The sequence below is a fragment of the Phalacrocorax carbo genome, chromosome 22, assembly GCF_963921805.1.
Source record: "Phalacrocorax carbo chromosome 22, bPhaCar2.1, whole genome shotgun sequence".
Classification (NCBI taxonomy): domain Eukaryota; kingdom Metazoa; phylum Chordata; class Aves; order Suliformes; family Phalacrocoracidae; genus Phalacrocorax; species Phalacrocorax carbo.
The window spans coordinates 1,407,947-1,459,627 of NC_087534.1; the positions used below are offsets into that span (position 1 = coordinate 1,407,947).

Below are 51,681 nucleotides of genomic sequence, written 5' to 3' on the forward strand. Positions count from 1 at the left end.
GGAGCGGGTGGTGGGTTTGGGGGAGCATGGGAGCAAGCTGCTTCAGCCTCGGGCTGCCAAATGGGCCAAGAAGGGGAAGGAGGGTTGAACCCCAACCTGCCCCATCCCAGGGCAGCGTTGGAGGCGGACAGCACCCAGCTCTGGATGCTTTGCAGACCGAGGGGGCTCTTTTCCCACCGCTGTGGCTGGTATTGCTGGCACCAGCATCCCCAGGGCACTGGGTATCCCTGCACTGGGCGAGGGCAGAGCGGGTAGGGGGTGTGTGCCCTCCCCACGGCCCCCATGCCCACCCCCTGGGCTGGTGAGCAAGGGGCCGAGTGCCCTCCGCTCCCACCCCGCCGGGGGCCGGGGGGCGGGCGGGGGGGCGCGCTTTTAACGACTTATTTTGCGCGCAGCCTCCCTCTTGCGACGGAGGAACGGAGAAGCGCTGCCGGGCTGCGACCTCCGCGGGGGTGGGGGGGGGTGGTGGTGGTGGAGAAAAACAGAAGAAAAAAAAAGAGGGAAAAGGAAGAAATCCAGCAGCCAGCCCAGCCCAGCCCAGCCCGGCCCAGCCCCGCGCTGCCCGCTCCGCTCCGCATCCCCCGGCTCCGCTCCGCCCCGCACCGGCCCGCCCGCCCGCTCCGCCCCGCGGCGGGGGTGCCCGTCCCGGCCCGTCCCGTCCTGTCCCGGCCCGTCCCGTCCTGTCCCGGCCTGTCCCGGCCCGGCCCGGCCCGTCCCGGCCCGTCTCGCCGCGCTCCGCCGAGGTAAGGGCTCCGCCGCCCCCCGCGTCCCCGCTCGCCGCCCTCACCTGCGCGTCCCCACGGGTCGCGCCGGGCTCGGAGGGGAGAAAACGTGAATTTCTCAGTCACGAGTCCCTGCCACTCTGATTGCTTTTCCCCATGCGGAGAGGAATATTGCAGGGACGCTTCCAAACTCCTCTTTCCAGGCGAGGTCCTAGCCTGCGTGCTTTTCTTTATTTCTTTTTCCCTTTTCTCATCCCTTCTTTTTCACCCGCTTTGATCGCGTGCCTCTTCCAACGCATCGTACCCAGAGGCTTTGCCGTGTTCGGGACCGAGCCGTATCCCGACGTTCAGACCATTCTTTCTATTGTTACGAAATATGTTTGTGGGAACAAAAGTGTTTTGGGGAGAGCGCTGTGACCTTTGGGATGGCCGCTGCTGGCACAGCGGCGCGGCTCGATGCCCTGGCCCCACTGGGAGGTCGTCTCCTCCTGCGGCTGCAAACATCTGCACCCGACAGTTCCCGGGTACCGGCAGGAGCAGGGCAGGTCGCCGCAGCTCCTTCCACAAACACCTTGGGAAATACAAGGTGCTTATTTTATTTGTTCTTTTTAAGAGCGTTGCCGTTAATTGGCTCCTGATCTCCCAGGTTCTCCAGCTTTGAACATTCCCAATAAGCCAGGAAAGATCCCCCCTGTACGGTAGCCCCAGGCAAGGCAATAACCTACCGGAGATATTTTCTCATCCATGGGCAGCTTTGCTATAAGGAACATGTTTAATAAATCATAAGGCCGGTGAATTCCTGGGATTTTTATTGCTTCTGTAGAAATGCAGTTTTGATCCGTCTGTGAGGGACACTGGGGAACAAAGCTGCTCCTTTCAGAGCCGGATCCTATGAATTCAGGACAGCGAGCTGGTGGCGGGGCCAGCGGCTGCGAGCCCCCCCCGGGCAGAGGCAGTGCCATGGCGGGAGGTGGGAGACGGGGGCTGGCGGGGCAGGCCCCAGCCACGCTTGGGTTTTCTGCCTCTGTTCTTTGCGGGACCGAATGTAACCCGGGTGCCTGGAGCCCCGTCTTGGCTTCCCTCGCGCTGCCGGGGCTGCGGACGCGACCGCGTGTGCGGAGCTGAGGCGGCGATGCCAGGGGAAACAGCACAGCTGGAAACGCAGCGAGGCCGTGCCAGGCTTCGAATTACATTTTTCCTCCTCGCCCTGTTGCCCCGGGGAGGGGGGAAAAGAAGCAGCAAAAACCAAACTGCTAAAAACCAGGAAAGGTTCTCGCAGGAAGAATCACCCGGTTTCCAGCAGCCGGGCTGCCCTGATCCCCCCCAGCAGCTGGGCAGCGGATCGCTCCGGCGTGTTTGGGCAGAGGAATGCAAATAAAGCGATTTTCTTTATTTACTTGTTCCAATCTGAAAACTGGGGTTTAGGGGTGGGTCCTGAGCCGAAACGTGAAAGGCACAGGGAGACGTGAACCCTGGAGCTGTCAGGAGCTCATTGGGATTTCAGAAAACACCAGTGCTGTAGCCACAGGAGGGGGTTAGGGGTTGGAGTGGTGGAGGGCGCCTGGCTCTGCCCCAGCTGCCTGGCTCGAACCCCAAGCCCAGTCCGTCCCTGGCCGCCGAGCTGCCCTGCAGAAGCAGCGGTTTGGTGATGGGGATTTGTCCCCGTCTCCTGCCATGCCTTTGTTTTAGGCTGTGCGGAGCCCGGCCGCAATAGCAGAGGCGGGGAGAGAGAGCTTTTCTTTGTACAGGGAAGCATTTAAATTCTTTACAGTGATTCATATATTCCATTCATATGAAACACAGTCCTGTGGAGCGTGAATGGGGACTGCTGGGGGATTTTTTTTTAAGGCAATAAGCCCTAGAAGTGTCAAAAGTTATTCACACCTTGGTGAAATCAAGGATATTTCTGTCCGTGGCTCTTGGCAGGGGCTCAGCACAGCTCGCCTTGTGTCGGGTTTTTGGTTTCCCACTCGGATACGGCGCAGGGGGAGCGCGGGGGCAGCCCTCTCGCTCCCACTGCCCAGCGCTGTAAGCATTTCTCAGTGTTTTCTCAGTGGCCGGAGGGGCCCAGTGCGGGCTGTGCCCGGGGGTCGCTGGTTGCACCCCAGCACTTGGCCCCACAGGGGTTTGGAGCCCTGTGGGTCATGCACCCAGAAAGCCCCTGGGGCTGGAAAGCAGCCGTGTCTCAGTGAGCCTGTGGCTGGGTGAGATGCTGCCCCTCACGTTTCACCCTTCGCGGGGTGGTCACCAAGGCTGTGGCCAAAACTGCAGGCTGTGCCTGTCGAGGCAGAGCCCTGCCCTGCCTGTCCCCCAACACGGGGTCCACACGCCAGCCCGGCGAAGAGATGCGCTGTGTGAGCATCCCTGCCTCGCAGGAACTGCAGGAAGACTTCACGCGCCCGGCGCGAGTGGGTGCCCCTCCATCGGCTGCTCCACTTGCCCATTTCTGCACCAAGAAATCCTTTGCCCTCCTGGGTCTTTTGGTGGGTGCTGCCCAGGGCAGCCAGGCTGGGACCCCGGTGAGAGGCTCCGGGGGTCAGGTACAGCCCGGGGGGTACTGACCTGCCCTGGGGGGACTGCCAAGTCCCTGCTGGGGAGCATTAGTCTGGGGGGAAATAAAGCGGAGCGGCTGGGAGCCCAGAGGCACGGGGGCATCGCCCCGCTGCCAGGATGTGCCCCAGCTGTGGGGCCAGCACCCATGGGGGGGCTCTTGCCTCCGCCAGCCACTCCGGGATGCTTTGAGCTGCTGTAAATCCTCTCCGAAGGAACCGGGAAGACAGTTTTATGGCTTCTGGGGAGGAAGATTAGCAGGGTGTTGTTTTCAGAGCTGATCCATCACGGGACGCAGGCGCTGCATGGTGCATCCGAGTGCTCGGCTGCTGGCAGGCGGCACAGCCTTTCCTGTGAAGTTTGAGATAAAACCGCCTGGTTTTAATGTTCTGTCTCCTCTTGGGATCTGAGATGTGAGTGACAAAACTGCCTCTGTTGGCCCTGGGCCCCATGCATCTCCCCTCTGTCCGTGCAGCAGCCGGGCTCCTCATGAGCCGGGGGAATGGTGGATCGAGGGGATTTGGGCAACAGCACCTGCAAAAGGCATTAACCCCGGTGGAGAGGATGTGCGGTGCCGGTCCCTTCTCATCCTCACACACTCCCTCTGTCATCCTCTCCTGTTTCAGCTTGTCTACAGCCCGGGAAGCAACAGTTTCCATTCCCCGGCACTAAAGAAAATGTCTGTGACAATAAAACCTAATAGTTCAGGAGGGGGAGGGATAAAAAGACACCAAATTGCATTTGTCTTCCCCCAGTTTCTCCTTCCCAGCCCCCTTCCCTAATCGAGGGCGTGCAGGCTGTTGGCTCTGTTGGGCATGCGCTGGGCTCCGAGCCTCCCCGCTCCCCCATGTGCTCAGCCACTGGCTAATTAAAGAAGCTAATTAACTGCCTTAACAAAGGTAGAGAGGGGGCATTGACTCATGCCCGCTCCCTCCTTTGCACCCAGGGTTTCCCTGTGCTGGATATTTTGGGGAGAGGGGCAGGGTGCTGCTGGAAACCTGGCTGTGTCCTGCAGCAATCCCACGGAAGCAGAGCCCTCGGGGGTGGCCGGTGAAGCCAGGGGTGACACCCCACACCGCTGGCTCCCCCAGGCTCTCCCCTCTCGGTCAGGGCTCAGCTTCCCCTGCGTGGTGACTTGGATGCCGGCACAGACATAATAAACCGCTTTTCCTTTTCCCCTTGTCACCGGAGCCGTTCCTGAGTCACAACCCTGGCCGCCTGGCCTCTTCCCCAGGGCTGTCTGGTCTGGCTGCGTAACCCTGCGCCTCGGCCGTGAACTTCAAAGCGATGAGATCCAATCCGGCCGAGAAGGGCCCTCCTGGCTGGCTGGATGGCAGCGCACCGGGGAAACATCTGCGCGGCGTTGGAGGGGCGCGGGGGCCGGTGCGGCGGGCGGGATGCTCTGCTCTGCTCTGCAAAGCCCAGCTTACCCGTGAGCATTGCTCAGCTGCTCCCAAGGAGCTGCAGGAGCTGGACCCTTTGCCAGGGCCACCTTCTGCCCTGTACCCCCATGTCCTTGCAGAAGCATCCCACGGGGGACTCCGCAGCTCCCGCTGGCTGCTGCCTCCCCGCGGAGCTCCCGAGCTTGGCTGGTGTGCTGCAGGTGGGGAGATGGGTGCCGTTAAAAACGAGGTGGGAGAAAAAACGAGCCGAAGACAGCTATGTGAGTGTTTCTGCTGAACCCTCAGCCCATTAACGCAGAGCGCTCCTATGGCCCCTGGCCCTGGTGTCAGCTGAGTTCATGGAGCAAAGCTGCAGATCACAGGCAGAAACTGCAGCCAAAATCTGCAGAGCAGCCGGGTCCCATCTCTGTGACCTTCCCTGGGGCCGAGCCCGTCCCTCTGGCCCATCTGGAGATGTTTGTCCTCAGAGGCTCTTCCAGGCGCCTCTGTCCAGGACAGGGCTTGGCAAGAAGCAGCCAGGGAGGAAGACAATGATCTAGATGTCCACCTGCTGTGGACGCAGAGAGGAGGCGGCGAGGGTTTTTCCAGCTTGGATATTTTGCACCAAAAAAACCAAGTCCCTGTTGCTTGGACTGAAGTGCAACGCTCCCAGCACAAGCTCTGCCTTCCCTGGGCAGGGTGCAGCGGCAGGAATCCCCCAAACCAGCAGAATTCTGCAAACCTGCTGCAAACCTGAGTGGCCCAGCAATGCTGGACCCCTGGGATCTTGCAGCACTGCCTGTGCCTGCCCTGCAGATCTCTCTGGCTGTGGCCAAGAGCCTCTTTATTGTTCTTGCGGAGGGTTTTGTTTCACTGCTGCCTTCCAAGTTCCCAGGGATCTAAATTCTAAAGCAGGGTCTTGTAAAGAGCCCCGTCCAGATGGATGAGATGATATTGCTGGTATCAGATGAGATCCATCCCCTGTCTTCATCCGCAGACAATGCAGCAGTGGGAGCAAACAAGGATACAGCCTTTCTTTGGAGGCACATTAGCCAAATAAGAGCCTTCTCTTTGTTTTGTATCGAAACCCAAGACCCTGGGCCAGACCAGCTCGCGTAGCTGCTCCAATCCCTGCAGCCACGCAAGGATTTACCCCTTTTGCTGCAAACTCCCCTGTGCCCAAGCTGCAGGCAGGGCAGGGCATGGATCCTGCCCGCTGCACTGCGAGGGTGTTTCCTTTCCTGCTCCTGCTGTCGGGGGCATTGGCTGTGCCCCCGGGGCCGGGCAGGTCTCCGTGCTGCTGCAGGGTTGGAGCAGTGCTCCAGGCTCTGCTGCTCTCTGGCAAAGACACATGAACCTCACACCTGCAGAAGGTGGAATTTGATTTGGTTGTGCCCCATCTTTAAGGGAGAGCTGAGCCCATTCAGCGAAGGATTGGGGCCGCCCAGAGCAGCTGAGTCCGCTCCTGTGCACAACGCTTGCAGGGATACTTAAAGCCTGCAGCCAATTCACCTGCTTTCAGATTTCATTACAAGTCCTAAAATTCAGCCCAGGTTTGTTTTAAGAAGTTACCGGAGGCTGAGAGAGCCTGGGACTGATTTATGGCTTCCCATCAAAATCATGTGGTTTTACCACGAAACTTGGAGGCTCTGGCTGCATTTTTTCTTTGGAGATTTTGGCTTTGCTCCAGGCTTGTCTCCCAGGGGCAAGAGTGCGAATCCAGGGTGTGCATCAGGGCTGGAGTATTCGGGTGCTGCAAGTGAAATGGAGGAGATATGGATCACTGCAAAGAGAATATTTAATGTCAGGACAACACAGCCATCTTTTTCAGGGAAGCACTGATAAGGTTATGGGAGGCTTGGCATGGAGGGGAGCTGCAGCAGTTCCTTTGCTTTCGGTGTAGCTTTAATTTCAACACGCCGCTTATCGCCCTTGCATCCTGCTCACTGTTCAGCAGCTCAGTATCAGCAGCCGAGAGCAACGGCTCCCACCGTGCCTGAGTGCCCAGGGAGGCTGTGAAGTCCCATTGCTCTCACCGGTGCCCTGCTCCTGGACCTGCAGGGTGACCTGCTGGTGCCCACCGGGGTTAAATATGTGGGGTTTTGCCAGGGAAGCATATTTTCAGCCTCAAACATGCATTGTCAATGACCACAGAAAGGTATTTCTCAGCTGCTCCAGTGTCCTGTAAGCCAGCCAGCCAGCGGAGAGAAACAAGCCTACTTTTATTGCTATTTCTTCATATTTCCTGATATTGCCAGTCTGGCGCTCACAACCCACAGGCAGATCCCCGAAGGTCCTGGGTTTGGATTACATCGGCGATACTTTTGTCTTTTCTTTGCCTTTAATTTCAGATCCCTTGGGCCCTGAAGTGGTCAGGCTGATAAAGCCACCCGCTTCAGCCGGGTGGGCAGAGAGCGCGGTCCCCTGGGGTGAGCAGCCTGGGCACCTCAGGCACAGCCGGGGCTGGGCTCTTCCCCTGGCCACAGCGGCACGAGGGTCGCGGAGCCCGGTGATCGCTGTGTGCCTGCAGACCGCTGAGGGTCACACTGGGAGCCTTGGCTGCTGGCTCGTGGATGATGCACGAACAGATGAAAACAGTGCTTTACGTTACATAAATAAGAAGGTCAGGGCGGCTGTGAGCTGCTCCAGCCACGAGCGAGCGCGATGTCCTGCTGAGCATCCCCGGCATGGGGGCTGGCGGGACAGCCGAGAGTCACTTCGGGGCTTGGGTGGCTCTGTGGTTTTAATTCAGTGGCTTTTTAAAGTAAATAGGAAAGGGAGAGCCGGGCAGCGTCGCATCAGTTCCCCTGCCTGCCTCCGAAGGAAGCTCATGGGGCTGCACCGAGCACCGGCAGCTCCGTGCCCACTTCCCAAGCCTCTGCTCGCTCCTTCCCACGGCTGGCACAGAAACCTGTACCACAGCCCGCGCCAAACGCGGCGCCGTGCCGTACCGCACCGGCTAGGGGGTGCTGGCTCGGATGGCACAGCCCCGATGTGAGATGCTCAGGTGCCTGGCACTGCTCCTCCTGCCGGGGCACGTTTGCTGCTTTTCAGCACGTCTGCTGATGCTTTTTTCCATTACAAGTTCTCCCATAGCTGTTTCTTAAAGACCATGTGTGATGTTATTCCTGACCATAAACTATGAGCTAGGATGAGACCCCGGAGCTCCTCCAAGCAGTTATAAGCAGAGCTATACAATGAGTTTGTAATTATTTTATACCAAGTCCGGTATTTTCCTCCCCCCAGGGGAAGGCCAATACAGTGAACAAGAGCAGGCCCGTGCCAAACCGTGCCCAGGCAGGGTTTTTATGAAATCTTGGGTTTGTAAGAATTAATTTCATTTAAAACATTCTTCTCGTTTTTCATAAAGCACAGCAAATCCACAGTACTTAGGGCAGGAATGCAGTGACAGCGCTGCCGGGCAGGCGGCGAATTACCCGCGGCAGATGAGCCGTGACGGCGGGGTCGCCCGTGGTCCAGAGCTCTGCTGCCCTCGGCTTTCTCCGGGCATCTGTCGGGGAAGAAGGGAGATGCTGGAGCAACCGTCTTGGATACAGCCGAGTATGGGACTCCAGCAGCCCCCTCCTGTCCTGTGCTCCCAGGAGATGTGGGAGTTCAGGTGTGTGTATCGCTAAAGGTCAGGCAAATGCCTGCGTGGCCATTTCCCAGCCCAGCGCCCTTGTGCTGCAGGGCTGTGGCATCCTGCACGTGTAGGACAGGGTGTCACGAATCATCTGAGTCCCCTGGCTGGTGGCAGCTGGTCCAGGGATGAAACCTGGCCTGAAACCCAAGCAGACTTGCTTAGATGACAGGTTGCAAATAATTCAAGTGAGTTTTTGGGCTGCCGGTACGTGCCCAGCGCTGGGGGCTGGGGCCAGAGCGGAGCTCCTGGATGGGGGCTGGCAGCCGGCGCTCCTGCCCTGCATGTGAAGATGTGAAGACCAGGGCTGTGGGAGAAGCAAACCTCTGTCCACCTCATTGTGGGGCTGCTGGGGGCATGGCAGTGGGCACCTTCCCAACAGCGAGACCCCTCTGGGGCTGGCTGCTATGGGGGCTCTTGGCATGGGATGGGGTTAGTGCTCCCTGTGGTCCAATCCCAATTGGAGGAACAGCCCAAAATCCCATCTGGAGGGCAGCCCCATGGGGAAGGGGTTTAACTCTCCTCCCTTCAGCTGTTTTCCCCTTTTGCAGCCTCCCAGGACAGGACCCACATGGGCACATCCTGTAATGTGTCCTATTAGGATGAAAACGGGTGCTTGTGACCTTGGGCGCGCTTCCCCGGCAACCTAAGGAGGCTGGCGGCCAGCACGGGCGTGGGACGTGGCCCGCGGGAGTCAGAAGCTGGAGGCAGCCGATGGGTCCGGCTGGATGGTCCCACCGCTGGGCTGGGACTGCTCCCTGCCGCACTCCCCGGCGCTTCCAGAGAGGCTCGCTTGCTCTAAATCTCTGCCTCCCACCTGGCTGGCGGGCTCCAAGCCTGCTGGAGAGCTGATAGTGATGAACAAGAGGAGGATTAGGGGCTTTAGCAGGTGTCAAGCCTCATTTTTCATCCTGCTGCAGGGAAGTCCATTGCTCATTCTTCCCTGCTCCTGCGCAAGCCCTGCCGGAGCCAGGGCTGCCCTTCTTCGTGCTTGCTGCTGACCCGGAGGGAGCAGGAGCTGGGGTTTGCAGCAGTGCAGCGCAGGCCGGCGGCTCCCCGGGCTGCAGCAGGGGGTCTGCACCGTGCCCCAGGCCCGCCGGGAGTCGTCCTGCTCTGAGCAGTACATTTTTGCTGGATAGATGGAGCACCTGAGAAGGAGAGGTCAGCAGCGCTCCGGCACTGCGTGGCACGGCACAGCCGAACAGCCGGGGCCGGTGGGGATGTCCCGGGTACACAGAGACCCGGGCAATCGAGTTTGCCAGCCACGGTATCAGGCTGAGCCCGTGTCGCTCCGTGGTTTGCTGGGGAGAAGTGTGAGAGCGCAGGGCTGGGCACGCTGTTTATATTGGTTAAATTGAGTTTTCTCTGGGAGATTGGGGGGCGCGGGGGGCCTCCAGACAAGGGGCTTTTGTGAGCCAGGCTGCAAGCCGATCCTCTTTTGTGGTTTTGCTTTTTTGGATGATACAATTTGTTATTCCAAGAATTACCCAGCAAATGGACCCCATTAGCCGAGTCCCCAAAGCGGCTGGAGCTGGTGCTTGTGGCGCCTTTGCCTGCGCCCACCTTGGCCCCACTGGGAGCCGCTGGGGCCGTGTTACCACAGTGCCTTTGCCCCTGGATGGTGCCTGGGGGGAACTGGGGGGCTGGGAGCCGCTGTCCCTCCTTGCAGTCTGCGGGGCTTGTGGCTGTGCTGACGGGGCATCTTACGGGATTAGCCTGGGCTGGGAAAGCCAGTGGGACAGGCGGAAAGCGCTGGGTTTGTTGAATTCCCGGCACACTCGTGTCCCCGGTGGCATGCTGACAATAAGCTGATTGTTGCTGCACTGCCGGGGGCTGGAGCCAGTGCCGGGAGGGAGCCCATCTGAGGGGCAGCCCCTTTGCCCCCTTGGACAGGGCTGGACCCTCTCCCTCACCTCTGGCCACCTGAGCTTGGCAGCTTGGTGGGAGGTGTGGGAGTTTGCTTCCCTCTGCCCTTGGGCACGAGGGCTCTGGCCCCAGCCCCAGCTGGTATTTAAGGTACTTCCCCCCAACATCCCTGGGGAGAGCACAGACTGTGAGCGGGGCGGAAGGTCCCAGTGAAGTGCCTGGGGAGCAGGGTGGGAAGCGAGGGGCAGCCGTAGCATCAGAGGTCCCGCGGTGGCTGCAGTTCTGCAGTTCCCACAGTGGCTCCACAGCACCCAGACCCAGGCACGGGCACTTCTGTGCTGCCCACCAGGTCCCTGGCACTGAGCTGGTGGTGGCACGTGGGGTCCTGCCGGCAGCCCCCCACCTGCACGGCTGGGTCTGCCCAGGACCACAGTGCCAAGGCATGTCCATCCCACCGGGCAGCCCAGGGCCGGGCAGTTCAGCCGGAGCATCCTTGGCCTGCTCGGCGTTACCTCCTACCGTGCGGGGATGCTGCTGGCTCTGTTTGCCTTGGCTCCATTGGGCTTTTCCCTGCATTTGAGCTGGCTGGAGCTGGGCAGGAGCCAGTGGGTTTATAAATAAAAGCATCGGACACCTCTCTGGGTGGTGCTGAAAGCTCCCAAAATAGCCCTGCTGCCCTGCCAAGGCGCGCGTGGCTGGGATGTTCACAGAGGCAGCCCCGGGACTGGGTGTGGGAGCAGGGTTCCCCTCTCCCTGACTCCCATCCCGGCCGCCCTTGCACAGTGGCCCCTGGGGTCTCTCTCCCCGGGCAGGCGGGCACCTGCTGCTCCTGCAGCACCAGGGTGGGCTGCCTTGCTCAGCCAGGAGAAGGGATGCACAGGAGCGGGCAGCGGGCACCAGCCATGCCCAGGGGTGGGTTTGCCGCAGGGGCTGGGTGCCTGCAGAAACCTCCCTGTCAGCGCAGGCATGTGGTGTCACAGAAAAGGGGGTCAGCGCTGGTGGGGACCCAATGCTGCGCTCCTGCGAGGGGAGCAGAGCATCCTGGGGCACGGTGCAAGCCGGGCACTGCTTGGAGGGGAGGTTGGCTGTGGCGAAAGCCCCTAAGCCAGCTCCAGTCGATGGAGAACTGGGAGGAGAGTGCCGGCCTTACAGCTTCACCTCCCGTGCCCGGCGCCGCTTGGCCACACGCCGTATTTTCACCGCAGCGCTGGCCTGGCCCAGGCAGGAATGGTCGGAGGCCGTGGGACACTGCCTTTGTGCAGCGTTTGCTTTCTGCTGGCGGAGGAAGTCTGGCTCGCCGGGGCTGCGGTCTGACCCTGGCAGAGCCCAGCGGGGGCCGTGGGAGGGGGCAGCTGCAGCATCCCGACAAAGGGAGCCCGGCAGTGGGCAGGAGACGGCGCCGGGAGCCAAGCGTGGGGGCAGGACCCCGTCCAGGGCTCCTCGCACCGGCCGCCTCCGCTCGACGCTGCCTGCCCTGCCTGCAGCGCGCCGGGAGGGACCCAGGCGGCCGTGGCCTTGTAGACCCCGGTGCCTCTCTTGGTGGCCGGCTGCAGCGTGCCAAGGGCCAGCGTGGATGGGGGGGCTCCTGGCGCCTAGCTGCGGCCAAAGCCGTCCTCCCACCAGGCCCCCGCTGAATTCCACCCAGGGCTTGGCATTTCAATGTGCCGTGCCTTCAGAAAACAGCATTTTAATGCTCTTGCTGTAAATGAGGTGGAAAATGTCCGTGGGCTTGTGCAGGAAGGCTCCCGGGAGCCCAGCCACGCCGTAGGTGTGCCGGGGGCTGGCTGAGCCCTGGCCAGGAGACTGGGGATGGGGTGGGATCCTCCGGAGCCCCGCGTCTCTCCAGGACTTCCCTGCAGCTGCAGGCCAGCTCTGCTTGTCCCGGTTATTTCCATTACAGCAGCGAGGCTGGTGCTGCCCATCCCCGGGGTGTGTCCCACCAGCCTCTTGGTGCAGAGATTTGGGGTGCACCCTGTGGTGAGTGCGGCCGGGGAGCTGCTACCCCTGCACCGCCCCAGCCCAGCCAGTGCCTCCCTGCCTTTCCCTGCTCCGTTCCTGCACAATAACTCCTGGGTTGAAGGCTGAAGGGTTTCTTGGGTTTCTTTTCTCTTTTGGTTTCTTTTTTTTCTCTTTTGGTTTTTTTTTTTTTATAATTGTCCTCTAGAAAAATGGGATGAATAGGTCGATTTAATTTTTTCCCCATGTTTCATTGCCACATGTGACAGCTCATAAATGCCAGGCGAGCGCAGCAGCATGGCACCCGCAGCAGACACCCAGCGCTCGCCCGAGCCGGGGCTGCTGCACACCCACCGTTTCCTAGAAGGCAGCAACGTGCCCACGCCTGCCCTGGGTCGGGTCTGCTCCCGGGCTGGGGTCTGCTCCTCGGGCTGGGGTCCGCTCCCTGGGCTGGGGTCCGCTCCCTGGGCTGGGGTCTGCTCCCTGGTGCAGGGGGACATTTGGGATCAGTGTTGGGTTCCCTCGGGTGCAGGAACGGGTGCCAGGCCCCTCCCGAGCACCACGGCATCCGTCTGGCACCTGCACCCAACAAGTGGGTGACCCCATGAAGAAGCCGGGGGTCCTCACCAGGCTCAGCGCTGTGACTCTGCCAGCACACGTGGCCTTGGGCAGGATGAGCCCCTCTTTGGGCAGCGGGTCCTGAGTGGGGACAGAGGGAGGTTCCCACGCAACACAGCTTGCAGGAAAACTGCCTGGAAAAGAGGAGCTGGATGTTTTTCCAGTTTGAAGCCCAAACAAAAGATTTTGTAATAAGTGCGTCCCGTGGCCTCGGCTTGGCACTCAGCTCAACCAGCCGCAGTGGCCGGCGCAGCCCTCCCCGGCCCCCCCAAGTCGGTCCCCGGCTTCGCACCCCGGTGCTCCCGGGATGGGGCTGTGGGGCACGGCCCTGTGCCGTCACCACCGCAGGCTCTGTCCCTTCCTCCAGCAAAATGCACCCCCGGGAGACTGCAGGGACACCGGGACCTGGGAACGGCGTCTCTAACAGAAATAAATAAGTTCCACTGTGAAAATATTCTGTATATTCTGCACTGATTTCCACTGGTGCTTGAACACCAGGTCCCCAGTTTTGCTTGGCAAAGGGTCAATGGTAACAGAGACGCCCAAGGCAAGTGCTCTGCGCCCCGCGGGGAGGCAGGGCTGGCCCTGGTGCTCTGGGGCCTGCGAATGTCGCCGGCTCCTCGGTGCTTTTCCGAGCCGGCTCGCTCCCGGGGCAGTCCCGGCTGCTCCCGCCGCTCCTTCCCCTGACCTGGGCCCAGAAGTGTTTTTTGCCCTGGGCTGGTTTGGGGCACACAAAATCTATCCCATTTTCCTCTGGGCAGCTACCCTGGTGCGGTCCGGGTGCGGCCGCCTCCAGCTGCTCCGCGGGGCTCTGTGTGCCCAGGGCAGAGCGGCTCTGCTGGACGCTGCCGTGTCAGGAGAAGCAGAAGCAGCAGGAGGCGAACATGGTTTGTGGGTGCAGGGGTCCAGCCAGGAGCGGGCGGAGGGGATCTGGAACCCTTTAAAGAGGCTTAAACAGGATACTCGATTGCACTAGAAATTAGGAGCCTGGTAATAAGATTGTGGCTTCTGGTAGCGGCACATTGGCATTACTTGAGGCCGAAAGCTCATTGTTTGTGACAAATATAGATGGTGCACGTGGGAACGGCGAGTGGCCCCCGTGTCCCCTGGGACATGGCACCCAACTGGCCGAGACCCAGGAACCCCAGGGGAGGAGGGGAGCGGAGCTGCTCCATGGGCCTCGCTGCCGCCTCAGCCATGGGGCTCGGCGGGGAGCAGGGGTCTTGGCCTAATCCCCAGGAAAGAAGGGCCACTGGAATTCCCTGTGAGGCTTTCGGCTCCGAGACAAAGGAAATGTGGAAACTAAAAAAAAAAAAATATAAAAATTTCAAATTGAAAAATCAAGGCAGCTGATTCAGCGATGTTGAAACATCTTGTGACAGCGTCAGACAAATTTTTTCCAAACAAAATTCTGGGAAAAAATCAGCCCAATTTTACACAACCCGCCCCTGTCCCATTGGAAAGGCACGTGCTGGGGGTGGCATGGGGGCTGCCCGCAGCCAGAGCGGCGCTGAGATCGGTACCCGGAGCCCCGCGGTGCTGCAGAGCCCCGGGAGCGCAGCCTTGCAGAGGCTCTGCACCCACCGTGGCGCCGGCCCCGCCGATACGGTCATTACAGGGTGCGGAGGAAAATCTGAAATCCAAGCCGGCAGCGCGGGGCCAGGGCTGGCCGGGCGGCGGGAGCGCGGTTTATGGTAGCGTCTTGTCAGAGTTTCCACTGAACACCTCAGGCTTGCTGGGCTCTCGCATCAGCTCACATAAATTAAATTAAATTAAATAACATAAACTAAAATACTGCCTGAAAAGTGTGCGCTCCATCCCCTCGCCGGGGTGTGAATATGTGTAAGCAGCTCCGCCGCTGCTGCCGTGCCAGAAAAGCTCCTTTATGGTGCACGGCCCCGGGGGCAGCAGGGGATGGGATGGGATGGGGACGGGGCACTCGGGGCAGCGGGATGGGGAGGGTTCAGGCTGTGTCCTGCCAGGAGCCCCCGCTGTCCGGAGAGAACCTGCCACTCATTTTCTTTACCGGGTTAATCGAGAGCGCAGCGAAGTCGCACGCGTTAACGCCCTGACAGCTCTGAGCACAGGCTGGGATTGCCAGTCACCTCCTGGGGTACGGCGAGGGCAGGACAGGCGAGGGGCCCTGCCAGCTGGCGGGGTGCAGCCCCCGCTCCTCCTCCCCACAGCTCACCCGGCTCCGCCGCTGCCCACCCCGACGCCGCACCCACGCCCAGCGGGTACCGGACCCCGGCGGGATGCTCTGCCCTGGGCGCTGTGCCGGGACACCCCGGGAAGGGACCCTGGCAGGGGTTGGGGGTGGCGTGGGGGTTAGGGACCACCCCGGGTGGGATTTGCTGAGCAAACGGGGAGAGGAGGGTCACTGTGCCTGCGCTGCCTGGAGGGGTGCTGGTGGGAAGCACTGGGGACGGGGACCCCCGTGCCGCCTGCTGTGCCCGGGGAGCAACACCTCGCCCCGGCGAGCCCCCGCGGCGCGGGCAGGGAGCAGCCGGTGCCGGGCCATGTGCCACCGAGGCGAGGGCAGCTTTCGGAGCGGGCAGGGCCGCGGCACCGCCCCGGCAGGTAACCCTATCGCCCCGCGCCGCCGCCGGGGAGGGACGCAGCCGAGGCTGCCGCTCCTGAAATTTATTTTAATGTAAACCTAGCTCTAAGGCAGCTTTTTCTCATTTTTAAACTATTTCATATCAATCCTTGGCCTGACATTTGTTTTCTTTGAGTGCGGTGGGGAGCGTGGTCGGCATTGCTGAGGATATCTCCTCAGGAATCTTGGCAGAGGCGGCTCCCTATCTTTGAAGAAACAGCAAATGCAAAACAGAAGGCAGATATTAGAGAAGCACAAACAATATTTTCCCCCTGCTATCCCCAGAAGCGGCGCGGCGGCCGGCGCGGGGACGCAGCCATGGGGGGACCCTGTGTCCAGAGCCCACCAGCGGCACCGCACCTGCCCAGGTTGACCCCCAGGGCAGGCGGAGCAGGGCAGCTCCCCAACACCTGCGGCCACGATGTTGTGCAGAGGCGCGTGGCCAACCCGGTCCCCAAGGGCTGTGACCGACCTGCCGGGACAGGGAGCGGTGGCAGCCGCGGAGCGGTGGCACCGGGAGGGTTTGCAGCGGATGGGGGAGGCTGGTGCAGCCGGGGGTGTCCCCCCACAGGGGTCTTGCCCTGTTGGGGGCGGGGAGCTGGCCTTCGGGGTCCCTTCCCTCATGCTGAAACCCCAAGGAAATGCTGCTCCGAGGGCGAAGCTGGTTTCACCGGTGTGTTATTGCGGAGGGGTTTTGCGGAGGACGTGCGAGGGTGTGTGGGAGCGCGGGCGGCTGCCGGAGCGTGGGCTGCCCGGCCAGGCGGGTGCAGGCAGCAGGGCAGGCACCAGCCAGGCACTCACAGGCTTACCTGGGGATGTTGCTAAAAAGCTGGAAGAAGAGAGGAGACAGAGATCAAAGGACCCAGCAAAACCAGGGAGACAGGATTTCAACCCCTGACATTAAAATAAGAGGACTGTTAGGATAAACACCGCAAGGCAGTTTCCCATCCCGGGGCAGCCAGGCTCGCTGGCGGGGGCGGAGGCCGGGGTTATGTTCCTTGGCGTTTCACACACGAGAAGCTTTCGCAGCAGCTCACAAATTTGCCGCCGAGTCTGGGCAGCTGGGAGGGCGGCGCTGGCGAGGTGCGGTGCTGCTCAGCCTGGGAAAACAACGGCGCAGGGGACACTGTGGTGGTAACGCTGTGCTGGGGACCGAGCTGCTGGCCGGTGGCACCAGCTCTCCCGGGGCATGGGGAGCCGGCTCCGGAGCTGCTGCCCCCATGTGCTCGCGCTGCTCGGGAGCCTGTTTCCTCTGTGGCACGAGGCTGTGATGGACAGACTGTGTTCATCCTGCTGGAGGGCAGGCGCTGCTGCTGGGGCTCTCTGCTGCACCTGGAGCTGCTGTGGGGGTTCTTGCAGGTGGCGAGAGAAGAGCAGGGTGTTGGGGCTGATGAACAGAGGGGCTGGGATGGAGGCACTGGGGCCTGGGGCAGGAGAAGCCCCTGGACACGGTTGCATGGACTGGTCCTACAGAGTATCCGCTCGCTGCTCATAACCTAATCCACTGAGGAATGAATGTCAGTGGGTTCAGACCTTGCCTCTCCCCCTGTTCGCTCTTGGCAGCTCAGGCACTTCTGGCCCTCTCCATCTCCTGCCCCAAGTTTCACCCCAGTGATGGATCATTAGGTGCTGAGGAAGTGGCTGAAAATGCTGCTGCACCTGCACTTGACATGGGTGCCTTGGAAAGAAGGGGAGGGATGCCCGGCTTAGGGCAAGGTCCTCCCAAGTAAGCTCTGAAGCCACCGCAGGGTTCCTGGGCTCACCCGTGGCTCCCCATGGCAGCAGCTCACCTAGTGCTGTTATGGGCTCCCACTGCTCCTCGATCACCCGCATCCCCCTTCACAGGCGTTCCCTTCCCACGGGGTGCTGGAACAGCCGTAGTGTTGCTGTGTTCGCTCGGGGGCAGAAGCCGCGTCCCGCCGTGGTGCTGGTGCAGCTGCAATGGGCTCCGGCAGCACCAGGCTGCTCTGTGCCATGCCATCGCCCCGGCTTTTGGTGGGCACAGCGTGGATGAGGACCCGGGAGGTCTCCGGGGCATCCCTGCCCCACACTTCCCGGCCTGTGGCATGGGCAGCAGCCCCCCGTGAGAGCTGCCCCGGCCTCTCTGAGCACCCCTGCCCCAGAAGGCTCTGGCCCGGACCACAGCTCGTTATAATTAAGCCGGTGACCCCAGCACGAGGCTGGAAGTTTAAATGTCTGCGGTTGATGGCCACTTGCCCGCAAATTCCCTGAGATGGGAATCGCTCTCTGCGGGTCCCTCCAGGCTTAGCAGAGTTCTTTGCAAAATGCCCTTTGTATTCGAAAACGCTGTTTCTGCACAGGCGCTGTGAGGGCAAAGCGGCGTCTGACCCACGGATGCCGGGTAAACACGGTCTGCTTCCCACCAGCGCTGATGTGTCCTTGGGCAGGGCTGCTTTGGCTGCCCGAGCCGGCACGTGTCCCTCGGGGCGCGATGCCTGAAGCTCCTGCAGCTCGCTGGGGCTCGCAGCCCGCCTCCCTCCCCAGGGTGTTTGGGCAGATGCTCCACATCCTGCTCCAGGATTCGGGCGTGAGAGGCTGTGCTCAGGTCACAGCATGGGCCGGGGCTCACGCGGCAATTTGGACCCCGCACAGCACGGCCCCCACCACTGCACCTGCACGGACCCCGCACAGACCCCAGGAGAGGGGCTCCAGACTCTGCTGGGGCAGCGGAGAGGACAGGACCCTCCAGCGCTTCCATCCTCACCATACAGCCCAGCTCCATCCCTCAGCTCTCCCTCTGCTCCAGCTTTTGGCTGTCAGGGTCAGCACTGCTGCTGCCCCCCAGGCAGGCCATCCTCCCGCTGGGAGGAGGAGGAGGAGGAGAGGGGAAGAAGAGTGGAAGAAAAAAATGAATCCCCACAAAAATGTCTTCATAACAGGAAACGTCTCATAAAATACCTGTGGTTTGGCATGTGTGATCCGACTGGTCAAACTATGCACCTGGCAGGCAACCCTGCTATTAATGCTGCGCACAGTCTGGTATTTCAGTGGAGTTGAGGCTGGCGGGGGGAGGAGGATGGGACTGGGGAGGTCGGGGTGCAGAAACCCTCCGTCGGGGCTGGGGCGAGGGGCAGAACACGCCCCTTGGGTCTCACTCGCCTCCCTGTGTACCCAGGAGACAGCCCAACTGTGTTTCGGCAAGGGGACCACAGCACCCCAGGGATGCGGTGAGCTGGGCTGAGCCTCGTGCCCCGGGCAGAAACCCAGTGTTTCTGCAGCTTCAGGCCAGGGTTTTTCCACCCAGACCCAGCTCCATGCCAGTGAAGACCCAGAGGTCTCTGTCCAGGTGTCCAAATGCTGCGGTGCCCCATTCCCCAGGGACGGCTTTGGCCCCGTGAGCACCCCCGGCTCCGGCCACGGCCAGGCGCGTCGGCAGTGATCAGCCCGGGCTCTCCTGCGCTCAGCGGAAGAGTTTTGACAGCTGGAGGTGAGGGATTAAGCCCTGAGCTGTGACCTGCGTCAGGCTCACGCCTTGCTGCGCTCCCGGCACACACACGCAGAGGGTCATTAATCCGCCTTAGCTGATCCCTGACCCGGTGGCTGCGGGATCAAGCAGTGGCACCGACCCTGTTGCCAGCACCACCACCGGACCCCAGGCTCCTCGGCTGCAGGCAGCGCGCACCACGGGCAGCGGGGGCCAGCGGCAGCGCGCACCGCACAGACCCCCACGACGGCCACGTGCTGGCCTGACACCAGTGCAGGGCATCGCCCGGCCCGTGCGACGGGGCAGGGTGCGGTTCCCGCGTGCTCCCCGCACTCTGCACATTGCAGATGTCTCAGGCATGTCGGGAGGCGAGTCGAGACAGGGAGAAATACCCAGGTCGGTTTTGCAGCAAGCTCTTTAGCTGCTGCCTGCAAACCAGCTCCTTTGAGATCAGCGGATCGAGCAGAGCCTGGCGTCCCACAGCCTCGCATCGTACACCCATCCCCAGGCCCCTCCCGCTGCAGCAGCCGCCCCCGCCGCGGTCCCCCCCGCACCAGCTCCACTCCTGCACCCCGGCACGGCCGCCCCGAGCCGCGCACGTGCTGGCTGGCCCGTGGCTACCAGGAGCGGCTGGGCCCATGGCCTTCCTTTCAGCCCTCCGTACTAGTCGCTAACGCAGCAGGAGTTAATTAGCACGGAGCCCCCGGCCTCAGGGTTAATTTGGCTGCAGCTGCTGCCTGGACCGGAGCAATACGGATGGCTGCAGCCACCACCCGCAGCAAGCCGGGCTGAAGGCACCGCGGGGCTGTGCCGCAGGGTGATGCACCACGCCGTGCCGTGCCACGCCGTGCCGTGCCGTACCCAGCCCGCTCCGCGCGGGGCCAGGCGCAGGCGCTGCAGGGGCAGCAGGAGGCTGCCTGCAGATAGGGTGGGGTGTTTTTCTTTTGTCAAGGAAAATGTTTTCTTGTTCCCTCCACCGACGGGCGGGCGAGGCTCCGGGTCCGTGCGGCGCGTACAGCAGCCTTTGGATCGGATCAGGTGTCATGCATTTAAGGACCGGCTCATGCCAAGACTCTCCCCGCGCGCTCCAGCGCTGCTCGGTGGAGCTGCTGCCTGATGCCTTTGGCTTTCACAGTCCGGCCTACGGAAACAACGTGCTCGCTCTTCGTTTCAATAGCTCACTTTTCGTTTTTGACTCATTTTATTATTATTTTTAAAGCATGTGTAGCACAAACCAAATCATCTACCTCCCTCTGGAGTCAGTCCAGCCCCGTGTTGGGCTTGGAAAACCTCCCTGCTTTATTTTTTATTGTAAATGACCGGAGGATGGAGCAGCGCGATGGGACACGGCGGCGTCCAAATCCACACTGCTCCAGCCCACCCACACGCGCCGGCTGCTTTCTCAGTGCTTTCTCCTTGCAGCGTCCACCCGCGCCGGGCGAGCGCGCGAGGTGCTCACCGCTGCTCGCCAGCAGCCCGGGGCCAGCTGCTGCCGTGGTTTGCAGATGTGGTGCCCGTGCCCCGTGCTCCCGGTGTGCAGCGTGGGGACGGGGATGGGCACAGGGATGACGACGGGGATGGCACCACGCCAGTGAGCCTGGGTGTGCCGTTGAAGCGCGTCAAAGGCCCCATCGTGGCTCATCCCTGTGCCCCAGCAAACCTCCGTGGGGTCTGGCGTGGACCTGGGTTTGATTGGGGCGAGGGCCAGCGAGCAGCACGCCGCACCCCGCGTTGATCGCGCTTTTACAGCCGGGTTTAAACAAGCTCTCCATTTTACTGACCTTCAACCACAATCGCAGATCCCCCCTGGATCTCATATATTGACTTAAAAAATAATTAGCCTTGAAGGGAGCAGGCGCGGTGCCTGCCTGCCAGGCCCATAATTAATATTTAAATAACAGGGGCCATAAATCAGCTGCAGCTCAGCGAACAAGCCCCCGGTTGTGTGCGCAGGGGCAGCGCGCGGCTGTGTTCCTCGCAGGAAGGTCGCCCGGTCTGCGGGCAGGGCCGTGCCCGGCAGCGTTGACATGGATGCTGCGGGAGAGGGGGAGGGTGCAGGGTGGCAGCAGCCCCCTTCCACTGGCAACGGCCGGGAGCTGTGTGCCGGGAGCGCACCGGGAGCGTGCCGGGAGCTCGCCAGGCCGACCAGCACAAGCCCCAGCCTGTTTCTGGAGTGACGGGGGCGGCACAGGCTCTGGCTGCCCGAGCCCCTGCGCTCCTGCGAGAACAAGGTGACATTTCTTGTCTCCTTTCTCGTGCTTTAAGTGTGAGATTTTTTTTCCTTTTCCCGAAGCTTTCATTGCGTGCCAGGGGTTTTTAACACGTCTGCTCACCGACTGCCAGGGGAGCAGACACTTGCACAGTTAGCACGGCCGCGGCGGCGCGCTCTGAAGCCGTGCCAGGGGTCTCCGTGCCGCGCCACCGCACCGGCTGCAGCCGGGTCGGGCCCCCGCTCCCCTCGGAGCCAAGCACCGGACCCCTCGAGTGCTCCCCCTGCGCGAACGAACTCTCCTGGCCCAGCTGCTCCTGCTGGGTTGGCTTTTCTGCAAGGAGCAGCTGTGGTCGAACTAGCAGACTGTGCCGGGGAGGCTGGAGCTGGCTCTGAAGGACGGCAGCCTGGCCAGCCGCGGTGCCTGCCCGGCGTTGCACTGCCGAGCCCGGGAGCCGGCCACGGAGCCCCGTCCCACAGTGCCAGGGCCAGGAGGGGCTGTGCTTGGGAGCCCCCAAAGCATCCCCCCTGCCCCAGGCTGGAAAAAAATGACTCCTTGTGGGATTTCTGCTGTCCGTGCTGGAGCAGGTCCCAGTCCCTGGCCCCGCAGGAGGGCGGGCAGGTGACACCGGCCGTAGCCGTCACGGGCACAGTGGCCCCGTCTGCACCATGAACGAGCCGACATTTGCCACCTGCCCTGGGAGATGAGAAGGTTGCACGGCTCCTCTTTGTGATTAATTATCATTTCATAATACAGGAGATTTCAGGCATGAAAGAGCCTCTTCATAGTCACGTTGTGCACACTTTATTCATCATATGAGACTCCAGATGTTTCCATTTTATTCTTATTAAATCACCGCCTGGAGAGCCCGGGTAATGTGAGGCCTCCTGCCCCGGAGCCGGGCAGTGCCGCGGGGGACAGCAAAGCACCAGCGACGCCTTTTCCTCGAGGGATGGTGACTCGTGCCTGGGGGTCTCAGGCCAGACTCCCCCCCCACTGCCCCCGCAGCCCCTTGGGAGAGCGGGGGCAGGTAGAACGACCCATCCGGACCAAGGGAGAGCGTGCAGGAGCTCAGCCCTTGTCTGGAGACAGCGGGTTACAGGCGGCCACCACAGCTCAGAGCAAGGGGGACTTGATTTCGTATCTGGTGCGCAGCAAAATACTGCCCAGAGCCAAGGCAGACAGATCACCTTGTCCTCCCTGTCCCTTCCCTCTGGCCCTGGTTTCCGTGTCTCTCCAACGACTGAGGTCTCGCAGAAGGACGGGGGGACATTCGCAAGCACTCCGCAGCACCCAGCAGCGAGGGGCTGAGCCACCCCAGGGTGCTGCTGCCGTGGCGGGGGCTCATTGGAGCAACGAGCAGCATCCCGTGAAAACACCCCAGTCGAGGGGAGGAGCAGGGGTGAATAAAGCCCAGGTGGGAGAGGAGTGAGCTGGGATGGGAGGGCGTTAGAGATGGAGGCACAGGGGTCATACCAGGTAAGGAAAACAAATAAATGGCTGATTCAGGGGTTTGTTCTCCTCTTCTATTTAGCAGAAACTGTATTTTTACAGCTGCAATCCCTTAAAATGGGATTCTTTTTCCCTTAAACAAATCCTTGTAAAATAATGCTTCATAAAAATAAGCGTTCCTCTTCTTGACCCCAAAGACAAAAAAACAATAACGCCGGCAAGGCCCTCTCTGTGCCGACGAGGAGGCTGATGGTGGCTGTCACGCGTGTCCCTGGCTGCGCCCGCCCGAGCCACAGCGTGGCAGGAGCCCGGCCATGGCCTCCCGCCGGCTGCTGCGGTGGGTCCGGCACAGCGCTGGTGCTGCTGGCTCCGGCGGGACGGGCAGAGCAGGGCTCCTCTCCCATCCTCACGGGGCCTGGGCTCCGTCATGCTGCCGGCAGCAGAGCTGTCCCAGTCCCCTCCATCCCTGCGGCTACGGCCAGGGCTCGCCACCACGCCAAGTGCTTGTAGCACCGGGAACAATTCCATGCCAGGGCTCCCCCTTCCTTCTACTTAATTTGCTTTAATTTTGTTTTAATTTGGGGGCTTCTGGGGGTTGCTTTTTCTCCAGGCTGCAGCTTTTTTTTTCCACTGCTGCTTCAGCAAAAGCGATTCAGGAAATTCCGATCAAATCCCGGCGCGCAGCAGCCCTGCCCCTGCTCCCCGGCAGGAGAGGCAGAGACTTAATTCTCATTAATAACCAGCACGGGTCAATTATTGCGAGAAGGAGGAAAACCAGCAAAGCTCTTTGGCATCACGTGTTATTTAAGCTTCCAAAAATAAATGTTCTTTGCAAATCAATCTGCTTGCAGCTCTGCGCGTGGAGCTGGCACAGAAGAAGTTGCTAGAGGAAAGGTATATTTATAGAGGGTATTTATTTTAAATAAACAGGCACTTAAGGCAGAGGCTGCTGCTCCCAAGTGCTGCAGCCCTCCCGTGGGCTTTCCCGGCTGAGGGCTCCTGTCCCTCGCCCTCCGAGGGAGCTCCCGCCTCTGCTCATAAAGCGCCGCAGTTGAGCCACGAACGCAGCAAGTCTCAGTCTCCAACATCATGATTTTGGTCCAGCACCCGGCGGGAGATGCAGCGGCCACCCAGGCCGCTCCCGGGGCAGGCAGGGCTCGGTGGTGGCAGCCCGAGCCACCTGCGGGAGCCACGGCCAGAACACGCCCGGCTTGTGTTAGAGGAGACCCTGCCCTCTTGAGAGATGCAACAGCAACACTCAGCTCAGCAGGCTGTGGTTTTCATCCTGCCTTTTTTCCCCTTCTTCTTATATATGTTAAAAATATATAAGGGAAGCCTGACGTGGATGTAACCCCAAACAAACAGGTACTGGGGCAGCCTCTGGAAGGCTCTGCTGGGTGCCCGCGCTTAGTTACTGCTCATAAACTGTGTATTTGTTGTGCATCGCCCAGCCAGCACGTGTCGGGAAGGGTAACATGTTCAAGGCATCTGTGGTCCAGGAAAAGGCAAATTCAAGGGAGTCCCGCTCCTGCCAGGATCCTTCCCAGGTTCCCGGCTGATCCTCGTGGGACGGAGGGTGCAGTCAGGGCTCGTGGGTGCCCGCTCTCACTGTCGCTTTGTCCGCAGGAGCAGTGGGGACCAGGATGCTGCCGGACACCGTGGCACTGCTGGTGATGATGGTGGTCAGCCTTCGCTCGGCGGCGGGAGGAGGCGCGGCGGGCTATGCCCAAGTGAAGTACATGCAGCCCATGGTGAAGGGACCCCTGGGACCCCCCTTCCGCGAAGGCAAAGGGCAGTACCTGGGTAAGGGACGTGCTCTGCGGGGGCGTGGGAGGACACAGGGCTGCGGCTGCCTGGGAGACCCGCCGGCACAGCGGGAATTGGCTGTAGCATCCTGCAGCCTTGTCACCCCCTTACCCTCGGGGCCAGCACCCCCAGAGAGCAGCCTGGCATGACCAAGGGTGCTGCTGTCCATAGCAGCTTTGGCCAAGTGCAGAGGGGCTGTTTAGGCTGCGTTAACTCAATGCAGAATGACAAGGACAGGCACAGAGAGGTTCAGCAGAGAAGTAGAGCCCTTTGCTCGCGTTGGGTGAGCACCCTTGGGCACCCAGTCTGGGAGCTGGTGCACAAAGGGGTCCCACGAGCCTCTTGCTCCCCTCCTCCTCCATGTGTTGCCCAGTAGCTTTGAGGCTTGGCCCCAGGAGCCCTGGTGCTTGCCTTCTCTCCCTCTCGCTGCTGTTAAACCTGAGCTGTCCTTACAAGGCTATTTCCACTCCTCCACCTATTCCGTTTTCCCTGTCTGCATTTCACACCAGCTGGGAAAGGGAAGAGGGCCAAGGTCAGGGCTGAGACCCAGCCTGGCGAGGGGAGAGCAGGAGAGAGACATTTCCTCCCTTGGAGAGCAGCAACCAGAAACTCTACATGTGTTAAATCACTCCCCACTGAGCGACAAGTGTCGTGCAGCGGTGCCAAGGTCACTGCTCCACGCTGCCAGAGCTCCGGCCCTGCTTCCAGCCCAGTACCAGCCTCTTGCAACCACCTCCACACCATGCCCTGCCTTTGCTGTAGTCCCCCAGTGCCTGCACAGGGCTCCTTTTAAGCCCAGCCCTGGCCACAGGTGCTGGAGGTTAGAAGGCACAGGTCCATCAGTGCCCTACACCGGCAGTTATTAGTGTGTGTTAATTACACACACCTTGGGGAACTGCTCAGGAACTTGGGGTCTTTGCAAATAGCAAGTGCTGAGTGTGACTGAGTTTCCCCAGCACTTTGTGGCCCATCGGGGCATTCCTCTGCCAAGCGAGCCCCCGGCACCTCCCCGAGGCGCACCCAACCATCGCTGCACCCAAGGTAGCAGCAGCACGGTATCTTCAGCTCAGGAGGGGGATGGAGGGGAGGGTCTGAGCCCTTTCATTGGTACCAAACACAGCGGTCCCCAGTGCTCTTCCTAGAGCCAGCCGCTGCTGGCAGCACTGCGGGATGGGGTGGTGCTGGGGCTCAGGTGCCAGGACCCACTGGGCTGGTGCTTGGACCTTGGGAAGAGCCGCTGGAGCCCTCCCTGTGGGTTCATGCAGACCCAGACCCTCCGGGGAGCTGAAGTCTTGGCTCTGGGAGGAGAAACTGGAGAAGGCTTGGCTGCTGGTGGCTGATTTACTGCTGGGCTGAATGGCTTATCAGGAGTTCAGCTCAGCACATATGTCAGAAAACACACAGCAAAACCTGGAGCCGAAGCATTCTACGAGCCCCCCGCCTCCCTGCCCCCTTCCCAGCTGTTGTAAAGCTGCTCCCTGAATCCCAGCCAGAGACAAAACCTTCCAGAGTAGCGCAGGAACGTTTCAGCTGCTGGTGGGACTGGATTCAAATATCTCCCTGCTGTTTTTCCTTCTTTTTTCCCCCCTTCTTCCTATGCATCGGAGCCGCTTGCACTGCCTCTGAGCTGTGCTGCCTGCTAACTGTGGTGGAGAGAGGAGTGAGCGGGCCGGGCTCTTTGCAAGGTGCAGTTTGGGTGCAAGCTTTCCCAGGTTAGGCCAGGCACGGGTTAGAGGAGACATTGAGGCAGGGCAAAGCACAGGAGCCCCCTGGACATTACTCTTCTAAAACCCCTGGGAAAGAGAGGATGGGCAGGGGGATGCAGGCAGGGGGGCAGTGGCAGCCTGAGCCACCAGCTGTGGGGCCGCACGGAGGCGGCTGGGGAAGCTGGTGCCTCCTGGATCCCACCAAGTTCCCATCTCTGCTTAACCTCTAATTTGGCAAGGAAAATCCCTGCTGGCCTCCTGCCCGCTCGGGGAGCTCAGCTGACTTGCCGCGACGGCGCAGGGCCATGCCGTGCCCCTGTGGGTTACCCCTGAGTTACTGTGCAGGGCCCCCCTGTGCTGCCCCAGCCTGGCCCCGGGGCTGGGACCCCTGCCTGAGGGGCAAGGACAGACCCCGGGGCTGTGGAAGCTCTCGCCGGCCTGCGGGTGCCATCTAGTGAGAGACAGGGCTGGCTTCCTCAGGGTGCCAGACACCTTTTCTGACCCAAAAATAGGCTCCCCAGGAGCGTGGAGGCAGCTCTGGGTAGGAAATGCTGCTAAATGCTAAAATGATAAAAGCATTTAAGCAGATATTTACCCAGTTGGTTTTTATTTTGGCTTGGTTAAAACCGTGTCTGTGCAGCTTGCAGCCAGGTAAAACCACCGCTGGGTGCTGGCCGGGGCTCAGGGAGCCCAGCATTTCCCTGTGCACACAGAGAGCCAAGCCAGCAGCACCCCGGCTCGGGGCACCAGTAAGGCATAGGTGATGCCCAGGGCGGTGGTTTGTGCCAGGCGAGCGGTGGAGTTCTGCTCCAGGGACAGTACGCAGGGTTCAACTCAGGGCAGCAGCCTCAGCTGCAAAGGTGAAGGAGCACTTTTCACCTCCCCAGGCTTGGGCAAGCTCAGGGAGAGCCCAACCTCTGCCTTCAGGGCTGCGCTGCCCAGGAGCGGGGAGCAGGCGGGGGCTGGGCAGTGCCCGGGCTGCTGCTGCCCAGTGTCCCCAGAGCAGGTGGCCCACAAGTCCTGCGGCTTTTAAAGAGACTCGGTCCTGTGATCCCTGTGGGGCTGCTGCTTGCTGCATAAGGTCAAGAGGCTGCCAGGTCCCTTAGCTCCTGCTAATGGGGAAATGTCATTTGCCACTTCCACGCTTCTTTCTGCAGTCTGCTCTCATCTCGCTGCCACCCCCTTGCACGGCAGCTCCATCGATGGGGTTTGTGGCTGGGTCCTGCACTGAGCAGCCCTGCACGGCCCAGGGCACTCACTGCAAAGGAGGATGGGACGAGAGATGCAGTGACACTGGTTCCGTGCAATGTCTGTACGAGCCTGTGAAACTCGCTCTCACGAGACAAGGCTTGGCAGCAGTGCTGGAACAAGCTCGGCCGGGCGCTGCCATGGAGCAGCCAACCTCTCCTTCCTGCAGTGACATCCGGCCGCGCTGGCCAGACCCGCTGCTGACTGCTCGTGGCTGGGAACCGCTTCCCATCTTGCTGGATTACTCCTCTGCCGGCCAGTCCACGCTGCCGGGTCCCTCCTTCAGGTGTGCAGTGGTCCTTACTGAGATGCGTGCAGCTCCAGAAGGGCTTCAGGATCGGCCCGGACATGTCCATGCCCCTGAGGAGGTGAAAAGCTCTGTGGTGCCCAGGCGAAAGCTTGCAGGGGCTATGCCTGCTCCTTCCCCTTCCCGCTGCCCCAGCTGGCTCCTTGCATTAGCATTCATGGCAGCTTTGTTCATGCTTCGAGGGGAACACATAACCCCATGCTGCTGCTGTGAAATGCAGAGCTCTGAGACATGCGTCTGTGGTAAGACATGGTCTTTTGAAATTGGATACCACTGGGGCTGCAATGTCCCAGTTTCTCTCCACTAACGTCCCCGGTTTGGTTTTCCCGTCTGCTTTTTTGGCTGCCTGCAAGTTGGCAGCTCCCGCCTGGCGTTTCTCTTCACTGCCTTGTGTGAGAGTGTATGTGCGCGCTTTTTCCTTCCTTCATGGGCTCAGCTGTAGATCCTGTTCTGATTCCATGCAAAATGACCTAAAAAACTAATTATTTTCAAACCAACACAAGAAGAAAAAAAAAGGGGGGGGAGGGGAGAAAACACATTGAAATAATTTTCTGGAGAAAAATTTTTCCAGAATTCAAACCCCTGAAATCTGCTTTAGTGCAACATTCACATCTCCTTTGCCTTCTTTCCCGCACCATTTTCTGGGGTGCAGAGCAGGAGGTTTGCAGAAATCCAGTGGCAATGTCATGACAGACAAGTATTTCCTTAATTTCCCCAGCCAAGTGACCTCTATTACAGCCTAGGATGTGGGCCAGGCTTTGATATGTAGATAAGCTCTGAAAATGTTTCCATTACCAAAAGAAAAACAAGCAGGCACCAGACTTGGAAATGGCCAGAGCTAATTGCTGTGCTTAGGAAAGGTAAAGCTGCCCCGATGCACTGGAACGGTGCCTGCTGCTGCCGCAGTTATTCTTTTCACGTGTCTCAAATCTCTCCTAATCTTTTCCCGTTGACTGAGAAAAATCTCCGAGTTGGCAGATCCTGGCGCTACGGGTGTCCGTGCTCCCAAGGCCCAGCTCAGCTCGCTGAACACCCAGGCTGGGGGCCGAGTTCGCAGAGCTCAGGGACGCCCCTGCCTCCTCCTCAGTGCCATGCCAGGGCACACAGCCTCATGCCATGGGCCGGTTCTGCTCCCACCCCAGACGGGATCCATTCCTATCCTGGGAGCCTGCCCGTACAGATCTGTTCCCGACTGGAATGTTCAACTTTGGGCAGATCTGGTTAAAATACGCCCAAAGTGTCAAGGCCCTTTCCTCTGCCCGTCACATTTCTCATCATAGTCCCATGTACGTGCGACTGCCAAGTATTTCCTTCATTTCAAGCTTCCCCCCCCCCCCAAAATAAAGAGTTTGTCAGATTTACTCTTTCTCACCCGTTCCCGGTGTCACGTGGGGAGCGACACCCTGCCTGGGCCAGCCTCAAGGCATTATTTATGCTCATGTCTGCGCTTTAAGTACCGAGCTGCGGTGGGCATGTAATCTGGCTCTTCTCAGCTTTGTAGTCTCTCAGCCCATTAGTTTCTTTCTTATATCCGTTTGCAAAAGACCTCTATAAATTCTTTAAATGTCAAGTGGTTACGGCCTATTCCCAGCTGGGCTGACTCATTTGGATGTAACTGAGGTTGCATTTCCCTTGCAGCTATTGGCTTTTCCTCCATCCTCAGCGCTTTTTTTCTTTTTGATGAGTTTTTCTCTGCTTTGCTGGACACAGGAGCTGAGCCAGGGAGCACTGCGGGCATGTCTTAACCCACGCACAAATCGCCTCTTTTGGTCTCTCAAGCGCATGTCCAAGAGTTTTCTTTTTAATCCAAAAGGATTAAAGGTCTCCCAAGGCCCTGGACTTGAGGCATGGTGTGGAAGGATTATCCTCAGTCTTGGCTCGCTCTGTCACCATCCTCTTGGCTGAGCACAGGCAGGAGCGAGTGAATCCCACGGTACTTTCAAGGCCGCTGGAAAGTGAGGCAGCGGGAGGTTTGAATCCAGCTCCTAAAAAAAACCCCCACAGTAGGTCATCACAAGACAACGCTGCCAGAGCCGATGGCAATTGCTGGTCTTGTTGACACCCTCTCTCTGTGGAGGGATGGATGGAGTAAGGCTTGAATTAGTACCCTGGTCTCTGGCCAAGGTCTTGCCTCAAGACAGTTCTGCTGATGTGGTGGCCCAGGAAGCCACTGTGGCCATGTTTAAATAAAACCATTCCTAGAGAAGGGTGCTCTTGCAAGTACGGAGCCAGGCAGCGCTGAAGCCCCTGGCTTTACCGCCCTGAGGGCATCACGCACCAGGCAGGCTCCTCCACCCACGGCCAGCCCCAGTAAAGCTCCGTGTCTCCTCTCTCCACAGACATGCCACCGATGCTGCCGATGGACCTCAAAGGGGAGCCAGGACCGCCAGGGAAGCCTGGCCCCCGCGGACCCCCCGGGCCCCCCGGATACCCAGGAAAGCCGGGCACGGGGAAGCCAGGAATGCACGGCCAGCCCGGGCCTGCTGGGCCTCCCGGCTTCTCGGGCATTGGGAAACCCGGCATCCCAGGACTCCCTGGAAAGGCGGGTATGAAAGGGATGCCCGGAGCCAAGGGTGAGCCTGGCATGCGAGGAGAGCAAGGGCCAAGAGGACTGCCCGGCCCCCCGGGGCTGCCGGGGCCGGCCGGCATCTCAGTCAATGGGAAGCCAGGCCCCCAGGGGGGCCCCGGCTTGCCCGGGTTTCGGGGTGAGCCTGGCCCAAAAGGAGAGCCGGGTCCTCGCGGAGAGCGAGGGATGAAGGGTGAAAACGGCGTGGGGAAGCCAGGGTTACCAGGGCCCCGGGGGAACGGGGGCCCTCCTGGCCCTGCGGGGCCCCCGGGGCCCATTGGCATTGGAAAACCCGGCCTCGACGGCCTGCCCGGTGCGCCGGGGGAGAAGGGTGACATGGGCCCTCCGGGGGGACCCGGCCTCAACGGGGAGCCCGGCCCCATGGGGCCCCGGGGCCCCCCCGGCATCGACGGGATCGGCGTCCCGGGTGCTGCAGGGGTGCCGGGGATACAGGGCCCCATGGGGCCCAAGGGAGAGCCCGGGATCCGCGGCCTCCCTGGTTTGCCGGGCCCAACGGGCTACGGGAAGCCAGGCTTGCCGGGCCTGAAAGGAGACCGTGGGCAGCCTGGGGTGCCGGGAGCCATCGGCGACAAGGGGGAACCCGGTGTTGACGGGGAGCCAGGTGAGCCGGGCCCTGCCGGCATCATTGGCCCACCGGGCCCACCGGGGTCCATGGGCCTGCCGGGCAAGCACGGGCTGCCCGGCTCCAAAGGCGACGTGGGGCCGAGCGGGCCCCCGGGAATGCCGGGCATGCGCGGCGACCAGGGCCCAAATGGCTTCGCGGGGAAGCCAGGGGTGCCGGGAGAAAGGGGCCTGCCTGGGTCACAGGGACCCCCCGGCCCAACAGGCCCCAAAGGAGAACCAGGGTTCATCGGCCTCCCGGGGGTGCCAGGATTAACGGGCGGCCCCGGGCCGAAAGGGGATGGCGGGATCCCGGGGCAGCCGGGGCTCAGGGGCCCCTCCGGCATCCCAGGCTTGCAAGGACCAGCGGGTCCCATGGGGCCTCAGGGGCTACCAGGGCTGAAAGGGGAGCCTGGGCTCCCTGGGGTTCCTGGTGAAGGGAAGACCGGCGAGCCTGGCATGGCCGGACCCATTGGCCCCCCGGGAATGCCAGGAACACCAGGGCTGAATGGGCCGCCAGGCCCGCCAGGGCCGCCCGGGCCGCCAGGAGCGCCCGGGGTGTTTGACGAGACGGGCATCGCGGGGCTGCACCTGCCAGACGGAGGCGTGGAGGGGGCCGTGCTGGGGAACGGCAAGCCGGGGAAGCCACAGTACGGCCGAGGAGAGCTCTCCGCTCGGATCGCGCCAGCCTTCACTGCCATCCTCACCTCCCCATTCCCGGCATCGGGCATGCCGGTCAAGTTTGACCGGACTTTGTATAACGGGCACAACGGCTATAACCCAGTCACCGGGATATTCACCTGCCCCGTATCCGGCATCTACTACTTTGCCTACCACGTGCATGTCAAAGGGACTAACGTTTGGGTGGCGCTTTATAAGAACAACGTGCCCGCCACCTACACCTATGACGAGTACAAAAAGGGCTACCTGGACCAGGCCTCGGGCAGTGCCGTGCTTGAACTCAAGGAGAACGACCAAGTCTGGGTACAAATGCCCTCGGACCAGGCCAACGGGTTGTACTCCACGGAATACATCCACTCCTCCTTCTCCGGATTCCTGCTTTGCCCCACATAACGGCTGTTGGGCACGTTTCCTTTTCACCCACTTTAGCCATAAACTGTCTTTTTTTTTTTTTTATAAAGTTTTTTAAAATTAATACAAAAAAGAGAAATCACTGGGAAGAACGCGCAAGCCGTTGTCGTGGGACCTTGCTTCACGCTGTTTGATCCATGAGTCAAAGAGGGTAATCGTAAAGGAGACATCTATCTTTCTTTTTTGGGGGAGGGAGAAGGGAGGGAGGGAAGCGACTTCCTCAGCAAAGCATATTTGGAATAAATTTACCCTAGTGACTGTACATCAAACACAGGAACGCACTTGGGATGGCAAGGATCTGGCTCTGCAGTAAACTGCTCTGTGATCCAGAGAGGGTCGCCTGGAAGACCAGACCCTTCTGGTCTGCAATCAAGTGCCCTTGTTTCCCATTTTGAGTACTAGTTAAATAAATACAGCTGTTGTAACGGATGGTCTATTTGCTAACCAGCACAGGGGTCCTAGGCACTTAACGCAAACCTGTACAGCAGCAGAGATCTGTGATGGATTGAGAAATTTCCTTCCCAAACCATCAGACGCCCAAGTTTCAGTCTCACTGGTGCCTATTTTCTCAGACTGTGCTTTGAGGCAGTCCCTCTGATTCACTCCGGATTCAGTGTGGTTGGATTTATTATCTTAAAAAGTGGAACACTTTGCATAAGCACCTTCTTATAGGAAGTAAATATTATTTTTAACCCTCCCCCCAGCACCTTTAGGAATAAAAACGTCCAGGCATTGGTATCTGGGAGGATGACAGCCGACCTATCCCAAAGCCGTTGAGGGAAGCTGGGACCCCTGGGATGAACAACGATCCTCTCTCTTGGGTTAATCCATCTACTGGCAAGTCCAAGGGCTAGTTCTGTCCTGTCAGTTTCTTTGCAGCCCAAAGACTTGCTTGGCCTTGTGAGCATCTTATTCCTTGATGACACAAGGACGGCACCACAAGCCCAGCTTAGGGTGCTTCTAGCCTGGTTTGACAGAAGGTTTAGTTATGCTTTCTTGAAAGTGCCACTTACGGACAACTTGCTTTTACTGCCTCACTATTTCGGGATGTGTAAACTTTTGCATTGGTACCCCCCCTTTGTCTGGGGACCTTTTAATTAAGAGAAAAATAGCGTTTGTTCTAACTTTCCATTCAGTCATTTTACAACGGTGCTATTATCTACTTAACAATGTTATTGACAAGTCTAGTGCAATATGTACCTGTAAAAGTGCACCATTGCAGGTGCCCTCTGTGACTTAGGTTAAAAAAAAAAAAAAGAAAAAAAAATCACATTTGTCTGTTGTTACCACTTTGCCTCACTAATGCTTGAAACGTTACCGACCTGAATATGAGCTACACGGTTCCGGGAAAGGTATGCACGGATACTGACCACTTGGCTGCTCTGTCCTTTGCCAAAGGGAGCAACTGAACCCTGTTGCTTTGCAGGATTTCTCACGGTAGAATAGTCATTCCCACTTGCACTTACAGTAAAGCGATTCTTCTCAGCCCAGGCGAGGAGCACGCTGCTGAAGTTAATCCACGTGCGTTACACTGCATGTCCCTCCGCAAAGGCACATCCCTGAGAAAACAGCAACAATTTGGTCACCAGCTGGGCAACTACTACCCTTAGGTTTTCCTAAAGCCGGTTCTATGGCCAAAGAAAAGGAATGTAGTGAGAATGGGACTTGGGATCGTTCTCCAGACGGACTGTACAAGATATTTAAACAACTTTTTCTCTTTCTATTTCTGTTCTGTTTGTTAGTTTTTTTTTCCTTAAGCCTGTCCTGTGTTTCTGCCTCTTGCCATCTAGGGCTTCCTTTTAAAAAATGCACCTATCCCTGAAAACAAAGAGGAAATTAACAGTCCGAAGGCCAGTGCTTCAGCTACCACCCGGCTGGGGCTGGGGCTGGCCTGTCCCCCTCCCGGAGATTTTACTGTACAAAAAGCTGCAAATTTCATGTAAAGATGAAACCTTCTCAGGCTGAAAGGCTGCCCCAGTGTCTGATCCCGCTGGACGTTTTTCACTCCTGAAGGGAGGGGGGTGCCAGGGCCATCCAGGTTTTGATCGGAACAGGTTACTTCCCAGCCGGAACAGGAGCCACACAAAAAGAGTCCCTAAAACTATAAGTGGAAGCTCAGATGTTTTCTTCAAGCCCAGGCTTGGGAGGAAGGTGCTAGGATGGGGCCCGTGTCTCCTTTATTGACGCGTCTTTCCTGTGGAGAACAGCAAGGAACCCGAGCTGGCGCCACGCAAGGCCTCGGCCAGCGCGGGGTCTGGCTCCTTCGGCCGCACGGCACGGCCGGCGACGCGTGCACGCTGCCTGCGGCGGGGCCAGGAGCTTCGTGCGCCGGGGCGGGAACCGCATCCTGTTACTCAGCAAAGCGACTTATTTATACTGTGTTCTAACCTACACTCCGTCTCTTTTTGTTCTGTTTTATCCGAAACTTCTTTTTCTAGCTGGTATAAAGCAACAACAAAAATACTCACTATAACTGCACCGTGACATTAACTTGTTCAGTGCTGTAGATACCGTTTTGCAATTTCACTTTCCCTTCACGTGCAGAGCGTAAACCGTAATCAACCTTCCGCAGCTATATAACCTGATACATTTACACAGTAACTGAAAGGCAAAGATATTACATGCACATAGAGTTAGGCTAGGAAGAACGATGCACAGGATGAGGGAGGCTGTTCGCTGAACCGGACACTGTCAGGAAGAATTTTTTTTCTGGAGTACTGAGTACGTGATATTCGCCAGCAGAAAGGGTTATTTTCTGTTGTGTGTGTGAGCGCATGGGGTTTTGGTTTCAATCACAATAATGAAAAGGTTGTGTTGGATGAAGTATGTCTATTTTTAATTATGAAAACTGCATTACAATGTGCATTTTTATATACAAATTCTTACTATTTTTTTTAAATTTGCCTCTAGTATCTTCATTTCTAACCTAGTATTATAGAGGTTTTTAGTTTTGTAAATATGTATTAATGCACTGTCTGTCATAGTAAAAGTTGGTTTAAAATGCACTCTTTTTGTGATCAGAAACTGGCCTTCTCTTCAGAACTAAAACTACAGTACTTGATTGTATTGACAAAACATCAATAAAACTTATTGTACAAAAGGTGGGCTCAGCTGTGCCTTCGTCCTTGCTCGGCCTCGCTCGTAACACCATTCATACAGACCTCTTGCGCTGTATTTCTGTCTCAAATCCAGCTCGCTTGTTCCCAGCAGCCCAGCAAGTTTTCTTGCTAATTAATATTCTTATGTAAGAAGGTATTGTGTGTTTCTTGTGATTAAGGAAAAGATTCCTGTCTCCAGAAATTCATTTTTAAAAAATTACGAAATCCAGACCCTTCCAGACTGGCAGTTATTAATTTGAGTAATTTAAGTCAAAGTGTTGGGGATTCCCCTTCCTTTCCATCACACTTTTTTTTTGCTGTGTTACACATCCTTGCCCACAGCCAACCTCCGCATCCCAAGCAGCGAAAGCAGCCAGTTCAGCAGCACACAGAAGAAAAGGGGAATCGCCCGTAAGCAGATCACTTTCAAAGGCTAAAAGTACAAATAATAAAGGGAAGAAAATACGTTTTCCCACCTGATCTCTTACCTGGAAGAGGAGATGTTACTTGTCACAGGTGAAACACTTCCAGCGAAGCCTGGCTGCCACGGGGACAGACTCCTTCAAAAGCTGGCTGTGGAGAACAAGCGGTTCTCCTGCTGCAAGTCGCGGGGGCACCCAGCACACTCCCGGGTCTGCACGACCATCGCTCGCTGGACTCCAGCAGCTGAGCTCTCCACACGCTGCTCCTTGCTGCAAACACAGCCCGCAAGCCGCAGCCAGCAAAGGAAAAGGGCCTCTGCGGCAAACCTCCTGCAACGCACACGATCGACGCTTCCGACTCGCCCTGCTGTTAACAAGAACCACTATTCCTGGGCTTTTCCAACCTTCAGCCACCCCATTCTGCTCACAGGCAAGAGTGGCCACCTCAAAGCAGTTTTTACAGCAGATTTCCAGGGCTAAAACTCACCCCAGATGAAGCACGAGTCTTGGCTACATGCAAGATGTCTCTAACCAGCACTGAACAACTCCACTCTGCTTTCTACAGGGAGATTTCAAGAAGCCATAACAAAGTAGTTTCAGGTTGAACCTCAAAGTGCAGTATGGGATGGGGAGAAACAGCCCAGAGGTTTTCATACAACTCCTTGTCATTTAGTATGGAAGCACAACTTCATGACTTGAATGAAAAGACAGGAGCAGTGGCTAATTAACAAAGATAACGAAGTGATTTTATTTCTTTCCAAGGAAGTCAGAGCTAAATGCCTTAGTACACACTTAAATTCTGGCCTAAAATGAGCTTTTTTTTTTAAAAACAGCTCTTCTGCTCTTCATGAGTTCCAAACATTTAAAATTATAAAGGAAAATATCATCTTTTAAATAACTCCATTACTATGCTCACACCTCTGGCAGAATAATGTGAAAAACCTGACATTTTACATCTCAGATCTGCGGCACAATACATAAATATACAATAGACCAAAATTCCACATGTTCTGGGACGAGAATTCATTTATACAAGGAAAACCCATTAAAGCACCACACAGAAGACTGGCACTTGAGGGAAGGAGAGTACAGGAAAAACTGGAACGACCCATCGCAGCCAGCTTTTCCACGTGTGGACGCAGCCTGACACACACAAAGCCACACGCCGATACCAACGGGGAGCAAGCTCTGAGCAGGGCGGTCGCTTCCCAGTGTCACAAGAAAAACTAGAGATCAGAGAGAAATACATTGTCATATTCAAATTTATAGACACTTCGACAGGATGACTGCTTGCCTCTTTCTTTCTGCTTAAAATTTAGAAAGCTTTTAACCTTTTTAGACGTGGCACACCCCAGCTGTTACTTCCTTTTGGACCAGCTCCATGGGGCAAAGGTTTTAAACGTGAAACTCCGGAACACAGCTTTGCTAGAATATTCTTGGCCACCAGTACCAGCTTCAAATGCACAAATTCTTTTACACTCTGATAAATTCTCCCCCAATTAACGTACCTTTCCTTTTATTTTCAGATGATCCTTACCAAGTACAGCGTTTTAAAACCATGAGAAGTAATTCCTGCTTCCAGCTGAAGTAATTTTTGTCACTGACTGCAGCAGAACCAGGAATTCAATCCTTGTGTAACACTAGGTTTCACAACTATCTCTGCTCACAGATTTAAACAGCAACCTCACATACATAAGACAGGATTAAAAACGCAGGATGCAAGGACTGGGAACAAAGGAAATGGCTAGAGGAGCTGCAGCAATGTGAAAGCCAGCTAGCTATGTAAGGGAACACAAAATGCAAGAGATCAGGAGGGTGCCAGGTGAATCGCAGAGCAAAGGACACCAAAGGAGCAGCAATTCATTACCCCCTCTTCCAGCAGTAACAACGAGCCAACTAGGATTCTGTCTGTGTGCACCAGAGGCCTTTCTCACAGCGCTGCTAGCAGTGCAAAGAAATCCCTTCTCCAATCTCTGGCACTTTTCATTCTGCCTCCAAAGAAGCGAACCTCCTGGGAGGCCTACCCTCCAGTGCCCTCACGCCACGCGACGGGCAGTAACCCACGCCACCACGCAGGACATCCTCCAGGCTCCCTGTGCCTCTGACGACTCCCACCCACACCCTTTAGCTGCTCAGCCGAGTGTGAACTGGCATTTTGAGAGGGGTGCGGAGCCTACGAAAGCCACTGCAGGACAGGTCACTAACAACTGAAACAAAGGCCACAGCACACAGGAGTACAGGAAAACAGCAAGAAAGTCTGTGGATTCAGACACCCACCTAGTAACCGTAATAACCAAATGACATAATGGCATATGGGTGGGACAAAGCAACAAGCAGAAACCTTAGGAAACGCTGGACACTCCTGTACACTTCAGAGGAGACGCACCCACTGTCCAAAGTGCCGCATGCAGCCACTTCCCAGCTGAACCATAACTGATGGGTACGTCCCCTCACTTCCAAACCAGCTCATGCTTCCAGCTCTCAACTCACAGCAGCAGGTGTCTTTCCCAGGTGGAGGTCCGCTGGCGTCTGCAGGTGGTGCGGATCCGCCACCAGATTTCTGACCAGAAAAGCAGAGGTGACCACCCGCTTTGCCTTCAGAGAACACATTCCCCTTGGAGCTCAGAGCCGCTGGCAGTAGAGTTCATACAAGCTATTTGCCAGCTTCTGTGTCTCTTGAAAAGCTTCACAGCTCTGCTCCCAACTCGGGGGTATCTGTTCCTCCCCGTAATAAGCCCCTGCAATGGCTCCAGCCATGGTAGCAATGGTGTCTGTGTCTCCGCCCAGAGAGATACAGTAGATGATGGTCCTTTGCAGGTTGCTGTAGTGATCAGGAATATCTGGGTCAGCTTCCATACAGCGCAAGAAGGAGTAAATTGCAGTAGGGACAGACCGCAAAGCAGCAATGCCATTGCCTGTTAACAAAACCAATCATCTTCAGTGCAGCATAACACTTGTTTCTTGCTTCCCGCAGAAGTACCTTTTCCCTTCTAACTGTCACTTCCTATTGCCAGTTATTTTCAACACCAATATCACTGATTTTATCATGACAAGGTACAGAAGTTCGCATCTCAGACGAGAAACCTCCCCATAGTTTCCCAGTACTGCTCATATCTCAGACACCAACTCCCAGCTACACCAGTACAGTCTGGCAATACGCATCTACCCATTCCCATCCAACGTGATCTGACAGCCATTAAGACGAGAGATCTGAAAACACTAAGAAATGTTACTCATTCTTAGTTCTTATTAGCAAGACATCTTCCCACCAATACAAAGAGGGAGTCACTGGGTCAAGACTCAGAGCGTTACTGACTGGTGAGCACAGGCAGCCTTTCCAGCACATTCTGTGCCTGACAGGCAGCAGAGGCTGAAGTGGCAACCTGGGGGAGGACACACAAACCAGGCTTGCTGAGTTAGTCCTGCTTCCAGCTCTTTCCTAATACTTGTAGTAAGAAAGGTACTTGCCTAATTCAAACAATACATCTGCTTTGGGAACACTGCTGAGCTCCAAAAATTCCTTTATTTTCTTTAGACGCCTTGAAAAGGGTAAATCCTCAAATCCCAGCCTGGGAAAAAAAAACAACCACCAAACCAAAACCCCAAATGAGTACAATGAAGAAGACAGAATGCAAAGAGCCAGAATAAACTCTACGCAGCAGAGTTAGTGCTCCCCACAGCTACTTACGCTCGGGCATCGGTAAGAGACTTATCATCTCCCTCTACATCTTCCATGTGGCTAATGAGCTGCTCCAAGAAGGTCTCCTTGCTGAGCTCTCCCTGCAGGGCAAGATGCACGGCCAGGGCCTGCAGGATGGCCCCGTTGTAGCCCAGGGAGTTGGCATGGGTTAATTCAGCACTCAGCTTCGCAAACTGCGAATGAGAACATATCATTAGCAAACCTACCTGAGAGACCACGGCGAGACTCGCCTGACAGCTGGGACTCCCAAAGCTGAGGTGCCTGAAGGAGCCAAGAACGGTACCTTCTTAACATCCTGGACATCAGAATACACGAGCGAGATGCCTGCCACCCTCATGGCACCGCCATTGCCATAGGAGCCTTTCCCATTAAACTGGGCTCTTGCTGGTTCAAACACATCACTGCACTTGGGGCTCAGGAGCTTCTTGAAGACGTTGACAACAGCCATCCCGTAGCCCCTGTTGGGTTCCTTCTTGTACTCCTCAGCAAACCTGGCGTGGGCAAGAGAGCAGCAGTTACACAGGGGATTAAAAATACATCATGCAGGATGTTTGGTCTGTTACTGAAGTTTGTAAGGAGGCCACCGAATCAAGTGAATTAATAACACGTGGATAATTCAGTGACAGTCAGGGTTCAAGTGATTCAGTTCTGTAGGGAAAGAATCCAGTTCCCAAAAATTGGTGTGAAAGGAGGAAAGGGTCTATAAACATCACCTTTCACAGCCCACTTTTTTCCCTCTCAACTTTGCCTTGAAATAGAAGCAAACTGGAAACATTTCTGTGGGTCACAACCACAAAGAAAGTCTTTTGTTTGAGTTCAATGGAAGCGTTTTCTAAACAAATAAATGTTCTCCCTTAAGTGGAACCAAATGCTACCAGGGCTGCGGATTCAAAAGGGAAATGGATCATAAACAAACTGAAGCTGACCTCACTAACATTCACTAACTAAATTAAGGAAAGTACAAACATAAATAGCAACAAACAAACATGAAAGGAAATGCTTCTGAGATTTGTAAGCGTTGCCTTCCACTAAGGTGGATATAGATACATGGCTGCAATACAGCGTGCCCCATCCTGCTTCATTTTAAAGCAGACTCTGAGCCCAGACTAAAGCTAGTGCTGCTGCACATTTCAGGAGAGTGCAAAGCACGCAATAAATTACAGGATTAGCCATCGCTTTTTTTTTTTTTTTACTCCTCCACAAATTAACAATGACTTTGCCTTAGCCCCTGTCCCCTGTCCCAGAAAATTACAGCGATTGCTGAATCTTAAGCAAGTTTTGCCTTCACTAGTCAAAGTCAATGCCTGGCCTCCGAGGCTGGCTGCAGTCCTTACCTCTTGGCCATATCGACTTCGTCAAACTCTTGCTTGGCTAGCAGGGACTGCACCACCGACCTGCTCATGGCCGTGTCGTCCGTGTACGACAGCGTTTCTAGAACAGAGGGTCAAAACACAACATGACCATCGAGGGTCAAACTCTCCTCCTGTCATTCTCCGCTGTCAGCACTTCCCTACTCTCCAAGGCCTAATTATCCCTATTGCTGGAGTTAAAACATTACCAGTTCTCAGCACTCTGAGCTCATCACTAGCCACAGTCATCAGAGCAAAAAGGCACAGAGACATATATCCGCAGCAAAAGTGAGACAGAAAGCATTTCAAGATTAGTAAGAGACAAGAGAAAATGTTTGACATCCAGAGGCGCGTACGGACAAGCGAAAGACAAGCCTCCTTCTCAAGTTTACAGCGTACGCTGACAGGCAGAAGGAGAAAGCACGGCTGCATTTCTGGACAAGACTGTGACAAAATCAAGTGCCTTTAAGATCCTACCGGATGGGTTTACAGACCATCCTGCGCTGCTCAGAGCCCCAGCGTGAAGCCATCGTCACTTGCTAAGAGTTAAATAACCACTCTTGTGCTTCTCTTGCTCTGCTCGTTACCTATTTTTGGTACATCTGTTCTTGCTGACCCCCCTGCGCTGCAACACCCCGTTTCCCAGCACGCCCCACATCCCGGCTTCACTCTGGCACGAGCAGCACGGGCTGGGGAGGGCAAACCAGACATCCCCCCGCACCGGCCATGCGGGACAGCCCCGGGGGGGCCAGGGGCCGGCCACTGCTTCGCCCAGGTCATCCTCACCGCGGGGAGGGGGGGCCCGGACCCACCGCGCGGCGGGCACAGGCCAAAGCGGGGCTGGGGCAGCCCCACGGGGAGGCGTCCCACGCCGAGGCGAGGGGCAGGGCCCAGGAGGGCCGCTGGGCCTGGGAGGGCCAGGACAGGGGGGCGCACCCCAAAGCCCGATCCCGGGGCAGGGCCCAGGAGGGCCGCTGGGCCTGGGGAGGGGGGGCAGAACAGCAGGGGGGCGCACCCCAAAGCCCGATCCCGGGGGTGGCAGGAGCCGGGCCCCAGGCGGCGGGGCCGAGGAAAGGGGTGTGCTCGGGGCCCGACCCCCGTCCCGCTCCCCGGGGGTTTTCGCCCACCTCTGCGGGCGCTGCCGGCCGGTTCCCCCGCCTCGGCCGGCCCGGGCGCCGGTTCCAGGCCTCGGAGGAAACGCAGCAGGTCGGGTAACTTCACGACGCTCCTGCCTTCGAAGACGGCGCCCAGGCAGTCACCCAACAACGCCCCGGCCAAGCAGCCCCGGAACCGAGCGGGCCCCGGCCGAGGCCGCGCCGCCGCCCGCCCCAGGCCTGAGCCCGAGCCCGAGCCCGAGCCCGAGCCCGAGCCCGAGCCCGAGCCCGAGCCCGCCGCCGCCATCTTCTCCCCCTTCGCCGCGCCGCCGCCGCGGACAGCGCCCCCTGGCGGCGCGGAGGAGCGCGGCGGGCAGGAAGCAGCTGCTGTTCACTTACTATTTCCCTCCTTCGCGGAAAGCGGTGATTTTTCCCCCCCCCCCCCTCAATTTCTCATTATCAAAACGTAATCGGAGAGCCGGGAGTCCGATCCAGGCCGCTTTCCGCTGGGGGCGGTTACCGAGCATCACCTCCCCCCCTCGGGGAGGAAGCTCTGGTCCCGCCACACGTGCGATAACGCGGCTCGCAAGGTCGAGGGCGCGGGATGGAACCGGTGAACCGGCGGCAGAACGCAAGCGCTGCCGTTCAGTTGTACCACGAGGGCCAGAACGGACGCCGGCTCTTGCTGGTGGAGCTGCGTTAGCTCCGCGGGGCTAGCAAGCACGGGGAAATCCCAACCCAAAACTTTTAACGATTAAAGCGAGCAGATTTGGGTCAGCGCGCCCACGGAGCACATCTGGCACGCTGCCACCCTCGCGCAGTCCCTTTGCAGAGCGCAGCCTTGCGCTTTAAATGACTTAAACCACTAAAGAGCCCAGATGGATTCAATCACCACGAAATGCTTCCAACACCGTCGGATGACAACTGCTCTCGGGGACAGACTCTTTATTGTTTATAACGCTCCTGGGAGCGCAGGAGGCCATAAACATCGCACAAGGGGACAGTTAGTTATACAACAAGCGAGGAGGAGGGAGGAGAGTTACATTATCCTAACACGACACAGATGTCTGCTTTCCTCGCTAACGGAACTGAGTCACTGGTAGCTTTCTCCCCGGTGCGGCTCGTGGCACGACGCTACCCGGCGCGCTAAGCTCACTCCAGCTGCCCGTTCTTCAGCGGGGAGAGCGCGCGGTTCGTGGTCCGGTTGAAAGTGTCAATCTTGGGCACAAATTTCTCGGCAGGGACCATGAGCTTTCTCCGGGTCTCCATGCACTTGTTGTCCAGCACCAGGGAGTTGGCTTTGTGGCCAGTATCTGTCCGAATGCGGTGGAGCTGTCTGTAAAGAGCATCCAAGGCATCCCTGGGAACAAGCAGAAGTGAGGAGGGGTTGGGTTCGAGCGCCACGTTAACCTCCCAAGTTGGACAGAAAACACCCAACTTCCCACTTTGTGGCAGCAGAAATATCCGTGCAGCATTTGCCTTTGTGCGAAGACCGAACCAGCGGATGTTTCCTGGTGCACAGCAGCAGCGTTGTTTGGGCTGTGAACACCAAGCCCGCGCACTGCTCCTGGAGAGCAGCACGGGGACGCGCGCCCCGGGAGCCCGTGCCAGCCCAGAGCGGTGCTTCTCTTTCTTCCTTTACTTTTCACCCATATTTTTTTTCCCCCTTTTAGAACTGTCTGTGCCTTGTTGAGGCCAGAGTCAAGCAGGGACCGTGGGAACCCCATTCACCCTCCCAGCACACAGACCTCTCACACCTCGCACCCTGCTGCCCAGCCCAGCTCCCCACCAAGACCAAAGACTATTTCCACACCTGATCCGAGCCGACACGAGCCCCAGAACGCGGCTCCTGGAAGCGTGCCAGGCCCGGGGCCACACATAGCCACATGCCTCGCGTGGGCAACGCTGAGCCACTGCTCTGCCCCAGAGAGCGGGAGACTTACTGCGACTCTGCTAGCTTCTGTTTGAGCGCACGGATCGTTCCCTCCAGCTGGTGAACCTCATCCGTTAGCCCGTACTGGACCTGCGAGGTGGGGAGGGAGAAGGTGACAGCTCTTAACAGGGCCGAAGTGGTGCTTTACAACGGCCACGATTCTCTCACTCCCTTTCTGGCCCAGCTATGACATTTATCTCCTTGCTTTGCTACGTGACTGCAGGATCCATTGCACAGCTCCTCTGTGGTTTCCTCCAAAGCGCACCCACGTTTTTCAGAGCGGTGCAATCCCCAGCCCCTCCTTGCAGGTAGCATGCCAGGCGAGGCCGGTACCTGGTCCCGGCAGAGCTCCACACTGGGCCGATACGCGCGGGTCTCCAGGCGTGTGTGCGCCACTTTCACATCTTGCGTTTTCCTTCGAAGGTCTTCCTCCAAGCGTCGGATCTCCTCCTCCATCTCAGCAATTTCCTCCAAGGTCTACGGATAAAAGACATGTATCATGAGGGACAGCCGGGGATACAGACTGGAAAACAGCCCCCGTGCATCCTGGGCTTTTACTGTGCTGGGAATGGACTTTAAACAAGAGCTGGTGGGCTTCTGAGTACTGAACCCCTCTGCTCACAGATGGGGCTTTCCACACAGACTGGGCTGCTGGTGGTTTATGGCCACAGCAGTTGAGGCCGGGGTGAAATACAAAGGCCAAAAGCTGTCACTGCTGCTGGGAAATGCCAGAGTTGGCAGAAGGAGGCAGGATGTCGCAGGGGTCATACACATGCCACTTAACAGCTCTGACGTGGAAACCATGCCCAGGCCAAGGCACTTTCCCCTTAACAAACATCCCTTTGGATTCGGTTCCCACCCAAGGCCATGTTCGATAACCAAAGAAGCAACATTTACATTCTGCTCTTGCCATTTCAGCTCGTCATAGGCTCTTTCCAGGTCTCTAATCCTCTTGCGCAAGGCAAACTCTGTAGCTACGCGCTGAGCCTCCAGCTCGTTGTTTATCTGAAGAGAGAACAGGCTCCAGTCACACACACTGCCCAGCAGCGGCCAATACGACCCTCATGAGATGACCTCCTGTGAGGCTGGGACAAGCCTACATGCAAAACCAGCTGGGCTGTGGCAGCTGCTGTGCATGCGCAGGTCACGCAGCCCCCTGTAGCCAGAAGGCAGGGAACGATGGACAGGTACGCGTCTTCCAGGTTGCTGAGACTGCTGCAAGCTCCGCAGCGGAACCAAGCTCCCCTTTTAAACAGGAGTGCAGCTGCTCTCCGAGAGGCCCATGGGCCAACACTGCCTTTCCAAAGACTCCCCTCCCCTCACCACAGCACGCGCGAGCCCATTCTCCAACACTGGATCCAGAACTTCTGCACCACCGATTCGCAGCCCAGGGACTGATGTACCTGTGCAATGGCAAGGCCTGTTGCTTCTCGCAGCTCAGTTGAGGCTTTCATTTCTGCCTCAGCATGCTCCTTGTTACATTGGCTGTTCTGTTCCCACTCATCAAGCGCAGTTGATCTGTGAATAAATCACCAGTTATGAAAATAAGTTGAGTGTTTGCAAGACAGTTCAAAAGGCACCGCCTGCCACAGGCCAAGAAGGCTTTGTGCAAAATGATCCAGGAATTCTGGAGGTCGCATCCTGCTTGATCTCACTGCACCAGCTGGAGATTGCTGTCCCATGGCTACTGCACCGAGTCCAAGATCTGCTCAAACCAGGACACCCCCAAACCACACTATGAAATGCCAGGCAAGTGAAAACGTGCAGCACCTCCCCCACAAGCTGTGCCAAAGACTGGTACCACGCTACTTTCTGTCACCTATAGCCAAGCGCCGGGAAGGCAGGGCAGCTAGCTTCCAGGGTTCTGCGGTGACAATTTAGGTAACTCCCAAAAGTCTGTGGCTTCACAATTCAAGAGCCACAACAAATCCCAGCAGCCAGCTCCTGTTCTGAGCTCTTCTCTGTCACTGCACCCATCAACCCAGGATACAGCATGGAAGGAAGAAGCACCCCAGGGTTCTTTCAAGCATCAGCATAGAGCTGGCCGCACAAGAGCAGGCTCTCTCCTTACCCGTCTGGGACCCGTGTTGGGTTGACCTTGAAGGAGATGTTGGGAGAGTTCACGCTGAGGGATAAGCACACACGATCTATTTCCAACGCTTCCACCTTGCACCGGTGGTCACAGCTCAGCTGCTGGCGAGCTTCCTGTAAGAGGCTGCAGAAAGCAGGGTGGCAGTAAGCAGGGAACACGCAGAGGGGTGAAGCAGCTCACGATTTCCAACGTTTTCATCACCACCTCGGTCATCTTTTTAAAATGAGTGATGAGCTCCTGCCCTCCCAGTGGACCAGGCCCACCTTGGTAACGCAGCACACCTGCTTTATTGCCTGCCCAGCTGCCCCGAGCTCTGTTCTGGTGGTACGCTGGTGCACGGAGCCGCCTGCCCTCCTGCAGCAGGGCAGCCACACACGAGGGATTAGGGCCTGGGAGCTTTAACACTTCCAGGTCACTGGTTCATGAACCAAGGCAGGTGGCACAAGATATCTGTCTGGGCCAAAATTTCCAAGGATGCTTATGAAGCCTCCCTTGACATGCTCTCCCCTACAAACCCCCAAACTCCACAGACCTCAACAATAATCATCAGAGGCTCCTCTGCCCCATGGTAACTATGCCTGGCCTGCTTGCCCACCTCAGCGTGGCGTTAGAGGCACATCAAACTGCCGGAGCCTAGCAAGGAGGGCAGAGTACGGTCAAAAGCTGTCTCATTCGCCTCACCAGAGCTGTTCGAAGGCTTCACTCACTCTCTGCTGCAGTTCTCTCTTAGCTTTGTCTATCACCTTCACCTCCTTGTGCAGTTCCTCCTCCACAGGGTCCCTCACCACATCGACGGCGCGGCGGCTCTCACGGAGCGTCAGGCACTCGATGGAAACGTCCAAAGGCAAGTTCTTTGCCTGGAGGGCACGTTCTGCTGCTTCCTTCACCTGGAGGAAGAAGCCAGCTGGGTGTGTGGGAGGGTCTGCTTCAGGGATGTGAGGAAGAAAGGAAGGGGAACCCACCGATACCCTTGTTAGGAGGGCCTCGCACTGCCTGTCTTTGCAGTTCTGAAACCTTTTAGCAAGTCTAGAATGAAAATTGCTAGAGGCAAACACATTAGTCCTCTACGTCTGCTATTTGCATTGGGAAATCACACCTTGCTGGGGGCTAATGACTCCAGGAACAGCAGCCTCTGGGTTTAGAGCTAAAAGAATCAGAGAGGTGTCCCACTGCTATTCTCTACTTAAAATAAAACATTTTTGAATAATGGTGTCAATATATTTCCCGTTAACCTTCAGAGCTTTAAAAAAAAATAAAAACAAACAAAAAACTCAGCAAAAACCACAGCCCAAAACCCAAACATGAGCATGCAACGCACAGCTCTGTAAAACGGCTTGGCTCAGCCAAGAGCACAGCGGCTTGCTTTCCAGGAAGTCTTTTCATCAGGTATTGATCTCAACGTATCTGTGATCAGCCCCCCTCAAACTCCATATGCGCTTGCCCATTGCAGAAGACAAGCCTCAATTATTTAACGGCCCATACTGAGAGTGTAAGTTGATTTCCAGCCATCTGTCTTCCCAACATACTTTGGCTAAGGCATCGATTTCCACGTCTATGTCTGCAAGGCATTTGTCCAGGGTCTCTTTCCATCTGTTCACGCTGCTGATACGTTCAGCCAGGCGGGTGCAGTTGTCATGCTCATCCCATTTTGTCTGGAATGAGAAGAGAAACACCATTACTCTTTTTTAAATTGCAGTTGTGAATCTTGCTGAAGCCTTTCCTTGTTTTCACGATTGACTGACCCCTCGCAGGAGTACAACATGTTGCCATTTCGTCTAATATCCATCTACACAAACGGAGAGCACAGAAAACAATACAACTTGCAAAGGATGCGAGAATCACACCCAGGGATTTCATGACAGCACATGTGCATGATTGCACCTGGGTTTACAGGAATTAAATATACACAGTTAGCAGGTTCTGTAGAGCTAAAGCCTTCTCCTATTCCCTCATCCATACACCCAGGTCTGGACACTCTCCTGTACTACTCTAACAAACCCAGCGGCAGCCAAGCTGCCAGAAGGCCCACCTGGTTGTTGGTTTCATTGCGGAGAGCTTGGGCTTCCTGCCGGACCTGGTGGGAAGCAGAACGCTGGCGTTCAGCATCAGCCGAGATAAGATGGGAGTTGGTGTGCCAGTCCGGCAAGGTGAACCGCTGTCCTGGCTTTACACTCAGCGTGGCCATTTCACTAAACAGGAGGCTAAATGGGAGCAGAAGATTTTTGTGTTTATTCATGGAAATATGCCAGAAATGGAGATGCACCCACAAACTGGAAAGCTCTTCAAAAGCAAAGCAGCTGGCACCTTGCCTAGTGCAGCCACACGTGTCCACACAACCGGGGAAACACCACGACAGGCAGTCAGAGTCACCCTCTGCCCCGGGCCAGGAGGAAAGCCCTGTCCACCTGCCTCTCCCTGGAGAACGGTGCTATTTGCAGAGAGGCAAGGAGCCTCTCACAGCACCATCTCTGACACGGTTTTCATTGAGCTTGGACAAAATGGCTGATTACATTACTGCTTCTGCTTTTGTTACAGCTGCGTAGGCTCAGCCCAGGGTCGCAGTCCCAGGGGACCTGAAGGCCTTGCAGGAACAGTGTAGTTTGCAGCCATCTTCCTTGCTACCCAGCACATCCCACAAAACCGGCAGGAATTACAGACCACTCAACAGGCTCAGAGCAGCTCCTGAGGAGACTGCAGGTGCCAAACAACCCATGGTCAGGTGGAGTTCTGGGGCAGACAGTTTCCCTGGCTCCGGTATACCCCGTGTCTGTCCCCCAGTCCCCCCGGGCACGGGTGCCGGGGACAGAGCTCCTTGGGCACAGTCACCGGCACCAAAGGTGGCTGGGGTGCTCCTGAAGGGAAGGACGCCCTGCAGGCAGGCGTCACGGCCGCCGACAGCGGCAGGGAAGGCACAGAGGGCTGGAGGGCAGAGGGGGAGGCTCGGCCCCCCGGGGTGGCAGCGGGGGAGCAGGGCCAGGGCTCAGCCCAGGGCTAGAAGGGGCCCTCAACCCCGGCTGGGCGCCGGCAGCCCTGAGCAGGGTGTCCTGGCTCCTCCGTGCCAGGGCCCTGCTGCTCCCTCGGGGCCTATCAGGGGCCCGGCCGCGCTCCCCTCACCGCCCCGCCAGCCCCCGGCCCCGCTCCCCTCACCGCCCCGCCAGCCCCCGGCCCCGCTCCCCTCACCGCCCCGCCAGCCCCCGGCCCCGCTCCCCTCACCGCCCCGCTCCCGCTCCCGGCCCCGCCTCAGGGCCGTTCCCGGCCCCGCTCCCCTCACCGCCCCGCCAGCCCCCGGCCCCGCCTCAGGGCCGTTGCCGCCCGTTGCCAGGCGGCTGGGCACAGCTCTGCGTTGTCGCCGTTAGCAGGGAACGTTACACCACCCAGCTGCTGTGGTTGTTAACAACACCACCAGCACTATTATTAACATAAAAACCCAATAAAATAACCCACAATGTAGCAGCCAGTGCGTCCTGCCAGCAGGGAGCAGGTTGGGGGGTCCCAGCCCCAGCCCCACAACCCCCCAACCCCAACACGGTGTAACACACAGAAGCCATCGTGGCAGCAGGATTTGCAATGCTCACCCGACCGCTTCAAGACGTTCTTCACCTTTTTTTTTTTAAAAAAATCAAGTGGCATTAAATCAAAGCAAAGAGAAAAGGCTGAAAGTAAAACCGCTCTCTGGCAAAGGTTTGCCAGCCGTGCCCAGTACATCCCTCCAGACGCCACCCGGCTCCTGGCCCCGCAGCTCAGATCAACACCTCCATCTCCATCCCCGCCTGCCACCATGGCTTTGGGAATAAATTAAAATGATGCAAGTATAAAAAGAAATTAAAAGTATCACACATGCATTTCAAAAAAATTTATTTTTTCAAATGAATACGGTTTGTTTACAATACACCCAACTTGATGGTATCTAAAGCCAGCAGAGATCTGGTGACTGTTGTGTGTACTATACACAGTCGTACAGAGGTTACAATTGCCTACGAGAGGGAAGGAACAGTGAAAGAAGTTGACATTTTACTGTGCTGGAAAGAAAGCAACTCTTGCAACAGGTAGAAAATTTTGGCAAGAACAATTCATCTGGAAAGGGAGAATGGGCAGAGGATACCGCTTCTGCTTAGCAAGTACATCTCAAAACACGCCGACACATGGTTTCCCTCCCACCCACATGGTTGCAGCCCACATCCGCAATACAAATAGGCACACATGGTCAAGATGGTTAAGTAAAAATAAAGGCTTTTACCAGTTTGTTTGCCATCCGTCTACAATCTATTTGTGCAATGTCTCAAGTCACAGCTCTACCTTATTCTTGAAACCATTCCCTTTTGCTTTGCAAACCCCCAGTACCTTCACGGTGGGAACACATTCCAGTTCCTGCTTAAACAATGGTAACACCAAAACGAGAGGGGAGCAGTTACCAGCATATGAGAAAGAGCAAGACAGAGACATCAAAGGGAATCTCAATCCACCGGACTGGTTTATTAGAATTTTATTCTGAAAAGGAATCCCAAACACCACAATATCCCCCCCCCCCCCCCCGATTTAAACATATGGTATTAAATAAGCAAAATTTATATGCACGACATTGCTTCCAGCCGTCTCCTAAACAAGCACAGCTTGATCACTAGCAATGTTTATGGCACACACTACGCCACCTGAGCCACCTTCTCCTGAAGATACTTTAATACCCATGTTGGCTCATAACTGAATGCTACCAATTACTGTGAAAGCTTTAAAGTAATGCCTGCTGATAGACAATGTTCCTATCTACGATCAGACGCCTCCAGGCCACGTAAGCGGCCTAGTTTTGCTCCATGACAAGTAACACCACTATTTATCCACCAACAGGCTACCTGGGGAAGCTTAACTGCTTACACCAAGGGAAGAAACAAGAATATGACAGGCGGATCTGTACCCGGTGAGCCCGAAGCGCGTCGCCTAACCTGTGGACCGCAGATCTGTGTCACCGGTCATGGCAATAGCAGCTGGGCAACGAGCCTGGAAAATCAACATTTCAGACCAAAAAGTGGTTCTGCCAACGCTACTGCTGTGCTGAGGCTAGCTGTTCAAAACTGCCTGCAAAACAGACACAAAATGCAACTTTCTAGAAGCAGATTTTTCTACAGGAAAACAACATTAAGTTGTCTCAAGGCTAGATTCCACACTGAAAACTGCAGAAATGAGAACACGTTTTTATGAAGAACAGAAATCAAGTCCAAAGAAAACTAAAAACTATAGCCACAGGAGGAGAGTGATTTACAAAACTGAGTACCCAGAAGAAGCATTCTTCACTGCAAACTTGCCAGAAGTCAGAAGACAAACTTCATCTCTAGCAGTCTTCCTCTCACCAAGTTTTTTTGGTTCAATTTTCCTCACCAGTTAAAGAGCACTACTCAAGTTTCCACTTCGCTGGCACAGCGTCAGATTCAAAAAACTTCAGAAGATTCCTTAAATTCAGTGTTGCTCCAGTGGGTATTGCTTTGCTAATGTGTCCGAGTGAACACCAACCGGAAAGGCATAGATTTTTCTAGCAAAGAAACTGGTCTTCGATACACGTAAGAGATTTGCAAGTGTAAGCGTAATGAAAGTTTATTAGTAACTATTTCAATAGCTAATTTTTGCACACCTGTACTCAAATGGGTTGTGGACCTATGATTTATGGGCTAGTGTAGCCCTAAACTCAACATATATTAATATTTTACTGTGTTGCTAGAGAGCATTACAGTAGGTACTAATTTTCCAACTGCCAAATATGTTTGAAAGATCTATATAATTCTCAGCTATGTAAAAAAACCCCCAAACTTTCATTTAAACAAACTCGCCCTCTGACAGTCTGTTTTGCAACAAATAGATTATCTTAAGAGAAAGCAAGAGGTAAACATCATGGGACCAATCCCAATGGCCTTCCTCGGGCAGAGCTGCGATGAGATGTAAGTAAAGAGCACAGGCTCACGTCCGAGGCAGACTCCAAACAGAACCGTATTAACTGAAGATGCAAAACTTGCAAGAAGGTGCACAGGTTTGCGTCACGAATTTAGCACTTCCACAACATGGTTCATCTTCCGAACACCTAACAGTTAGCTCTCGTAAGGCGATTTAATCATCACAAGCATCACAAGCAGATAGGGTGAAAAGTGAGGCAAATCGTTTACCCAAGGTCAGAGAGGGAACCCATTTCAGAGCCAGCGTTGACACCCGAGTTCCCAGCTGGAT

The 51,681-nt window shown here is 57.0% G+C and overlaps 3 protein-coding genes across 4 annotated transcripts; 1 reads left to right on the plus strand and 2 right to left on the minus strand.

Moving 5' to 3' along the window:
* Window positions 1-423: 423 nt before the first annotated feature.
* On the plus strand, window positions 424-34,880 carry COL8A2 (collagen type VIII alpha 2 chain). Its single transcript, XM_064471552.1, has 3 exons — window positions 424-743; window positions 24,067-24,243; window positions 29,847-34,880. The coding sequence occupies exons 2-3, from the start codon at window positions 24,084-24,086 to the stop codon at window positions 31,766-31,768; spliced, it is 2,082 nt and encodes a 693-aa protein (XP_064327622.1). The 5' UTR covers window positions 424-743; window positions 24,067-24,083; the 3' UTR covers window positions 31,769-34,880.
* Window positions 34,881-36,027: 1,147 nt separating this feature from the next.
* On the minus strand, window positions 36,028-41,756 carry ADPRS (ADP-ribosylserine hydrolase). The gene is made up of 6 exons (XM_064471597.1): window positions 41,483-41,756; window positions 40,341-40,437; window positions 39,290-39,497; window positions 38,995-39,179; window positions 38,775-38,875; window positions 36,028-38,221 (listed from the first exon to the last, which is right to left on the minus strand). Exons 1-6 carry the CDS (start codon window positions 41,754-41,756, stop codon window positions 37,929-37,931), a joined length of 1,158 nt encoding a protein of 385 aa, XP_064327667.1. The 3' UTR covers window positions 36,028-37,928.
* A 628-nt stretch (window positions 41,757-42,384) lies between these two features.
* Window positions 42,385-48,589, minus strand: TEKT2 (tektin 2). Of its 2 annotated transcripts, XM_064471555.1 has the most exons (10): window positions 47,985-48,589; window positions 47,504-47,675; window positions 47,001-47,126; window positions 46,156-46,361; window positions 45,454-45,597; window positions 44,786-44,900; window positions 44,280-44,387; window positions 43,716-43,859; window positions 43,393-43,472; window positions 42,385-42,809 (listed from the first exon to the last, which is right to left on the minus strand). In XM_064471555.1, exons 2-10 carry the CDS (start codon window positions 47,657-47,659, stop codon window positions 42,602-42,604), a joined length of 1,287 nt encoding a protein of 428 aa, XP_064327625.1. In that variant the 5' UTR covers window positions 47,660-47,675; window positions 47,985-48,589; the 3' UTR covers window positions 42,385-42,601. The 2 variants fall into 2 exon arrangements, with proteins under 2 accessions (XP_064327625.1, XP_009501653.2); XM_009503358.2 differs by having other exon boundaries at window positions 47,504-48,588.
* Between the last annotated feature and the right edge of the window lie 3,092 nt (window positions 48,590-51,681).

Coding starts and splice junctions, on each gene's coding strand:
- COL8A2 (XM_064471552.1), top strand. CDS start 24,084: ATGCTGCCGGACACCGTGGCACTGCTGGTGATGATGGTGGTCAGCCTT. Junction 24,244..29,846: donor AGGCAAAGGGCAGTACCTGG/GTAAGGGACGTG, acceptor CTCTCTCCACAG/ACATGCCACCGATGCTGCCG.
- ADPRS (XM_064471597.1), bottom strand. CDS start 41,756: ATGGCGGCGGCGGGCTCGGGCTCGGGCTCGGGCTCGGGCTCGGGCTCG. Junction 39,180..39,289: donor ATGTCCAGGATGTTAAGAAG/GTACCGTTCTTG, acceptor TCTCATTCGCAG/TTTGCGAAGCTGAGTGCTGA. Junction 38,222..38,774: donor AGATGTATTGTTTGAATTAG/GCAAGTACCTTT, acceptor TTTTGTTAACAG/GCAATGGCATTGCTGCTTTG.
- TEKT2 (XM_009503358.2), bottom strand. CDS start 47,710: ATGAATAAACACAAAAATCTTCTGCTCCCATTTAGCCTCCTGTTTAGT. Junction 45,598..46,155: donor GAAGCCTTCGAACAGCTCTG/GTGAGGCGAATG, acceptor TGCTTTCTGCAG/CCTCTTACAGGAAGCTCGCC. Junction 44,901..45,453: donor CCAACACGGGTCCCAGACGG/GTAAGGAGAGAG, acceptor ATTTATTCACAG/ATCAACTGCGCTTGATGAGT.